Source organism: Camellia sinensis, chromosome 3 (assembly GCF_055761805.1).
Source record: "Camellia sinensis isolate YWXY chromosome 3, ASM5576180v1, whole genome shotgun sequence".
Lineage (NCBI taxonomy): Eukaryota > Viridiplantae > Streptophyta > Magnoliopsida > Ericales > Theaceae > Camellia > Camellia sinensis.
This window is the reverse complement of record NC_138963.1, coordinates 107,900,738-107,972,826: the sequence shown is the minus strand read 5'-3', so window position 1 is coordinate 107,972,826 and position 72,089 is coordinate 107,900,738. Positions and strand designations below refer to the sequence as shown.

Here is a 72,089-nt window from a genome sequence, read left to right as displayed (position 1 = left end):
GTACGATTGGGGAAGGTCACTTCGTGAGCACCCCCGCTTGCCCGATCAAAGATCGGCCTCTACTAACCATGATATGTATTTTTTAAAACATTATGCGTTCTTATTCCGGTTATTAGCCTATATTACTATGTGATGCGCACAGCATACAAATATAGACTAGATCGCCTGAATTGGAACAAAACATTTCCTGTTTGTTTGTTTGAAAATGGTTTGATGGTGCTACCCGCAAGTAGGCTAAGACGTGGATTTGCCACCCTCAGGTGGGCTTAGAAAACATGATTTTGCCATTATCTAGTGGGCTTAAAACACACATTTGATGAATTGTTCCAATTCAAATAACCCAACCTTCACTCACAGGCATTCAGGCAGATATATCACATAAGCAAATAGGCTCATGGTAAGCATGCTATCATGGCAGTCAGTCACACACATGCAAGGATGCTAAAGCATAAAACTCACCGAGTACTCCAAGCCAAAACCGAAACTAATTAGAAATTCATGCATGATCCTAATTATACAGAAATGCCTAATGCAACACATGCAAAAATGCAACTATAGCAGGCTCGGCTATTCTAAACATGGCATATGAAATGCTACAGCTAACATGTATTCAACTTGGAATTGAAAACACAATGCAGTTAGTATGATGCGCCGAGCCCGGTGCATGCAAAACAGATGAATGAATGCAAACATGCTATCATACTGTATGCTAATTGAAATATGCCCTAATCTAACCATCATAAGCGGGTAAATAAAAGGGAGAAAGACGTGGGGTTGGAAGACATGCATCACACACACGCACACTTATTACAGTTGTGCCCTCGCACAGAGGGTCCGAATAAATATACAGTCCCAAATAAATAATTACAGTCCCGAATAAATACAAAAAATCCTAATTAATTTACAAATTAATATAGGAAAGCTATAAACTGGCATGCAAGCCAGGGACTGCCTTGACTCTGATGAATGATGTATGTTTGGGCTGCCTTGCGCAGAAATCCACTGGGATGCCCCAATTAGCCTCTGTTTTGCAATGATTTCTTGGAAAGCACGCCAAGCCCCGGAAGACTGCTGATTCTTGATTTGCTGCAACAGAGAGCAGGAAAGGGGCATGGCAATGTATTTTCACAAATGTATGCATGCTTCGATCCTCGTGCCACCAATCACGCATCTCGATGCATGATGGCCGAGGAGTCAAATTGTGCAACTCAATATAGAATGAATGCATATGAAAACACAACAAGACCTAACTCCATCATGGGCAATCCAGAGTGTCGGTGACAGGGAATTGAGACACGTTCCGTCACTCGAAGTACGAAACGTCCCTCGTTTCCCGTGCTCGGGCTAACTCCTATCCCAAGCACGATGCAATATGCATGATATGCATGAAATGCAACTAAGATACAACCTAACATACACAATGCTATGAAATGGCATACACGATGCACGAGATAACATGGCATACACAATGCGCTAACATACAACCTAGCATACGCAATGCTATGAAATGAAATGGCATACACAATGCATAAATGGACTTACACCAACATGAGTGGACCTCAGCCACACTCGCATAAGAGGCCATTAGATGAAAATGAGACACTCGAGATGCGTGCACATGTGCACGCAAACCGAGGACCGGCCCTAAGGCACCAAATGCCACTCTAACAAGACATGGCAAGGCATGAAATATGATATGCAAACATGCAAATTTCAACGCTAAAATATGACCCGAAACAGCCCCGAATCATGACAATATAGCACCCGATGCATGAAATGGTCCCGAAATGTAAGATTAAGCACATGAAATGACTTGTAGCTACATCAAGCATGCATTATTTGATCATGACATGTGAATACAGATTCAAGGAAGCCCCAAAAAAAACATGTTTACAGTTTTAAGCAAGGCCAAATAATGAACAAAAATGGGGCTAAGCTAGCATGCAAAAATGGCCCTAAATGTGAGGTAATGAAGCAAGTCACAGCTTCTGGCCCCAAAAAGCTGATGGTCCTTCTACAATGTTGAAGAGGGGCCAAAAATATGACCTTTTACAGTTTATGACCGAGCCAAAAACAGTACACAAGCATGCTCAAAATACAATGCAAAACAAGGCCAAAAAGAAAGCTATAACACAAAGTATAAAAAGGATGCTTCAAACAGTAAAATACCCTTAATGAAACGTGAAGATGGGGTCAAAATAAGACCATTTTCAGTTCGGACAAAAGTCCAAAAACAGAAGCACAAGAGGCTAAAAAATCATGCAAAAATGGAGCCAAAAAAGGGATATAAAGGAAAGTGGAAGATAGAAACCTCAAACAGTGATGAGCCCTTCAACAACATTGAAGAAAGGCTCAAAATAAGCCCCTTTACAATTTATGACATGCCTCAAAACAATTTATACATAGGCCAAAAATACTACATAAGAAAATGGCATACAAGGGAGATAATGAAGCAAGTGCAACAAGGAGGCCTCAAACAGTGAGAGGCCCTTAAACAAAAGTGAAAAGGAGCTCAAAATAAGCCTAACTCCAGTTAGGGTCGGAGTCCAAAACAGCAAGCAAGTATGGCTTAGAAAGGATGCAAGATATGGACCAAAAAGAGGGAAATAGAACTTACCCTTGAAGATCACTCTTTTGGCAACTCTTGGCTTGAGTTTGGTGGTTCCTTGGCCTTGAAGAACAACCTCCAGCTGCTGGAATGGAGGATGGAAAGGTAGGGCTATGGGTTGGTGAAGGAATGAGTGTGGGACTTGAAAGTTTGGAGGGTTGAAGTGTAGAGAGAGGGAGATGCAATGCAAAGGGCTTAAGGCAAAATTTTCCAACCCTAATAACAGAGCTGGAGCTCCTGTTATATAGACAAAAATGGGGGGAAAAGGGGGGAAAAAATAGAGGAAAAACAAACCAAGTTTCCCTCCAAAAATGCACCCCCCCGGATACACAATCTGGGGGGAAATAGAATATACAGCTGTAAGGAACAGGGTGCAAGGATCATGACCGGCCAGCTATCTGGGGTTTAGATGGCCGGCCGGCTACCTCCCATGGCCGGCCAAGGGTCAAAACGGTCAAGTATGATTAATGGCCGGCCACCATAGAAAGAGGGCCTCCCATGTGTGCACAACACAGCCCTGTGGTCAAAAACTGGAGAAAGTGAACCAGGAGAGAGAACAACCCACTTTTAGGAGGGGTTCAAAAGGGTCAAAAGAAATTACTGGCCGGCCACCAAATATTGGTGGCCTCCCAGATGTGTACATCACAAATATGGGGTTTAGGGTGCAAGAAAATGGTTCAAGGGTGGTCAACATTGGCTTTTAAATGGGAGAAATCGGGTGACGGAGGGCGATGAAGGGATAAAGTTGGCTGACAGAACAATTACTGGCCTCCCATCCTTCTGTGACCTTCCTAGCAATGAAACAGAGGTCCCTACCAAAAATGAACCAAAACCGATGCAAAATGAAGGTTCGGGGGCCGAAACGCGCAGTCCGAGGTCCCGAAAACTGACTGTTAGGCACCGGGAGTGGTGTTCGACCACGAAGTTGGTCTCTCGGACCACAGTGTCCCTCAAAAGGGAGCAAATAAGATGTATGCCAAAAACCAGAGCAAACAGAGATGGTTAGGCGGTCCCGAACCGAGGCACACGGCCAACGGCTCCGAAAAACTAGAAACCGGACTCCAAACGGGCAAAATGGCCTACGACCACAAAACGTAGCCTACGGCCACTGAGAGATGATCTACGAGACCTCTCCCTCCCTTCGAAAAGAGAAAACAGAGAAAACATGGCCTGGTTCGCAAATTGAGGCAAAGCACAAAAGAGCCCGAAAGTCTGGAGGCAAGGCTCGCAGCCGAGACTCTGAAACTTCTGAGTAAGCACAATATGCAATATCACCGAGTGCTCAACTGGTGACGTCTGAGTCTCAAGGTCGGTCAAAAATGGGGTGTCTACAGATGCAAGTTACTTTTCTTGTTCTAGATTATTTGCCATCGTTTAGTCTATTTTGTCTTCATGAATCCTGACTGCAATTCTCCTTTCTGGACAGCTCATCGGCAAGTGAACACTTATCGAGAAGATGAGGTGTGGGGGCATTAACCTTTCGAGTCTTCAAATTGTTTAGAGATTTAGAGGAGCTGCATCCTGATCAACTGAGGTATTGATCAACCAATACCTTCCTTGGATTGCTCCTATATACCTCCTCATCATGCCCCCGTTGTTGCTGTTGAGACAGTTGAAGTAGCTTAGGAGCAAGAACCATTATTGTCTTTGTTACTAGTGGAGTTCAACAAACTCAATAGCACAAAATAAGCTCGGGAAGATATAATAACCCCTGTTGAATCGTCAAACGCTTTGATAACAATGAACCATTGATGTTCCAAGCAGCCTACCTTGCCCTCAGTGTCCATCTGAAAAGTAGACCAATGTGGGGCTCATAAGTCGATACAGCGCTCGATGGAGGAAGCGCCGCCTTCAATCCACCATCGCCTTATGGCAATTGAAAGTCAAACAAAGGCCTCATCTAAAAGTCCTACGGAATATGTCTTTCAGCTAATGATTGGGAATCGCTTGTTGAATGAAAGGGATTCTGTCTTTTCGAAGATGGGTGTGACACTGGCCATGACCCACGATATGTGAATTCTTACTGACATTCAACAGCTAAAAGGTCTATCCAACCAGCAGATCTTTAGCCATGGTATCTACGATATGGTGAAGGTAACTTGTTCTCGTTGTACTTGATATGCCCCCTTTTAGTAATAGATATAAGCTTTAATCTTTGGGTTTTGATGTTCTAGGCGATCAATCTGTTCATGGAGGCTAATGTTCAGGTGACCCAGTAAAGAAATCACAGAGAGGAGAGAGTAAGCAGATATAATGGATCTCATCGGAGCAGAAGTGAGAATTCTGTTGAATCTGGGCAGATAACCGTCGAAGAGAATTTTTAAGCTATAACCTAGCAACTGGATTAGGTTAGAGCTAAGCTTGAGGCCACCAAATCCATCTTGGAGGAAGTCAAAGCTCAGCAGTCGGTTGATATGAAAAAGGCCTCTAAGGCTGCCTGGAGTGAAGCAGATGCCTACCTCGACCAGATGAACAAAATGGAGAATTTCTTCTTCAGAGATGGTTGGAGGTCGGCAATAAGGCGAGCCAAAGTGGTTGAGTCCTTCCCTCTATTTAATCAAATCCCTTTGCCTAATCTTAACGTTCTCATCCCAGTTGAGTTAGAGAACTCGTAATTTTTTTTATTTTTTATTTTTTTTTTTTGCATTGGGCTCCCGATCTTAGTTTTTTGTGGGTAGCCATGCCTTTGTCTTCTTTTGATGTAAAGAAATGTTTTACAAGTAATAGAAAAGGGTTATTTCTAAAAATTGTGTCAAACCATGCCTTTATTCATTATGCTTGTATATCTAAGCTTTATTATATTTCAAGTTACAAGGCTAGTAATAGAACTTCCTCAAATGCATCGCATTCCATGGCCGAAGAAGAATATTTCCTTGCAGATCGGCAAGCTCATATGCTCCTCTTCCAGCTACATCGGTGATTTAGTATGGTCTTTTCTAGTTTAGACCAAGTTTTCCATCGACCGCTTTGTGATCATTGGGCAAAACCTTTTTTAGAACCAATTCACCAATGTTGTATCCCCTTTGTCGAACTTTTTTGTTGTACGCTCGAGCTATCTCTTGTTGGTATTTCACAAGACGGATGGATGCTCGCTCCCTCTTCTCTTCAGACTTATCTAGCGCCTTTATGATTAAATCTTTATTCATTCATTTCTCCACTAGATCAGCCCTTCCCGTGGGGAGATCAGCCCTTCCTGTGGGGAGTTCAGCTTCAAAGGGAATAACGACTTCCATGCCATATACTAGAGCAAACGAAGTCTCGCCCATTACCATTTTAGGTGTGGTTTTGTAGTCCAAGAGCACTGTAGAGAGCTTTTCAGCCCATTTTCCCTTTGCAGCCTCTAGTTGCTTCTGCATTCCATTCATAATCGCTTTGTTAGATGCTTTCACCTGCCTATTGCTTTGTGGGTAAGCGAGAGTAGAATAGTAGGCTTTGATCCCATATTGCTTGCATAGCTCCCGATATAGACCACAATCAAATTGTATATCATTATTGGATATGAGGGCCCTTAGTAAGCCAAACCTGGTGATAATATTTCTCCACACTAATCTTCTGATATCCACATCCCTGATATTTGCTAATGGCTTTTCTTCAATCCATATAGCGAAGTAATCCGCGGCGATGACCAACCATCTCTTGTTACTGGTCGACTTTGGTATAGGGCTGACCAAATCGAACCCCCATTGCATGAATGACCATGGATTCGCTACGGGGTTAAGCTCTTCTAAGGGTTGTCAAATGATTGGCACAAACCTCTGGCAGGCTTCACACTTTTGAACAAATGATTAGGCATCCTTTTGCATATATGGCCACCAATATCCTTAGGTGAGGGCCCGATGTACTAAGGATTTGCTCCTTGCATGTACTCCATAAGATCCTTCATGAATCTCTCTTAACAATCCCCCTACTTCATTTAGATGTACGCACCTAAAGTAGGAATCCGAATATGACTTTCTAAACAGTCGATTTTCTTGATTGAGCTAAAAGTGTATAGCTTGTTGCCGAAGTCGATATGCTTCCTTCTTGTCATTCGGTAGCACCCCTTCAGATAAATATGTTATGATGGGGCTCATCTAGCTTTTAGCTAGCTGGATGCTCAAGACCTCAGTCTTTACTTCGATACTTGGTGCGTCAATGATGCCAATCTCGATCTTTCTTTTTGTATCTGGGCTGACTACAGAGGCTAGGCTATCTAGTGTATCTACATGACTGTTCTGATCCCCTCCGACCTGTTATATATCAAAAGAGGAGAATTGCTGGGGTAGCACTTTTGCCTTTGCCAGATATTACACCATCATCTCTTCCCGAGCAACATATTCTCTCTTCAATTTCTTTGTGACAAAATGTAAATCACAGAAAACTTGGATAGATCTTGTCCCAAGTGTTCTTGCAGTTGCAAGTCCACTGATCAGGGCTTCATATTCACATTCATTTCTTGTTGCCAAAAATTCCATTCGAGTTGAACATTCAAGTACTTCTCTACTGGGAGTGATTAAGACAAACCTAACTCCTGATCCTTTGTTATTTGAGGCCCCGTTACACCATAAGATCCATGGTACATCCGATTGGCCAAGGTTTTGGATTTTCATTCCCTTCATTTCTTGCTCGGGTGTGAATTTCACTGTGAAATCTGCTAAGATTTGACCCTCAATGGCGATTCTTGGTCTGTTGTATGTCGTATTGCCTTATCACAATAGCCTATTTGGAGATTCTTCCTGACAAGTCCGACTTATGAAAAATCTTTTTAAGTGGATGCTTGGAGGATACGATGATAGGATGAGCCAAAAAATAATGCATTAACTTCTAGGAAGTTGTCACAAGCACTAAGACAAGTTTCTCAAGGGGTAGGTACCTTGTTTGAGCAAGGTTTTGCTTACGTAGAACACAGGTGACTGCATACCCTCTAGCGTCCTTACGCGTACTGAACTAATGGCATGATCGGAGACCGTTAGATAGACGTACAGTGTCTCCCCTAGTTCAAGACTAGTGAGTAAATGAGGTGTTGTCAAGTATTCTTTTAGCTTTTCCAATGCTTGATCACATTCGAGTGTCGATATGAACTGTGCCTTCTTTTTCACTAATTGAAATGAGAGCCTGCAACGATCGGATGATCTACTGATGAATCCATTAAGAGCAGTTGCCATTCCCATAAATGTTTGGATCTCTTTGATCGTCATGGAAGGAACAACGTTAAGCAGAGCTTTTATGTGGTCGGGACTTGCTTCTATCCCCCGCTGAGTGACGATATAGCCTAAGAATTTCCCGGATCCTACCCCAAAAACACATTTTGCTACATTTAACTTCATCCTACATCTTGGAAAATTTTTGAATATTTCTTGAAGGTTTGCCAAATGATCACTGCTTTCCCAAGACTTGATCTCCATATCATCGATGTACACCTCAAGGCTTTGTCTTATCAAGTCCTAGAACATTTTTGTCACCAATCGCTGATAGGTTGTCCTTGCATTCTTTAACCCGAATGACATCACCTTGTAGCAAAACAATCCTACAAGAGTGATGAACGTTGTCTTTTCTTGATCGTCTAGGTGTACTGCTATCTGATGATATCCCCGATATGCATCAAGAAAGCTCATTCTCTTATGCTCTAACGTGGCGTCCACGAGCTGGTCGATCTTCGGTAGAGGGGAACTGTCATTTGGGCCTGCCCTATTTAGACTGGTAAAGTCTACACACACTCTTCACCTCCCATTCTTTTTCTATGCAATAGTGTTGGATAACCATTCTGGGTATTGAACTTCCCTGATGGCGTTGGTTTCTAACAGTCTAGTTACTTCCTCCTTGACTATCTAGGCATGGTGAGGTGCCGACGACCTTTTACTTTTCTAGATTACTGGTTTGTAGTTCAAGGCCATGTTGAGCTTGTGGCATGCCACTTCCGAGCCAACGCTTTCCATCTCATAAGGGGTCTATGCAAACACGTCCCTATATTGTAATAAAAATTAAGTTAGCTGGTCCTTGTTTGTTTCACTGAGACTTTTTTCGATAAGAAAGAACTCTTCTTTGTCCTCCAAGTTGATAGGCATTTTCTCCAATTCTTTACAACTCTTTGCGGTGGGTTATATGCCAACTGGTTCCTTACATACTCCTTCAGTACGAATCTCTTGGATTCTTTTGCTAGACGAAAAAACTGCCAGACATTACTTGACGAATGCCTGATCTCCTCTGATTTCTCCAATGTCATTTCTGATCGAGCACCATATCACTTGGTGAAAAGTGGACAGAACCATCTTCATCTTGTGGAGCCATATTCTCTATACTATTACGTTGTATGGGGAGGAAACGCTTACCACATGGAATTCCACTTGCTAAGTGATGACGCATGCTGTCACTAGTAGAAAGATCTTGCCCAAGGGATAAACCGAACTTGAGTTGAAACCAAATAACGTGTCTCAACTGGATGTAGGTCGTTATGTGACATGCCCAACTTCTTGAACAATTCGTAGTACATAATTTTTGAGGAACTACCTTGGTCCACCAACAACACCCTTCTGACGGCAAATCCTCTGATTTGGAGGGTTACTAACAAGGCGTAGCTGTGTGGATGCTGAATTCACGTCAGATCATCGTCAAAAAATGAGATTCTTAGATCGGATTGCCGAGCTCTTTTTGCGGGAGTTTTGGATAGGGCCATAACCTTCTTTAGATGTGCCAATCTTTTTATTTCTCCCCTTATCTAGTTTACCTACTTCTTCTGTGAGATCGAGTATATCATGTTAATGGTCGAATTTGGTTGGATGCTTCCATTTTTATCACCATGCTTGTCCTTGCAACCCGTTGAGTGACTAACAAATCCTGCAAATGCTCGCTCTAGACAAGTCATTCCAAGAACTGCTTTAAAGATCTGCAATCTTCGGTGAGGTGTCCATAATCTTTATGATAAGAACATCTCAGCCTCCAATTTGTGAGAGACGAATCCCCAATCAGTTTTTGTGGCCATAGAAAGTAAGGTTCATTCTGGATCTTCATTAAGATCTAGTATATTGACTTTGTGAAAGTGGTGACAATCGCCTTGTAAGCTTCCTTCCTAGGCTTGGGCTATTCAGCGATCGCATTTGACTACTTCCTCTTTTGATTAGAAGATTTTTTTCTTTCTTTTTCTGGCTTCTGGACTAGGGCTGCACAGCCGTGACTCTTCGGTCGTTTTTAGATCGTCCTCGATCTTACAGTTTTGCTCCGCACGGCGTATTAAGCTACTTACATCAATGGGAGGTTTCTTTGTTAGGGATTGTTAGATTTTACTGGAAGGGTGTAGGCCCAACTTAAAGAATGCTACTACCAAATGTTCATTGCAATCGTTGATCTTGTTGTAGGCCGCCCAATACCTACTGGCGTACTTCCTCAGGCTTTCACTTTCTCATCTTTTCATTGTAAGGAGGATGTCTACCTCTTTTGGTGCTCAGTTGTTAGTGATAAAGCATGAGATGAACGCTTGCTAAAGCTGCCTCTAGTCGTTGATGGAGCGAGACTCGAACTTGTAGTACCATCTGAGGGTCATTTCTCCTAGACTGAAAAAGAACATTCTGCACATGATGAGCCCATTGTTACTCCATAAGGTCATGGCTTACGAGTAATGTTGTTCAGGTCTCCTTTTTCATCATATAAATTGAACTTTGGAGGAGCGAATCTTTTCGGGGGGTCAGCGCTGTCAATGGCCTTGGAGAATGAAAAGGCCATCTCTTTTGAGAAGAGCTTCCTTCGAACTGGTTTCGGACTTCCTCTGGTACGTTGATCAATCCAGCTCCTTAGGTTTCTCTTCAGTAGATCAAGTGAACCGTTATGGTTGGTCTGACGCCTCTTCTGTGTTCAACCAGGGTGGTTGCTGGCCGTCTAGCTTGCATCATCCTTTTTTGTTCAGACGCTTTGCCTTCCATGTGTCTTCCGGTCCTCCCTTCTTTTGGCCTACTGTAATTCTTTGAGGGTCTTGATTTGGACGGTGAGTCGATTAACTAATTGGTTTTGCCGATCATTCTCCCTTGAAGGGAGGGTTGTGCCTGCCGAGTCTTAGGGTGGTGCTTCAGTATCATAGCCAAAGTTTTGGCCGATGAGTGTGTTTCCAATTAAGGTTTGCTAATGATCACTTGGCATCCCTTCTAAAGAAGGTGGGCACTCATCTTCTCGTTGTTCCCACAAACGGCGCCAATTGTGAAAGGTGGAATTATAACCACAGGGAAATCGAGATGATGCACTCGATCCTTTGCACTCTGCGAAGAGAAACCAAACGTCAATAATAATTCCCGTCCAGGGTTGGTAGGAAGGATACTCCGACGATCAAGTCAGTACAATGATCGACCAAGGTATATAGTATAAAAAGAAAATATTTCTAGTATAGGTTGTGATTGAGTTTTAGTTAGGTTGACCCACGTACTTGTCCCTTATGCCTTGTTTGCCTACCCTTTTATAGTTATTCTAGCTCAAACCTCATCCGTTGGATTTTACTTTAATCGAAGGGTTCTGCCCAAACCTGGCTTTGGTCGGGCAACTTGCCAAGTGTGCTTTGCCTCTGATAGTTGGATCATTAGTGTATAGATGGTTTAGATGATATCAGAGGCCAATGGCCAACTTACATAGCGTCACGTCCGTAGGATTAAACTGATCGGATGATTTTGCTTCTCATTATGCCCAACCTACATCCTAGTCTTATATGTTCTATGCTCCACATCGTTGGATGAAGGTTTATCCGACGCCTCTCCTTTACTTAGCAAATTTGGTCTTCTAGAAGGCTATCTTTTATAATTGTTTTGTCCCCCACGAGCCTTAATCAGATGATAAGTTGCTAGTTGTCCTTTGTGGGCTTCAAGGGATGCGTTTAGGCTTATCATTTTTGGCTCGGGCTATTGTGACTGGGCTCAAATTTTTTCTAAAAACAATACATATAAATTATTAGTCATTACATAATATTAAAATAATTTAGATCATTAAATTATATTGAATATATATTATATACACAAGAAACAAAACACAAAACACAAAATTTTACATTTTTTTTATTCTCACTCATAAATTATAAAGACTGCCATAGCGGCATCTATCTTATATTATATATTATTTGTTTTGGTGTTACTAATGATTTTCTTTATAAAAAAAAATTATAAATAGAGTTTAATTTTAAAAAATAAATAATTTAGCTGCAAAAAAAATTATGTGCAATTCAGACAATTCAGGTCGGCCTTGGATATTCAACTTCATATTATAATTCGAATTTGAATAGATCTCAACATAATTTGAGTTGAGTTTGAACAACTTCGTAACCTACCATATCCAAGTTGCACCCCTACAAAAATGGATAAGGCCATCCAAAATACTCTCTTAGGATTGGGGCTTTTAAGCCTGACTCTACTACTTTCTGATTAAAAAAGCCATGACACTAAACAAAACAAATACTTCTAACCTCAAAACGACCCAACATCCAATGGCAGAGAAACAATTGATAAAGCGCACTCACCAATTGACCAATTGAAAGAATTAAGTTTCTCCTTTCTTGATTCCACAAAATTTCCATAAGAAATAATCACCTTTATATCTTCTGGTCGATTTCCACAAGGTTGGAAACCCTAATTCTGAGTTTGGAGACTTTATTTGTACTTTTCAAACACATTCAGTCAGTCATTTGGGTCACATGCATGTATCATTCGGGTCACATGCATGTAATAAGGTTAAAAGTTAGTTTGGGTTTTTAACTTTTTAGGACAAATTATCTTTTTATTTTTATTTATTTTTATATTTTTTAAAAATAATTAAAAAATTAACTTTTAATCTATTACCTAAAATAAGTGAAAATAAGGGGTTGTTTGGGGTGTCCTAAATAAGTGCACTTTTTGACTTTTTATGAAATATGAGTTGGGTATGGGTTGGGTTTGCAATGATGTGATAGAGAGGTGATGTGACTTAAATAAGATAATGCGACTTAAATAGGATAGTGACTTTTTGACTTTTTAGATTTTTTTAAAGATGCCAAACTTGACCTCATATGACTCACACTTTTTACTAGAGTGGATAGAGACAATATAAATTTTCCGGGTTCAAGATTTTTCTCTTGTGCAATGTCCATATTCCGCCTGAGCGAATCCAAGCATGGGTATATTCTTTTGCTATTTTCCACTTGATTTTCACACCTTTCATCTCCAGTGTGCAATGAACCTACATGACAAGGAAAAATTGTTAACAGACTAAAAATGTACAGGGGAGAGTCTTTTAATGCATAACATTTTGATTTTGATCATAAATTACATCTCACAATTAATTTTATGGATGTTTGGTTGTATGGTTAATTATTTAAATTTTAAAATAACATTTTTTATCATTAAATTAAATTTCAACCGTTATTGAGATTTATACAATCATCACTAATTAAACTAAGATAAAAAATTTAGATAGTAAATAAATAAAATTAAAATTTAAGAATGAGATACAAGAAAGAAAAAAAAGAAAAAAGAAAAAAGATGGAGATAGAAACAAAATTGAATCCATAATAATAAGCATTATATACATGAAAATCTTCCAAATTATTAAGAAGTGTCATTTTGACCTCATAAATTATAAAAGTGTAAAAATAAACTTCTTTGTCACTTAAACTATAAAAATGTACAAATAGACCCTAAATTATAAAAACATATAAATTGGATCCCTCACGGAAGGAGTCAAAGTGAAATAAGCCAATAGTTTGAAAAGTTCATTTGTACGCTTGTATAAATTAGAAGACAAAGTGATACTTTTAAATAGTTTAGGAGTTTCCGTATAAGTAACTCTAATAAGAGCATCCCCATCAAATTATTTAAAATTTTGTTATATTTTAACTCAAAAGTTAATTTTTCTATTTTGGCTATACAATTTCCAACAAACTCTCTATTATTTGCCCATGTTATTTAAATATTATTCTTATTTTAAATTATATTTTATAAACTCAACCCAAGTAACTCTGAAATAATAAAAATATAAATTTTTTTAATGTTTAACTAGTCAAAACTACTGGTTACACTTGTTGAGTCAAAATTGCTAAAACTTAATTAGCTAACTTAGTAGCTAATTAATGGAGTTAAAATTTAGTAATTTATTTATTACTTTAATTAAAAAATATAAACCACTAGTTTGATGAGCTCTAATAATTAGGAGTGTGCGCGGTGCGGTTCGGGCGGTGTGAGAGTAAAATTATAAATCAAATGGCAAGTTGACGAATAAACAAAATGCGATTTGGGCGGCATTTGGCGGATTGACGTATTGAAGAATATTCTAACTAATTATCATACATTTGCATAATATATAACACTAATTTGTATAATATTTTTTAGATATATAACACAAAGTAATTTTATATAATATGTTTCATATATATAACTACTAATTTGTAATAAATTTCATATCTTAAATATCTCACACACTCCTTTTTACATTGATATTTTATTAGAGGTTAAAAAATAAATATATATTAACTATAGCTTAACGGAACGATTCAATTAGTAGATTAAAAATTTTAAAATTTAAAACACGATTAACGATTAAAACAATATAAATTAATATAAATCAGTACGATTTTAATAAATTTGGCGGTATTTTACAGAGTCTTACTAAGGCCAAGTTTGGCTACTGCCAAAAAAGTGCACTTATTTCATCTTTTTATCTTTTTTGGGTCACATCAATCAACATCTCCTCTCTACTTTTTCTACACATAATACAAAAAAAGTCAAAAAGTACACTTATTTAGTCTTCCCAAACTAGGCCTAATAATACAAGTAGAACAAAATGACATAAAAAATCCTTGGCCCCGAGCTGAATAGAGAAGGGGTAGTGTCGGAATTTCAAACAGAAACTTTGCCCGTCTCCTTCTCTCGCTTCCTAGCTGTCTGTCAATCCATCATTTCACACCTCACCGCCGGTCGATACAGAAAACACACACCTCTCATATTTCTCATTCCTATTTCCTCCTCATTCATATATATATTAAAAATAAAAAATAAATTAAAACTAATGAATCGAGCGTGCGACTGAGTAATCAATCACTAGTCAATTCTCATTGATCAAAATCATCCAAAAACATTCGAAGATCTACACCACCACACTCAAAACCCTAAATTTCAATCGAATCGATCTCATATATTATATATATCTACTAGACTAGCTACGTATGTGTGTATGTGTGTGTGAAGGAAGAGTAGTGAGTTGATTGAGCAATGCGCGAATGGCTCAGTACAGACAATCAGGCTGCGATAGGGTCGCTGTCCGAAGCCACGCCAACGGCTCCTCCGATCACGTTTCCATCGGGATTCGTACTTCTCCTCACAAGCCGCACCGCAGCAACCGCCGCCTCAAGAGCCGCAAGCTCTCGATCGGCGGCGTCATTGTGATTCTCTCTCTTGGTTTCGCCGTCTCTGTCCTCGCTTTTATGTATTTCTCCAGAGACACAGGTCAGTAAAACTTTCTTTTCTAATCGATGTGTATGTGTATTTTTTTTTTGTCTATTTGTTTTGAAACCTGAAAGGAATTCAGATTTACAGTTCGTTATTTTTAGGTTCTGTTTGGTTGCTGAGATAATGTGAGAAAATTTAAGAAACTGCTATTTTGAGTCATTAATTTTTGTCAAAAGTGAGGATTCTCAACTTATTCTAATGTAGATTCTTGAATTAGTTGAGTTGTATGCGAGGACAAATTCAATGCTGAACATAGAACATATATCAGTGAAAATTTATGTGAGCGTTTGTGTTTTCTCTTATGGTGTTTCTATGGAACTGAACTCATAATCATGTTTTATGTTGTTTGGTATACCTAATTGGGCGAAAGACTAGGCTTCATTAAAGCGACCTTGGGTTCATGGATTTGGTGAGGATAGGAAAGATAAAATCTGAAGAAAAAAAAAAAAGATTTTTCCTTGTCTGTGGAAATTTTAATTTATAGATGTCATTTCTCCTTCTTTTCATGATTTCTTAGTATTTCACACATTTTTTAAAAAAAAAATTTAAATTTATATATTTTTTTGAACCTAAAGTTGTTTTAAGTAGGAGAGAAATGAAGCATGATGGACAGGGGCGGAGCCAGGATTCCAGTATTGGTCGGGTGAGGACAAGTTTAAACAAGCTCAAATGATTGGGTTAGGACATATTAAAACGGCTTAAATATTGTTAAAGTCAATAAATCATTATTAAAGATAAGCTAATAAATGAATAGAATGCTCTAATTGTTTGTGTTCAAGAATTTGAACTTTAATGATGCAGCACTACAAAAATGCAAATCAAAAGTAATAGCACGATAAAAAAATAGATTTCACATAATTCACCTAGAGCATGAATGGTAATGAATTGCAAATTGCACTATGTGCACAGATTTTTGTAGTTGTATTATACCAATGAGTGAAAGAGGGAAATAGTTAAGCGAAAGAGGGAGAATAGAAAAAAATGAGAGACAAATCTGAGTGAAAAGAGTAAAAAGAATTGCCTACCAATTGAATGAGTGAAAAGGAGAGAGAAATAATTACTTGTTTAAGAAAAAAAATACCTTCCATGTGTATTTAAATATAGTATAATGAGTAAATTTTAAACAAACAGTTTACATTTTTCTCTCTTTCTACTTTGATTTATTTCTTTCATTTTACAATGCTTTTGTGTTAGTTTTAGATAGCGAATTTGACTTTTCTCTATTTTTTGATTTGGTTCAATGTGTCATATTTTTTAGTAATTAAGTTTCTTTTAACCAAGTAAATGATGCGCAGTCTTTAGTAATATAGCTCCTTTTACCACAATAACTTAATGGCAGGAACCTTTGATATCCTACTTGTCATCTAGAATTAGTGTGTGAATGAGGCAACAAAATTCCTACCTCAGGTATGGGAAAGCCCAATCAAGAATGGCCTCCTAAGCTAAGCACCTAGCATTGTGGCAGGGCTGGCCTCTAAACTTTTGGGGCCCTAGGTGAGCTCCAAAGATGGGGCCCTCTGTACATAATCACCAAAATATAATGCATAAAATGATAAATACTCACAATTTATTTTTTTATTTTAAATTTGCTGGTATTGACACAAAGTTTGATTACACATGTAATTACAAAAATTATATACAATCATCCAAGTTAAAATAAGAAGAAAATATCAAAAAAATTTAAAGATATAATAGCAAATAAAAATTGAACTGTAACAAAGTTTCACTTAACATTACTCTTTTCATATTTTTAACTACAAAATTACTAATTAAGCTTACATAATTTAGGTTATCTATACTGTATGCTTTTCAATGGATAACATTTATTTTTGCTCAGGGCTAGGGGATGGAATATCCAAGATTGAGCTTAGGTACTGAGTGTGGCTGACCTTAGGGATCCAGTGTTTTTTCACGCACTAATGACCGTTGCTCTTTAAATGGATAACATTACAAACACACTTACTTTTTTAGGCCTTGGACTTTGGATTGGGCCCTTAATTTGATTAAGGCCTAATAAGAAAAGAAAAAAAATAAAAATTTTGGCGGGCTGGACATTTGGGGCCCTATCTTTTACCAAAATTTTGGTGTCTTTAAGCAGGGGCCTTGCCGGCCTATTCCCAGGGCCAGCCTTGCATTGTAGAGTTAAATTACCCTATAATAAAGTGTTGCAAATGTTTCTGGCGCATATCTGCTTGCTTGAATTTGTCAGCCAGAATTATTGCATGATCTTGATCTTTGGAAGTATTGAATTTAAGCTGAGGATTTACTGTTTATGTGTTGCTGACTGGGTGCAGAAATAGATGGTTATAATGCTCAGGATGATGACTCGAGTGATTCTGATTTTCTCACAAATGTGACACGGACACAGAGGTTTAAAGTCCTTAAATTTGGCCATGGTTCAGTGGCACATGGCCGGGATTCTCGGTATTGGGACAAGGATGATAGGAGAAGAGATGAGGATTATAGCGAGGATGCTTTGGAGCATGCTGAGATGGGCGCTCGGGATGAGTCCATTACTAAGGTTCGTATTTCAAAAAAGGTGAAGAATGGTGCTAAGATGTCTTCTTTTGATGAAGCTAAAGATTCAGATACTAGAGGTGTTGGGCTGTACAATGAAGCTGGTCGTGATGAACTGAAAATGTATGAGGCAGAATATGAGGCCTCTTTGAAGGATGTTGGGGAATCAAGAGAGGAACACAACAACAAAAAACAGCTTCCTAATGATGAACAAGTGGGGATTAAGAATGACGAAGTTGATGTTGATGATGAGTATGATGACGGGATTGATCTGCATGATGCTCAAATGGAAGAATATGATGATTTTAGACTTGACAATGAGGACCATTTGGATGTAGCAAGATCACGTAATATGGATCACCGAGAGTCTTCTGATAAACTTGATACTGGAACCAAAGACCAGAATATTGTGAAGGAGGTGCAGGAAGCCTCCATTGGTACTTCAGACAAACAGTCTACTTTAATCTCTCAACAAACTGATAAAATCAATACAAATTTCAGACATGTCATTGTTCATGAGGATCGATCTGCCAGAAGGTCTACTTCCGAAAGGCGTTCCAAAAAGAAGCCAAGGCGCCGCAAATTTTCTGGTAATTATTTGCAGCTTTCATAATGATCGTAGATATGTTTGCCTATACATATATAAATTCCTGCTTTCACTTCTCTTATAACTGAGTATGGGTTGTGTGTTGTGTTTTCTGGTTAAATGACTTATTCTCATTTGTTTAAATCTCTAAATAAACTAGTTCTTGCTTTTATTACATGTTGGACTTTTGCTACCATAATTACAAGTTCTCTGCTTTTATCTGCTGTTGCCATGTTGCTGCCCGTTTATTGTCTTCCCATTTGTGCCTCGACTTTTTCTTCTCTAGATTATGGATGTTCTTTTGCAAGTTTAACAATGTATGGGTGTTAGTTTAAGAATCTTTGAATTTTCATCAACTTTATAATGCAAATGGATAAAGGATGTTGTACTTGATTTAGTAGTTCTAACAAGTTTTAGTTTATAAATTTGGATAAGTTATCCTATATGTTTTTTGGTTTTAGGGCAAATTACACAAATAGTCCCTATAGTTTAGGGCTTGTATCACTTTGGTCCCTGACTTTTCAATTGTGACATATTTGACCCTAAATTTTGAATCTTGTTCCAAATAAGGACAATTGAATATATAATTAGATTTTTCAAGGATAAAATTGTCAATTTGATAAAATGTAAACTAATTTGACAAAAATAAATGTTAAACAAATATTTTTGAATTTTTAAAAATTATTTATACCTACTAAAAATAAAATTATGTAAAATTAATAAATCTTTTAGACATTTATTTTTTTTTTTTTACCAAATTAATTTTTATTATGTGTTTGGATGATAATCATGTAAAATTAATTTTAAAAAATTAATCATGCAATTTTTATTAATTTTACATAATTTTATCATTGGTGGATAAAAATAATTTTAAAAAAATTTAAAATATTTTTTTGATATTTATTTTGTCAAATTAGTTTATATTTAATCAAATTGACGATTTTACCCTTGAAAAATCTAATAATATTTTCAATTGTCCTTATTTGGAACAAGATTCAAAATTTAGGATCAAATGTGTCACAATTGAAAAGTCAGGTACCAAAGTGACACAAGTCCCAAACTATAGAGACTATTAGTGTAATTAACCCTTGGTTTTATCTTCCCGTCTCTTTCTCTCACCCGTTATACATGGATTTAGATCTTAGGTTGGGGTGCGTTAACCTCTAATTGAAGGATATGCAAACTCAGCAAAAAAAAAATAATAATAAGGCCTCGTTTGGGAACAGGCTAATTTAGTAACTTTTTGACTATTTGGCTAAAAAGGTAGGTAAAAAAAACTTGTATGTTTGGGATGACTTTTTGGCTAATTACGAAAAGATGTGCAAAAAGTAGAGAGAAAAGAGAATCTTTGACTTTTTGGTATGGGTTGTTGGCTTTTTGGCTAATTTAGTAACTTTTTGGCTAATTGGCTAAAATAGCCTCTTGCCAAACGAGGCCTAAGAATAATTAATTTGTTTTAAAATATTTTAATCTATGTTGTGGGTTAGAGGTAATATAGTGCCAAATATGTGCTTTACTCATTTGATAGAATTTTAGCAACAAAAGTAGATTTAATGTTAGTGTTAAATACAATTATATAATAAAGTTGAATTGAAGGATATGATTGCTAAGAGCATATATGATGTAAAGGATCAAACGCATATCCCATGTCCTTATAATCCAAGTGTCAAGTGTCCAACATGGCCATTTGATTTATTTTGAATAGTACATCTACCTTATCTGGTGGCAAATGGCTCACTACTGGGTGTCTTAGTGAAGGTGCACCTCTTAGTTCCAAATTTTTACCTTTGGTCCAAGGGACCAAATCTTTGTGGACACATGATCTATGGTTTCATTGCGGCTATTGCTCCTTTTTCTAGGTTCATTGAAACATGTTTCCATCTTGTTGCATGGCAACATAATTTTGATTATTGGACTTGTAATCCTTTAGTGTTGTTAGTATCTTACAATTCACTAATACATATATTACGATTTGATATTTTTAGAGACAAATCGATACGTATCATCAATAATATCTTAAGTTAAATGTATCTTACGATACATATATGATATGTGATGCATTATAAGATACATGATACATGATGCGATACATACGATACATAAATACTTAAATTTCTTTGTGATTTTGAAAAAAGGTAATTGAACTTATTTGATGTAAATTAATATTGTTAAAAAATTTCATAAACTTAAAATATATATATATATATATATATATTTTTGAGATGAGAAGGGTTTTTTTGTCTATCTTTTTGACAAGTATGGTAGTATTAAATATCTTGTGCTATTGTTTATACTTTTTTACACTGGTTAAAGCTTTAAATTTTCTATTATAGACAAGCTATTTAAGAATTTGAACGTTGTAAACTATACAGTAAAACTTAAATGGTGAGTAAAAATAATATAAAAAATATATTACACAATTACTAAGAATGAGAAAAAATTTTAGGGTAAATTTGATTTGAGGATATAATAACATACTAAAGTTTGTGTCACCCAAGGGACTAGTGGAAGCTTGCCCGGTCGTTAACTTTAAGACCTCTAGGGATTACTTCTCAGCTGTCTAGATACAAGGTAACTTGGGCCCAATTTGGTGGGCTGGTTAAGAGATACCCTGGATTATCGAAAATAAAAAAAAAAAAAACTAAAATGTTGATATCCTTTGTTATAGATATTTTAACCCTACTCTGCCTTTTATATGTATTAAGTATTGAAGCCTATCTTTAATTCATGAAACCTTACTTTTGCAATTTTAAGGATTATACATTGTTTAGTGTTTTGTTTTCACAAATTTTTGCTTATAACTATATTTATTTTTCTACCTACTTTTAAAGACGTTAAAATATCTTACAATACATGATACAATACGAATGCGATTCAGAAAAACAATACACAATACGTATCTCAATTTGACAACTCCTTATTCCTTAGGAATCCTTCTAACAGTGAGCATTTCAGCATGTGTACCTAATTGACTTAATTTTCTGAAAGGACATCTATTACACAACTTTGTTTTATTTATGAAATTGTAATTGTAGATTGTGTCCTCCTAGACTTCATTAATAGCTGCGGCTACAGGTATTTAATCAGTGGAACACAGTGCAATATGATTCCTTATTTTGAACATAGACTTAATCTCTAACTCCTATTTTTATTAAGAATTTTTTATTTGAAAATTTTTCGTATGGTTTAACATTATTGTCATTTAATTTCAGAATCAATATGGTTTAACATTTGAGTTCAATGCACAGTTCAATGAGTTGCATATTTCCATAATCACAGAAAACATGATTTGGCTACCATTGTGTATATAGTTTGCATATATAATTTGCTTTTTATTATATTCTTGATTTGTTGAGTTATATGAGTGTCTCACAATTAGCATAAACATCTTCATATGTGTGGATATTGATTACTATGCGCATATTCTTGGGTGCAACCCCCCCTCCTAATTTGCTTTTTATTATATTCGTGATTTGTTGAGTTAGTGAGTGTCTCACAATTTGCATAAACATCTTCATATGTGTGGATATTGATTACTGTGCATAATTTCTTGGGTGCAACACCCCCTGTACACCTTTGGGTTATTGTTATGTGAATTCCACCAAGTCTAGGGGTCTATAGGGGTATTTCAACAGATCAATTTGGTTGTTCGCTTTTTCTCAATTTCTTTTTTTAAAGCCTGAAATTGGTGATACATAAATATTTCAGGTTCTTGTGAGATGAAGTTTTTGAATTCTACATCACAGCTCGTAGAACCTTTAGAAAGTCGAAAATTTTCAAGATTTTCCTTGCTGTATACAAAAGTAGAAGAGAATTCTGATGGACTAGAACAATGGGAACCCAGATTTGCTGGGCATCAGAGTTTAATGCAACGGGAAGAATCATTTTTTGCACGTGACCAGACAATAAATTGTGGCTTTGTGAAAGGTCCTAAAGGATCCCCAAGTACAGGATTTGACCTGGCAGAAGATGATGCAAAATACATTAATAGTTGCCACATTGCTGTGGTTTCTTGCATCTTTGGAAATTCAGATCGATTGAGATCGCCCATGGGTAAAACGGTACTCATTTTTGTTCTATCCGCTGGTTTACATTACTTTTCCATCTATTTATAGTTCAGTGAAATAATAGCCTTTTCGTTTTCTTCATTTGGCATCTTGTTATCCTTCTTGGGAGATGTCTGAAGTTTTATGTTTGTGTTAAGCTTTTTTATGGTAATCACATTCATACTTGCATAGAGATTTACTTTTCAGTTCCTCTTAATTTTTAGGTCTCTCGTTTGTCGAGGAAAAATGTCTGCTTTGTTATGTTTGTGGATGAAATTACTTTGCGAACTCTTACTTCGGAAGGCCAGATGCCAGATACAATAGGTTTTGTTGGTTTATGGAAGATTGTGGTGGTGAAGAATCTACCTTACACTGACATGCGCAGAGTGGGAAAAATACCGAAATTCTTGCAACACCGACTTTTCCCTTCTGCAAGGTATGTAGACGACTAATTGAAGTAGTGAAATCAGTTACACAGCTTTGTTACTGTAGTTGTTGCTTATAAGACTTTCTTCCAATGAGATTAATTGTGTGTATCATAGATTCTCTTTAAAACTAATCTGATAATGAGTGGCATAAGACAAGTGGAATTGCATGTTTTGGGAGATGATGTTGGCTGCTCTTTCTTTCAATTGTTGTTTTGGCCATAGACTGAATGAAAACAAAAATCTTGTTCCTGTAGATGAGAATGATGTCTAAAGCTTGAATCTGATCTCTATTCTCATTTTGTCTTGTGTTGGTAAGCTAGCCTTAGGAAATTGACATTCTGGTGGGTTTAGGCCACATGGAGCTGTTTAGTTTGGGGTTTTGAAAAGGTATACAGAAGGGTGTGGGGTTTTATATCTGAAGAATTGAAGTTATCAGGTTGTTGGATTTTCAGAATTGTGTTGCTCGAAGGCTTGGAAGGGTCTTATTTCCGGTTTTAAGGATTTAAATGAATGGCCAAAATGTAGGGATTTGTTTTTAGTCTCTTCCCTTCAAGAGTTCAGCAAAATCACCAAACATAATTTCAAAGTGTCCTTGTGTCTCATGTCCATGCCTCTCAGCTCTGTAGAATAGTTGCTTGTAAATAATTTATGGCATTCTATCCAACAGCAATATTGGTAGTTCTAAGCAGTCTGTATGTGCATTGCCTCCTATTATAGGCATTGAATCTTTTTAAATTGTATAAACAAGTAGAGGGCATCAAGATTATCATAAACTTTCAAATATGACCATTCTCTTTGATTCTTCATTAGGAGTGCATCTTTTTATTTTTGAATGTGTCAGGGTTGAAAGTGAACTTAGCAAATTAGTAATATCATTTTATAAGGGAGGTGAAGATATTTGTAGTCAACTTGCTTTGCAAGGCTGGGATTCTTATCTTGGCTTACAGTAGGGCTTGTTTCTCAAGAACAATTTTGTATCATCAGACTCAGTGGTCAAAATGTTTAAGAAGTGATCTGTAGGATGAAAACCACCATTTATTCAAGGGGGAGGGCTTACACATTGAGAGTACTCTTTGAAGCCTTCAGAAGTATTGCGTTTGAATTTTTAACACGGAGGGACTACTTGTGAGGGTAGAGATTGGAGGAATTGCGGAGGGACTACTTGTGAGGGTATTTGGGTAAGGTTACAAAAATAGGATGTTGGAGAAGCAGTTTGTATGTGAATACATGCATTTATAATGCGGTACTGAAGCCTGGCGATGTCATCACATAATTATATTAGCAGATTTGCCATTGTCCATTAATAAATAATCTGTTATACCTTGACATGGTAGTTCTTTTAGTAATTCTTAATTTTAGCAATTGTCATTATTGAATTTAGTACCTACTTCCTCGTTGCAGTTCTCATTACCATTGTCCATTAATATACCTGGACCTGGTTCATTGATGCTCTAAAGCTGGTGTAAGTCTGGGAATAAGACAAATAAATTGGATAAACAATGCTTGTCAGTTTAGTCATTTATGTTAGCAACCTGTAGCGGACAACTGTCAAGTTCATTGAGTAGAGACATTCATGTGTAAACTCTTGCATTTTAGTATGAGATTTGGTCTTTGGTAACCCATTCCTTTACTCTGTGTTTGGTTGGGGGATTTGAAGAGCGATTTGGAAAGAGAAAAGGAAAAGTTAGGTGAAATGTGAATAAAATATACTTACATTTCACATAGTTTCACACACTTTTTCCCTTTCTCTTTCCAAATCCCTCCCCAAATTCCCCAACCAAACACACCATTAGTATGATCTACCAAGAACCTTGTTATAGTACAAGTTGCTTATTCATGGAGTAGCGATATGGTTGCTCTCTAGTGACTTGGGCGTCATGAGTTCAAATCACATAAACAGTTTCTCCCTATGCAGGGGTTAGGTTGTATAAATGAGACCCTCCCCAGACCTGGCAATAGTGGGAGTCTCATGCACTGAGACAACCCCCACTGCGCCCCCCCCCCCCCCCCCCCCCCCCCCCCCCCCCCCCCCCCCCTTTTTTTTTTTTCCCTCTTCCTTCAAACAGGCTATAGTGTCTATGCTTAAAATTTTTGCATGCAAAATCTTTTCAGGTATTCTATTTGGCTGGATAGCAAACTACGTCTCCAACTTGACCCTCTACTCATATTGGAATACTTCCTATGGAGAAAAGGTTACGAGTATGCCATTTCCAATCACTATGACCGGCATTGTGTATGGGAAGAAGTGGCCCAAAATAAAAGGCTTAACAAGTACAACCATACTATCATAGATCAACAATTTGCATTCTACCAGGCTGATGGGCTGAAAAGATATGATGCATCAGATCCGAACAAGCTTCTACCGAGCAGTATGATTTTTGTTGCTAAGTTCATTATTGTGAAACTTACAGCTTGAGCATATTTGTTTCCATTCCTAATCTATAACATGTAATCTGTTCCTGTGTTGTTGGCAGATGTACCGGAAGGCTCTTTCATTGTGAGGGCTCACACACCAATGTCAAACTTGTTCTCTTGTCTTTGGTTTAATGAGGTAGATAGGTTTACTCCTCGTGATCAGCTAAGTTTTGCATATACATACCGCAAGTTGAGAAGGATAAATCCTGAAAAACCTTTCTATCTCAATATGTTCAAGGTGAGAAATCTTGTAAATTAAGCTTTTACAGCCTATGAATTGAAACCTAACGCTAGCTGTTGAGAAGACTATTTGTTAATTCCCTTACGTTGCAGGACTGTGAGAGGCGAGCCATAGCTAAGTTGTTCCATCACAGGTCAGAGGAGAGGAGAGCAACATTGATCACAATGTGACGAAATAATGTGCTTGTGTTGTTGACATTCACATCGGAAAGAGGTACTTTTTGTTTATATATCTTACTTGACAACAATCTTACTGGTTGATTGAAGGAGGTTTGTCCTGCAAACAAATTGCTGAAGTGGTGGTTGCTTGGATTACAAATTTGTAGATCGGGGGTTGAATTCATAAAATTAGATCAAGCAACCTCAGTTTGCTGGCCCCCTTTTTTTTCTGCAGAAAAAAGATTAGATAAGATTGGAATTAGTGTCGTCTTCATTGTATTAATTACATTTTTCATTCGTTTCATTGGTTGGAGAAAAGACAAACATCCCATACCTAATGATGCTTGGCTGTGGCTCTCTTCTGCTATTATCTATCTCGTGTCAAATAGGTGTCATTTTGTTGTCGGTGAGAGTTTTGAGCTATCTGTCAGAGCTTTTACAATATGTAATTTGGCAATTTGATTTTGGTTGTATCAATCGATGATTGCGTGCCTGCCTGTTGAGAAATGTGATTGGATCTACTACATTGTGACTTGCTATTTGCTGCTGCTACTTACATTCCTTTTATTTATTTATTTTTTTTATCTTTTTGAGATTGGACCCTACCAGCTTGGTGAAACTGACGCCCTGGCCTTCTTGATGGTCATCCTGCTGCTTATTGGGCTGCAGGCTTCGGTGTTTTTGTTTTTTTTTTTTTGTTTTTTTTTTATAAATGTTTGTTTGTTTTTTAATGTTTGTATCAATTAGAAGTGCAACTTGGGCGTGCTCAATCTGAGCAGCTAAGATCAGCCCAAATTTTTTTAGGGCTTCAACAAGATATTTTTGAATTCAATACGGATTTAGATAAAAATTTGAAAGTTTGAATTAAATTTGAACTTAAAAACATTAACCAACCCGAGCAACTCGAAATCTGAATTATATATATAAATATGTCATGTACATATAAATTAGTGGCTATTATATGATATTAAAGTAATTTATATGGTTAAATCATACTGAATATATTATACATATACGTAATACAACACATAATCTTATTTTTTTTTATTCACTCATAAATTGTAAAAATTATTATAGCGGCATCTCTCTTATATTATATAAATTATGTGTTTTCATATTATTAATAATTTTCTTAAAATATATATATATAAATAGAACCTAATGCCAACAAATTAATAATTTAGCTAGAAAAAAAAATGAAATTTATGTACGACTAAGGCAATTCGGGTTTAACTAGGGTGGTATTGGTCAAACAATCTTGGGTTACAATTTAAATTTGGGCAGGCTTGAGTAGGTTTTAAACAACTTAAGTTGAGTTTAAACAATCTCTCAATCCACTTGAGTTGCACTCCTAGTATTAATCATATAATTTTATGAACACTTTATTATTTTATGGAAAATTTACCCATAAGTCTTAGTTTCTGAAAAGTTGAACCATTTAGTTCTAAAAGTTTTCTTTTGCTCCATTTAGTCCCATTTGCACATCAATCTGATGTTCGAAACATTAATCTGATGTTCGAAAGCTAATGTTCGAAACATTAATCTGATGTTCGAAATCTAATGTTCGAAACATTAATTTGATGTTTGAAACATTGTAATGGGACCTTTCAGTCTATAAGAAAACTTTTAGGACTAAACAGTGTATAAGTTATTAATTTAGGATTTATTGGTGCATCCCCCTTATTTTATCTCACGCATAATACAAGTTTAACCATTAATTAATATAATAAAAACGAGAGATAACTTTCTGGTATTGAGCTTGTATTTCACAGGATGTTTTAATTTTTGGATTTGTAATATCACTAGTCATTCTGTCGGTGCCACAGATCTGATATCAAGAATGAGGATGTCGCACGAGAGAAACTTTAAAAATTGAGTCTAATATGCAATTTATTAGAACTTAAAGGGTTGCAATTTCTTTTAATCATTTTATCTGTCGTGGTACTCACTGTAATAGATTTTATTTGATGTATGGGGGAGAAAAAAAGAAAAAGATTGAGAGCTGTAATTGGTGTGTTTTGGAGGAGCTTTAATTGGTGTGGTCTATTTTGTGATATAATGTTTTGTGCTAACTTCTTTTCTTTTCTTTTCTTTTTTTTTCATATTTTTTTTTTTACTTTATCATATCACTAAAGTTTAAATTAAAATTTTAAATTTAGAGCTCCGGATTATTTTCCCTGGAAAAAATTCATTGCAATAATGTCCTAGCATTATCCATTTGAAATATCTCCAATTTAGGTTAGGAATATCTTTTCTATTATATAAATTGCATTTTTTAGTTGATGTGCATCTTGTCACTTTTCTTTTTCTTTCAGAGAATATCCTTCCACTCAGTTACCGTTACAATAATTTTCCTTTATAATTGGTTATCAATTATTTTATTTATTTATTTAGAACAGTTATTCTTTGATGTCATTTATTGATGAATCTCTTTTTTTCTTGTTTATATTCTAGTTAATTTAAATTATTTTTTTATATTTCATTAAGTTTTATAGGTGATATAATTATTAAAATACTCCTAATAATAATAAGGTGAAACGCACATTAATGTTCACGTTAACAATATAAACGTTTCATGATGTGAACATTCACATTATCAACGTGAATATTCATATTATTAAATTTGTTTAATGTGAATGTTCACATCATCAAGTTGCTAAGAGTTCAAAAAATATTTGTAATAGTAAAATTATCTATAAAATACCTGAGCTGTGCTTGAGACCTCCAGTCTCCAACCACCCCCCCACACACACGTGGGGGTTAGTCATTGGATCCAAAAAAAAAAAAAAAAACAGACCCATCACACCCCACTGGGGGCCTTGGGGGTCATCCCCAGTGGGGGTCTGAGGCATTAACCAAAATACCTTAAATATGAAAATTAAGATTTGACGGATCAAATGTTTAAAACAATAGGACTTAATGAAATGGAAAAATATATTATAGACTAATTATGATATAAGTACTTAACATCGAATTTTTTAATAAATTTCTCTATCCTTAATCGTTTTTTTTTTATTAGCAAAAGAAACTCTTTATTGATGATAACATAACAAAATACATTATGGTATACATCAACAAGGAGGGAAGGCAAGAGCAAAAAACATCAAAGCAAAACACAAAACAACAAACCAGTGGAACAGAACTCCAACTCAGACACCAATACTCTAATACAGCAGCAGACTTTTCACCAAGAGCAGAACACTTATAGCAGACCAGCAGACCACCAACTGCAGACCAGACACAAAACCTCCCTAATTACCACCTGCAGCAGCCAAACAAGAAGCCAATTCAGACCAACAACCAATTCAAACAACTACCAAACCACCAGACTTGAGCTACATCTACAACCAAAACAGACTTGATCCTATTCTGACAGCAGCAACCAGGAGAGGTTGAAGAAGTCACTATTCAGACCATTCAAAAATAAGGAAGTTACAATCTAGTTTTGTGGGTCAGACTTATTTATCAAAAAGTTCAATTACATCATATTTTAATATAAATAAATCAAAATTTACAAAGAAAAGTCAAAATATCTCAATTATTTATCACTTTGATGAATTTATCAATATCTTTGCTTGTACGAAATAATTATTTCACAAACACAAAGTATATCTAAAAAGTCTCAAAATTTTCTCATTATTAAAATGATGGGCAAATATATATATATATATATATATTCAAAACTTATTAGTAAATCAATCCAGTTAATAAGTCACTGTTTGGGAAAAAAAAACATATTTTAGTTAGTTTTTTTGGAATTCAGACTTTTTTAGATTGAAACTAAAAAGTTCGTTTGGTAAATTTTTTTTTTTTTTTTTTTGAACTTTTGTGAGAAAAAAAGTGAATTGATTATGATTTAAATGTGACATATTATTTTATTAATTTATTTAACTTATTTTATCTTTTGTGCTTTTTTTAGTCCCAACTGAGATAGCCAAACAAAACCTAAGACCTGCAAGTGCTATACCTGAGCTACTTTCATTAACTATATTATTTTAGAGAAATTATTCATAAACAAAATTTTAATACCAAAAAAAATATATATATATCTCAAATTATATGGTATTGCTATTTTTAAAATTATGGTCCATAATCGTTGGAGTTGTAATAAAATTATAAATCATAATCATAGGTGTCATTTTTGTATACACATTATTTCATAAAGTCTGGGTCTTCTCATCATTTATTGTATGTCAAATAAATGCAAAGACTTACAATATTCATTGAAGAAAATTTATTTACAAATAAAATTTTTACACATAAATCTCATACAAATTGTGACAATTTCATAATCTTGAACTACAATAATAAGTGTTTTAAATTAATTAAATAAATAAACACCCTTCGGAACCATGAATTGGTATATTATCTGTTACCTATATATTTTATTTTAGTTTAGTTTAGTTTTTTAAATTGAACCTACACCCTTTTGATACAGAGATTAATGGGCCAAATGGCATGCAAACTAAGCAAAGTATACAGAACTTAGGTTGTCTCACTTCAAAACAAAAAATTCATAAATATGACTCTTAATTACATACACACACCCAAAAAAAATTTGTATAATTGCTTCGTAAAATTATAATTTTTGAGGTGTTAAACAACAAACTCAAAGCAACTTTGATCACCATGTTCGTTTCTTAATCGAACGTTGAGAATTAAGCGAGAAAAGCTTCTTCAAGACCTTCATGTACACCACCACGACGCTAGACTTCTTGCCGGAAAACACCTGAACACGGCCAAACTCCGCCACCTTCCCCGCCGGTGACATTTCTGAATAATCCAACTTTGACCCATAAGTTCTAGAAATCTCTTCATTCAGGTCCTCCCATAACATGTCCATCTTTTCCTCTCCATCATCTTCTTTTCCCGCCTTCACGCCTCGCTCAACGTACGAAAAACTCTGGCTCTGCTTATTGCCAATTGGTTTTTCTGTCGAGAAACTTTCACAATCTTTATGATGAGAATTTTGTTGTTGTCGTCGTTGTTGTTGGTGGCGAGTGGGGGTGGAAGTAGAAGAAGAGCGGTGCCACAAAGGCGGTGAGCCGATGAAAAGAGGAGGAAAATCGGTGGTTGTTGGGAAGCTGAAGTCTTCTGAAACGGCCATGGTTTTGGTTGATTAGGTCATGGTAAATAAGAGCATTGTGGTATGGGATGGGAATGATAGGGGTATTGTTGTTGTTGTTGGTTGTTTGCTTTTTTTGTTTTCTTCAAATTTTAGGTCAACTGCTTCAACTAGTTATTATTTTCTCTATTATTTCATGGATGTAGTTGGGTGGGTGCCACTAAACTTTTTTGGGAACACAAGGCAAGATTGACAGCCATTGTGCAGTGTTAAGTATTATGAAAAATCGTTTCTAAAAATGATTATGAAAAGTTTGTGATTATTAAATTATATTTAGAATAAAATATTACATATTAATCAAGATAATTTAAGAATTATAACTCTTTCATAATCATTTTCATAAAAAAAATTTTATGATCCCAAATTTTTCTCAATTCCATAAAACTAAAACTTCTTTGGATTTAGAAAAACATATAGCAAGTTTTATAGTTGTAGTCTAGAGGTATCAAAACTAATTTAAATATATTTTAATATAAAAAATGATAATTATTTTTTTTATCTATATCATTAACAAATTATTGGTGAAAAGTAATTTAAGTTTTATGTGAATTAAAATTTTAAAAATTTTAATATAATTATGGGTTGGTTTGGAAAATGGGTTGGTTTTTTAGTTTTTTGACTTTTTTAGCTATTTTAGTCTAGGCTAAAAAACTTAGTTTGAGAAGGACTTTTTGATTTTTTGATTTTTTTGACTTTTTTTTTTTAAAGAAGAGTGTAATGATTATGGGTTGGATGTGATATTTTGTTTGTTGTGGCTAAAATAGCTTATTTTGTCTTTTGTGGTTAGAATAGCTAAAAAAGCCACAAAACCACCTCCCAAACGGTGCCATCAAACTTGTAAAATTTACTTCTTTTTTTTTTTTTTTCAAAATTTAAAGTGGTGTAGTATTTTATCTATGTAAAAAAGGACGAAGTAAAATAAGCAAATAAATATAATTTAAGATAACTCCAACAAGTAAAAGGAAAAATAAAATATTAAGAAATAAATAAATAAATTGAATAAAAAAGATATAAAGATTCTAACCTTAAATATTAAAATAATTGAAATAAAAGATATAATTACTCCTTCCATTCCAAAATATTAGTCTCTTATTCTATTTTTTATTGTCCTAAAATATTAACTCATTTTCAAAAATTAAGGAATAAAATAATATGAATTAAATATTTTGTCCTTTTTTAAATTTTTTAATAATACAAAAAATATGATTATGATAGTTAATATTTTTTTAAAAATATACTAATTTTAGAAAATTAATATTTTAAAAATATAATAAGTGTTTTATTAAAAAAATTAAATTTCTGAAAAAAATTATTATTTTCAAACGGAAAGCCTATAAGTTTTTGGATAAATTGTAAATACACTTCCTGAGGTTTAATTAAAATACGAATCGTCTCTTGTGATTTTGAAAATTACATTTCACTCCGAAAGATTTCTAATTTCATAACAAATCGTCCCTTTTATTAATAAATCATCAAGTCAATTAACAATTTTTAGTAATATTAAAAATATATTTCAATTAATAATTTAAATAATTTTATTATTATATAGAAGAGTAATTATAAATTTTATTTAATTTTATTAGATAAAAAAACTTAATAAAAAAATATTTATAATTTTTCAAATTATAAAAAATAATTTATATTTTAACATATCTCTTACCTCAAAATTTTTCAAATGTAGCAGAGAGAGGACCTACCAGAACGTTCCAGACACAAAGAAAAGAAAAGAAAATATATATAGTGACAAGACATGACATGACATGTGATCTACCGCCGGATTGAACGGCCAAATTATTGCGAAACCCTGGTTTTGTCTTTTCTACAATTTCTCAGTGTTTCCAATAAAATAAAGATTGATAATTTCGTCTGGCAGACTCATTTGGATGATTTTTTGTTTTTTGTTTTTTCTATTTTTATTTTTTGATAATTTAAATTATTTATTTTTTAAAATGTATTAAGTAAATTATATTTATTTAATTAATTTAATTTTTATAGGTATATTTTATTTAATTTATTTTAAAAAATAAATAGCAAGTTATTCACAAGTCATTTTTAAAAAGTATGAGTATTTTATTTAATTCCAAAATCTTTTAAATAAACTCAAAAATCCTATATCCATTTATCTTCTTTTTTCCTACACCTTGTTTCTTCTGTTTATCTTTTTTTTTTTTTTTTTGATATCGGCGACGACGGCGGCAACCACCACCACCACCACCACCACCACGACTACGACCACGCATTTCTTCTCTTCTTTTTTTTTTTTTTTGTCTCTTTTTAATCTACAATCACCGGCGACCAATATTGATTGGGGTTCATGGGCAATCACTGAGTACCAACTCTTTGCTTCATGCTCACCGATGGCAAAAGAGATGGATTTCTGATGAAAAAAATGAGTTTCTGACGAAGAAGATGAGTAGATCCACTCAAATCTAATGTAGATTTACTCAGATCTACATCAGATCTAAGTAGATTTACTTTAGATCTCATTAGATCTAAACTAAAAAATAGTTGTTTGTTTGGGTAAAATTGGGCTGAGACGCTACCTGTTTTCTCTTTTAGGAGGAGGGGGGTTTCAGAGATCTGAGTTCAGAATAGCCAGTGTTCTCCTTCGCTGAAGCAAGGCAGATATCTGATCAGTCAAGTCACCAGTCACATCACCTCCGTTCAGTTCAGCGGATTTATGATGTCACAGAATTCAGAGGAAGTTGTGGTTATGGCAGCCGTACTAAATCAAGGGATCATCTTACAGGGTGAGACTAATGTTGAGATATCACACCCGCCCAGGTCGCCTGCTGCGCGTCCGATTTGGGAACCCCAGATGTTTCAAGCTCGTGAACCCACCACGGAGATTTACTCAGATCTACATCAGATCTAAGTAGATTTACTTTAGATCTCGTTAGATCTAAACTAAAAAATAGTTGTTGGAATACAAGCATCTAATAAGGATAAATACTTAATAGAATCATACTTTAAAACTGTAAAATATTACAGTTTCAAAACTTATTTTTCAATTTGATCAATATTGAAAATTATTTACTTAAACCCTACAAAAATTGAAAATCACTGCATGTTTTTTTCTATTGTTATAATTTGTTGTTCTTAGTTTTTTTTCTTCTTTCGGTTTATCTATATTTAGCACATTTTGTTATGTTTTTTCACTTTAATTTCTCAGTTTATTTTTCTTTTTTCAACAATATTTTAAGTATTCCAGTGAATCTCCAGCGATATTCTTGACGTCCAGCGAACATTTAAGACATTTCGACGACTTTCAATGACATTCAGAATGTTCTGGCGATGCTCTAGTGAATTTGCGATGATATTCCGGCGACTTCCTAGTGATGTTGAACATTCCGACAAGTCTCCGATAACCGTCTGACGGAAGTCTGGCGATGGTGGAATGTAGTAGTGTCTTTAAAAATATATATTTTTTTATAACAATTAAAAATATATAAGATTAATTGATACAAGTATTTTGTTTTGAGACTAGATGGATTTTGAATTTTGTGTATGAGACTTATAAGTAAATTCTCTAAAAATAAATTGTTCGAATTATTAAAATTAAACTCGAAGTGGACCTTATCGAGTGCACAGTAGTGAGCAATTATCTCTCTTGACTTATTAAATTTATGAAAATATTATCGATATTCGATCAAATTTAATTTTTTTTAAATATATTCTAATCGATATATTTAAAAATAATAATAAATTATTAAAATAAGACCCGACGTAGACCTCATCGAACATACAACAGTGAGCAATCACCCCGCCTTTTTTATTATGAAACTTTGTTGTGTGGTTTATTTCTTTCTCATCATAAGACTCTTTCATAAATTATTGGACTAGTGGGCTGGTAATTTCTTCTTTATTATTATTATTATGACTGCCTTAATTAACTAAATTAATTTAAGTTACAACTAAAAAAATATAATCTACTACCCTATAAAGTATAATAAAAAATCTTTTCAATTATAACCAAATATATTTTCTCTTATAATCAAAATAATAATTACAGTATATCGTAACCATTAAAATGAGTCATCACAAACTCTATTTTTTGGTATGTATCCTAAAATTTGTTTGAGGCCCCGTTTGTTTAGGAAATTAGTTGGGATTGGAATTAAGATAGAGGTGGAGTATGTTTGTTTTAAGAGAAGTGGAGGGGACTCCTAATCCCTTGATATTGATGAGGCTTGGAGAGAGTATTTGGATAGAGGCTTGGGACTTGTATTAGAAAAATAGTTCGTTCAATTAATTTTTTTTATTTTTCACATGTTGGCCATTTTTTTTATTTTATATAAAAATAATTTAATAATTCTTACACCAACAATTATTATCAAAACAAACTTAATTTTACTTAATCTCTTCACTATCAATCTTTTTATTAATAAACTTTTTATTATTAATTTCATCGATACGAATCATCCCCATGTTACCTCTAAAAATAAACTGAGCATAATAATAATGAGCTTTCCAAGAAAGGGACTAGTGCACCACTATACCCCAACGCACACGTAACGCCAATTATTCTCAATTACGTCTATTTCATAGATTTGAATATTCTAACGCCCGCTTCACTCTCAAATTTAATTCTCTAATTTCCTCAAATATAAAAATTAAAAAAGTTTTAAAAAAATAACAAAAAATATATACAAAACATGCTTAGTTTAAAAAAGATAGACAAACTGATATACTTTCTTATTTTTTTTTATCTTGGATTGATTTTTTTTTAAAAAAATTCATAAATAATTATTTCTTAATGATGTGTTTGATTGAGAGATTTAGGAACAGATTAGAAAGAAAAAAGAAAAAAGCATATGAAACTATGTAAAATGTAAGTACATTTTAATTATATTTTATCTTCCTTTTCTTTTTCTCAATCTAAATTTTTTTACAAATTCTCTAACTAAACACTGTGTAAATACATTTTTAGTGTACTTCTAAATAATAAATGAATAAAATATTACGAAACAAGTGCCTTATATGGTGGGTTGTCGAGTTTTTAGTAAACTTTTCGTACCATTTTTTTTTCCTTTTCTAAAAGGAAATAATTTTAGTTAACTTCTCTAACCATTCCCTTTTTTCTTTTTTGGTAAACCCTTTTTTTTTTTTTTTTGGCATCCACTCTTCTGTTCTCTGACCATTCAGGTAGGGATTAACAAATACTTTTTAAATAGTTTTTTCTTTTTTTTTTTTTTTACTTTTTTAGATGGAAAAAATATATACATATATAGTTAAAAGAACTTGTACATTTAACTAGTGTTTTTTTTATTATTATTATTAAAAGAAGTAACTGAGAAAGCTCTTGCCAAAATAAGTCAAAAAGGGCAACGAGAAAGTATTCTTTTTTGTCAACTATGCTTTTTTTGAGTGTTTTTTTTTTTTAAATTAATTTAATTTTGTCTTCAATAATTTTTTTTTTTTTTGTAAAAATTATGTCAAATTTCTTTAATTTTTAGATCCGTCTCAACTAAAAGTTCGTTTAAATTAAAAATAATATCTAAAGTTTTTTTGACAAATATTTTTGCTAATTTTAATCTTTAGTGATTTTTTTAAAAAAATTAACTCAATTTCTATTAAGAAAAATTACCGATAAATTTTATTATAAATTGTTTCAAAAATAGTTCACCTCTTCATAATAGTATATTTTATTCCAATTTTATCCTTCTCCTTAAAATATGAATTTATAAGTTCATAAACAAATTTAATTTATTTAAAATTTTATAATAAAAGATTCTCAGTTGTTGAAATAAAATATCTTCTAATAAATAAAAATAAAAATATAAGATTCATTAATTATCTTAGGCATTGAGAATATATAATCATAACTTCATTGATGAATTTTTAATAGAACTTCGCCTTTTTGGAGTGTTTACCATAAAAAATTCATAGTTTCAACCAACAGAAACTGATGAATTTTATACCATAGTTCTTTCGATCCAATAGTTATTTATAATTTTGTTTAATATAATTTTTATAATTTGTATAATTAAAAGATATAATTTGAAGTAAATTAAAATTATTTATAAAATTGTTATTTATACTAAATATGAACGGTAAAATTAAAATAAAATTCACCATTATAAAAAAAATTGAACTTTTTTAAAATATTAAATAAAAAATACGACTTTGTCCGTGATGAAACTTGATGGAACTAATTGGTAATTTCCCCGTGAATTAATCAGCCATTGCCAAACGAAAATATGTTTTTAAAGTTTTTTTGGGCTGAAATTGCACCCCCAAAAAATGACAATTTAGGGCATTGCCAAACAGAGTCCTCTCCCTCTTGACATTCTTCTAAGCCACCTATAATTTCATAAAAATGTGCATGTATCAATTGAAGAAAACACTAATCCATAGCTATGACGCTGTTAGATGCAACTTAAAAATTGATAATCAGAGTACACAAGTTTAAAACATCTCTCGCACAGCTTTCAAATAATCAACTTTTTTCAACTTATTCAAAAAAAAAAAAAAAAAATTAGTTTAATAATTATAGGCAGAAGTCACACCTAACAATCTCTCTAAAAACAAAACTACAAACAACTCACATAAGTTGCACTAAACAACCCCATTAATGGAACCAGGAATTGCAAGCAAGAGCCAAGAGATTGGTAGAAGAATCAGAAAACAGAGTGCTGTGGATGCAGCCATCAAAGTTGTGGATACAAATATTTGTTTAAATTAAATTATTTTAGATTATGAAATCCCCCATTGTACCAAAATTGAATGTAAATAAATATACAAATCAAAAGAAAAAAAACAAGAAGATTGGGAGGGTGAATGGAAAGAATTTTAGGAAAGACAATGAAAGAATCACCTAAACATCATTGCATCATTTGATTAGCTCCATTAAATGGTTGCATTTAATCAGAACGCAGAACCAACAATAATAGCTGGATGAAGCTAAATAATAAATAATAAATAAATAAAAAAAGCAAACAAAAACCTCACAAAAGAATAAGCAATTGTTCCTAAGGATTCTCCAAAAAAAAGAAGAAAAAATGTATAGTAAGCAATGGTTATCATATTTCCCTCACAATTTTAGCTTGTTCTCAACTTCACCAATGAGAAGGGCTCGTATCTCCTGTACCTTGGGGAAAATTTCAAAGCTAGGATACACTACAATATAAAACAATGTGCTCAAAATTACAATTACAGAGGATGCCCTGTATGGAGAGGAGGAAAGGGAAGGTGGAGCTGAAAACAATCATTTTATTCATTTCAATTCAATCTGAGAAAAAATAATTCCCGCCATCCCATTTAATTGTAACTGATAGAGAATATGGCTGATACTGACCCAATCGTTCAACAACATACAGGTTGACTGCTGTAATGTCCTTTCCCCCAATGAGTATGCAAGTTTGTGGGTAATGGAAAATCGTTGAGGAATCAAAGGAAAGATTCTCATGGTGATCGTGATGAGTCTTGGCGCCGAAGTGGGATGCCTTCAGGTTCAACTCCATCCTCTTCTGAATGCTTATGAAGGCGCAAAGATATGGATGGTCCAGAAGCTGGAAAGAAAGCACAATGAGATTGTTAATCTTCAATCTACAAGGAACTTTTGAATATAATAGAGAAATTAGACAAGAAAAGCAAAGGGAAAATACAGTCGTTCATGTCTTTCGTTTTGTGAAGAAGAAAGGTTCCAGAAAGAATTGTCACAAACCCACACAACTCGGTAGTAATTTGTGTTGGATTTTGATGAGCCCAGTCCTGAGCCAAGAAATAGAGAGCATTAAGAAGGCAAATCCACATCAAACTTGAACTCAAATAAAGCATTAAGAAGGATTTCCCAAATCGAACTTCAAATTGTATGTATCCCGAAAATGCATATGAGCCTCTAGATGAAAATGACATACCCTAATGCCTTTATATATATATATATTGCCCGTTTGGAAAAACTTATTGCAGTTTTGTAACTTCAAATAAGCTTTCTATATCATTGAGTGATGTTGAACTAAAAAACCATAGGTAAGATTATCATATAGTTATTAAGCACACATTCATGCTACACAAAAAGAAACTCAATTCACAAAAATCTCCACAAAAAGAGCTTATAGCCAAAATGATGTTGGGGACATGCCAAGGTGGCATCAATTGAGAACAAGAGCAAAGATTTCTTACAGACTTTTCATCACATGAAATCAAAATAATCATTACAAGTCAACAACAGTAGGAAGTGTACCTATCAAAGTTAAAAGGTGCTAAAGGAACAATAAGAAGTCGAAACCACCACCCAAAATCTACAAATGAAAACTAAGGTATTTCCATAAGGTTAAACTTTAAGTTCCTTTTAAAGCCCCATTTTACATAAATGAAGCATGTTTCTCTTTGCATCATAATGCTTCAGAGTCACATATCAACAATTGCATTCTTTTTAGTGATGAGATAGAGCAAGCAGTTGCATCATTGTCGTTTCCTAAACAGGTCTTCATTTGGCAACTTCATATCACTTTCTTGCTATCAGAAGAATAGCACAAAAATTATGACATTCAAAGCAAAAGAAACATGCACTCGACCAATCAACAGTAAATACAGGCATATATTCAAATTAACTTTATATCATAACTAGCCAAGGAAGAATCACTACACTGTAGGTTGGCAGAGAAATAATACCTTAAACATTATAACACTTGCCACAATAGTTAGAGTTGTAAACATCACATAGTAGATAGGTGATACGACAGCTGTGTTGAAAGTATCAAGAGCCTGCAATTGAGACATAAAAAAGCATAATTTCCAGTAGAAACAGTAAACAATAAAGGAGAAGTAATACTAGTAGTAGTAAGCAATTAATGACTAATGACAACCACCACACAAAAAAAAAATTGATTATATTTTGATTCTTTATGGGGAATCACTCACACCAGCAGGCAACCAAAAAGAAATATGAAAATGTTCGACAGCCAAAAAGATTTACATAGAAGACACGGCCAGAACAATAATATTTGGCACTTCACAAGGGCATGATGTTGACGATGAAAAAACAATGAAAACTTAAATCCACCATATTTTTCAATTGAATTTTGTATAAGGACAAAAGAAACAGGAAAAAGATAACAAAGAGATGAGAGAGAAGCACTGTAGAAAAAAAGGAAGAAAATAACTAGGATTCTCTCCCGTGTAACTTTAGTTATACTTGATTCCAACAATATTACAAAAATACCCATTAAAGCACACACATAAATAAATAAATAAAAGATACATTCCAACACTCCCCCTCAAAGCTGGTACAAAGATATCACACTCACACGTACTCTGCTTGGTTAGAATATTATGAAACACTTTACTTGATGCTCCCTTTGTCAAGATGCCATCCAGTTGATCTTTGCTTTGGTCACACATAAGGAGTACAAGTAAGCTCGACATTTAACTTCTCTTTGATGAAATACCTATGAATCTCAATATGCTTAGTCCAATCATGTTGAACTAGATCGTGAACAATACTTTGATAACCACTTTCTTCTTGATCATCTCAAATTATGACAATATCATCAACATATACAATGGTAGTGCGAGAGATGATTTTTACTAAGGGTGAAAGAACAACCGGAAGGACCGACCAAACCGACCGAACTGACCGAACCGAACGGTTTTCGGTCGGTGTTTTAAGTTTTCAATCGGTCGGTTCGGTTCACTTTATTTTTTTCTGTACATTCGGTTTGGTTTATGGTTTTTGGTTTTTTGAACCGAACCGAACCGACTTATATAATATTAATAGTCTTAAAATCCTAGCCATCCACGTCACATCATCTAAGCCGTCTGCGTGTCTCACTATGTTTAAAAAAAAAAAAGAAAAACACACACCACACATACACGGTTCACCAACCCACCACACACCACACACCATAGATTTTTTCTCTCTCTTCGTCTCTTCATTTTCTTCCTGAGAAGAAGCTCTCTTAGTTTCTCCATTTTTTCTCCATTTTTCTCAGACTGTCACTCACTCTCTCTCACGGCCCTCTCTCGCCATCTCTCTCTCTCTCTCTCTCTCTCTCTCTCAAGAATCAAACGAGAGCTCTCTGTTTCAAACGAGAGACACCGACCGTCACTCTCTCTTCGCACTTCCTTCACTCATCAACGAAGCAGACGATGAAGATCTTGGTGGGTTTGTAGCAAAATCAACAAGCAGAAGCTTAATCAAAACCCTAAGGTGATTTTCGAAAACCCTTTTATTGATTGTGCCCTAATTTTCGAAATCCCTTTTATTGATTGTGCCCTAAAGGAGTTTCTTTGTTTCTTGTTATTAGTAGTAATTTGAGGGCGGTGTGCTACATGTAACGTTGTTATTTATTTATTTTTTTGTATTTGGAGAATCCCTTTCTGTTTTTTGTTATTAGTAGTATTTTTTTTTTTTTTTTTTTTTGTATTTGGATTCTGTGTGTTAATGATTTGGTATTGACTATCAATAGAAATAGCATCATAGTTGTGAAACATTCATTTTTTTTTTTTTAAATTGTTGTGCTAATGATATATAAAGAAATAATAAATATACATATATATAAATATAATGGTTTGCAAATTCTTCTTGTTATTATGTTTAGATGGATGAAAATATGCTTGAAGTGCCCAATGAAACTGAAGAACCTACGGTACAAGAAGCTAAGGAAACAAGCACAAAAAATAAATTTGATAATGTGGGTAGAAGACTACGGTCTTTGGTTTGCGATCATTTTACGAAATTGGATTGTGAATCTGGTAAAAGACCTAGGGCCTCTTGTAATTATTGTGGTGTAACTTATGCATGTGATCCGAAGATTAATGGGACAAAATCAATGCTAACTCATATAGAATCAAGGTGTAAGAAGTATCCTTTAAGGGAAGATGCAAAGCAAAGTACCCTAGGTTTTAAACCAAAAAAGGATGGTGATGGAAAAACAAGTGGTAATCTTGTAGCTGTAAGCTTCAGTGTTGATGCATGTAGAAAGGCCCTAACAAAGATGATAATAATAGATTAACTGTCTTTTAAATTTGTGGAGGGTGAGGGATTTAGACAATTCATGCGTGTGGTGCAACCAAAATGGTTAAAAATCCCTTCTAGGATTACCGTTGCCAAGGATTGTACGTCACTATATTTTAGTGAGAAGAAAGTTTTGAAGAATGCACTTAGAGATCAACGACTATGCCTTACCACAGACACTTGGACATCCGTGCAAAATCTGAATTATATGTGTTTCACTGCACATTTTATTGATTGTGATTGGAAACTTCGCAAAAAAATTCTTAACTTTTGTGTAGTTCCTAACCATAAAGGTGAGACACTTGGTAAGGTGATTGCGCAATGTTTGGTAGAATGGGGGATAGATAAGTTTCTGACAATACAGTTGATAACGCAAGCTCAAATAATGGTCTCATTAATTTTTTGAAGCGAAAGAGGAAAACTAGGAAGCGTACCATATTAGAGCATGAGTTTTTACATGTGAGGTGTTGTGCTCACATATTGAATCTAATTGTTTGCGAGGGATTGAAAGAAATTGATGACTCCATAACAAGGATTCGAAATATTGTGAAGTATGTGAGATCCTCTCCATCTAGGATGGGTAAATTCAAATCGTGCACTGAAACGGAGGGCATTGAGTGTCATGGTCAACCTTGTTTGGATATAGCTACCCGATAGAACTGTACATATTTCATGTTAGAGCGGGCTTTACCATTTCAAAAGGCTTTTGAGCGGTTAGAAGATGAGGACACACACTTCCGGTTAACTCTTAGAGAGGATGAGATTGGTGAGGTTGGTGAAAATAGTGAGGAGGGTGAAGTTGGTGGTGAGATTGGTGGGGAGGGTGAACTTGGTGAGGGATTTAGAGTTGGTCCAACTAATAGTGGAAAAGGAAAAGAGAGAAGAAAAGCAATTGGGCCACCGACAAGTCATGATTGGATGAAAGCGAGGTTGTATGTCAAGTTTTTAAAATTGTTTTACAATGCCACATTGCGTTTTTCGGGTTCTTTGTATGTTACTTGCAATGCATTTTTTTCGGAGATAATGTTGATAAAAAGTGCAATAACCGAGTTGTGTGACATGATGATCTAAGTTTGAAATTATTGGCACATGGCATGAGTTCAAAGTTTGACAAGTATTGGGGCAAGTTTGACAAGATCAATTTGCTATTGTTTGTTGCTATTGTTGTTGATCCTCGTTACAAACTTAAATATGTGCAATGGTGCTTGGAAGAAACTTATGAAACTCAACATGTTGATGGTTTGGTAAACAAACTAAAGAGAGGATTGACAAGGTTATATGAGTGGTATGTTTTGAATGTTCAAAATGAAAGTATGCAACCACAAAATATGGGGCAGCCATCAAGGGAAATGAATTTGGATAAAGATCATGACACAGATGTCCGAACAAAAATGAAATCCAAGTTTAAGATGCATTTAAAAGAAGAAAATCATATGGTTAACAAGTCCGAATTTGAGAGGTATTTGGTGGAGGGTTATGAAGAAGATGATGATAATTTTGATGTATTGGGTTGGTGGAAGACTAATTCCACTAAGTATCGCATCCTCTCTCATATGGCTCGTGATGTTCTAGCTATCCCCGTGTCCACAGTTGCCTCAAAATCCGCTTTTAGCACAGGAGGACGTGTTCTTGATCCATTTCGCAGCTCTCTATCACCATCTATGGTGGAAGCTCTCATCTGTGCACAAAATTGGTTTCGTTCCCCATCTCAAATCAGTCTTACAGATCAATTGGAAGAATTGGAAGAGCTTGATTCAGGTATTTTTTTTCTTAAGTCACAAGTATTTCTTATTTTCTTTTCTTTTTTTTTTTTAATGAAAATTATATGTTTAAAACTTTAACCTATTGTGCATTGGGTCTTTTTTTAGTACTTATGGAAGGAACAAGCAACAAGGATGAAACTATTATTGATTGATGCTTGAAAGCAAGGGTAAGAAATTGAATAGTTGATGTAATTTTTTTTTTTAATGTTAAATTGAATTATGTTGATAATAATTTTATTTTTTTTACAGGCCTCTTTTGCTTGCTTAGTTGGAAAGTTCATGTTGTTGCTGCTTGCCTTAGATGGTTTCTATTTTATGTTTTTGAGTTTTGAGATTGATTATATTAATGGTCTGTAATATATATTAAGGCTTAGATTTAGACACATAGTTCTATGGTTGGATTGGATATATGGTTGGTTGATGGCTTAGACTTAGACTTGGATACAAGGCTTAGACTTTATGGTTGGATATATGTTATTTTTCATTTTTTGTTGGTATATGTTAATAACAGGGCAGGCTCAAAATGTAAGGCCCCAAACTTATGCAAGAATTACATGGCTTTAGGCCCAAATTTTATGCAAGTGGATAAGAATACAGGTCCAAAATGTGAGGCCCAAACCTATGCAGGAATTACATGGCTTGAGGCCCAAATTTTATGCAAATGGATAAAAATATAGGCCCAATATGTGAGGCCCCAAACCTATGCAGGAATTACATGGTCTGAGGCCCAAATTTTATGCAAAATGGATAGAAATATAGGCCCAAAATGTGAGGCCCAACCACCAAAAAAAAAAAAAAAGAGCCAAAAAATTGAAAAAACCGCACCGCACCGTAATAAACCGTACCGCACCGGTTTATGTCATTTTTCTGGGCGGTTCAGTTCACAAATATGCAAAACCGAAATTACCGGTTCGGTGCAAAACTAGTGAAAAAACCGACCGAACCAAACCGATTTCACCCCTAATTTTTACTTTAGGAATTCACCCTTAGAGAGGCTAGGATGACTCCTAAAAGCACATCATTGTGGGGATACAAGTTTTTCAAAGGACTTGACTACGTAGATGTTTGGAACATCTATCACGGCATAAATGAAATGATAGATGTCCCAAATATCTAAAAACAGTCAAGTACTCAGAAAAATTTGTATCCCCACAATGATGTGCTTGTAGAAATCATCCCAGCCTCTATCAGGGTGAATTCCTAAAGTAAAGTTCATCTCTCACACTACCGCTTACTGTCATCTTCCTCGTGGTTGGGTATTGTAAGAAACAATGAGAGCAAAAAAAGTTGCACCATAATCCAAATCTAGTGTTACAACTAAGAGAGAGCGAATTGGAAGAAAATTTCAGTGTGTGTGAAACCAGGTAAAGGGACATGGATGGAGTACCATAAATTAAACCTTTCCCTGAGACAAGTGACAAAGAACCATTGAGACTCTTAAGTTTGTTTATGCCTAAACAAGTGTGATAAAAAGATAAGAAAGTGAAACAACCAGTCATATGAGTTGAAACTCCATAATCAATGATCCAAGGGGGTTGAAAAGTATTACTAGAAAAAACAAAGGAATCAGGCAAGTTACTTGAGTGAGCATAAGAGGTAGAAGCGGTACCCAGTAAAGTCATAAGATGTCTGGAAGTCTCAATCTCATCCTTAGTGAGAGCCTCCACCTGTGAAACTGATGAGCCAGGAGTAACAGTGTCACTACTAGTAGGCTCAACCAGTTGTATGAAGAGAATGAGGACAAGAATTTCCATTTGTGCAACCTCCTCTACCCTTAGATGGACCAGGGCCTGTGAATCTCCAACAATTCTCTCTAGTATGTTGTGGCTTGTTACAAAAATCACAAAATAGTGTCTTTGTCATCAGAAGATGAATCTAGAGTCTAGAGTCTGACCAACACATCATGGGCTTTCTAACCCCTTTATTATCTACTTGAAAAGTTGTAAACAGTGCAGATCCCTATATGACAGGATGCATCATCACACCTCTCCTACTTTCTTCACTCTAAACATAAGCATACACATTGTAAAAGAAGGACGACTCCTTACCTAAAATATAAATGTGAACTTGATCATACTCAAAATTAAAACCAGTCAAATTCAAAGACACTCCTGCTCAATGATCTGATTAAACATCAAAGCATCAATTGGACTTGCAACTTGAAAATTCTGATAGTGATCTAGCTCTAGCTAGAGTTGTGTGAAAGTAAGTTATGAAGCACAAATTTGTTCTATGTTTCTCCTTTTTTAGTAGGTCTGAGCTGCTGCATCCCAAATCTCCTTTAATGTTTTTATAAATATATAATCGCAGCTAATTTCTAGTTGCAGTGAGGGAACAACCAAGATATAGCTGTGGAATTTATTTGCATCCCATCAATCAAATAAAGGATCATCCCCTGATTGTGCTTTAATCTTCCCCTTTAGATGACCCAATATCCCTTTTCTCTTAATAAAGAGCATCGCATACTGAACAAATTAGGTATTTAATGTCTATCTAATTTCATGATGGGGATTTGAAGTATAGGGTTGGGGTTTTGTCTTTTTTGGTGTGGGTGACCTTGCTTGCCTCTGACATCTTGAGACACCCTCAATTGCACCTCAAGTAACTCCAAACACAACAAATCTAGGACAAAGATAACAACCACTGCAGCTATATAGACAGCCAGAGCCCCATGATACAAGAAAATCAAGAGAAAAAAAAAACATAACCATTTCCAATCAAAGGACTCTGGACATAAATACACTTTTTCAACAAGGATATGTTCAAATCTTCTTGGAGAGTGTCAGGCAGCTCTTAGATCTTCTAGTGGGCAACCTCTCAATCCTTTCCATGCAAAGATGCAGCCCAAAAATGCATCGATATGCATTTTCTAAAAATTATCCTTATTATTCCAAAATAAAAGGTTAAGAAGATATGGGCAACCAATCTCAAAATAATTTAGCAAAAATATGGGTAATCACCAAAGCGAGCTGATCATGTTTGATATTTTTTCTTCGTTTTGCACCAGCAAGTAATCTATGTTCTTTGCACAGTAGAATTCAGAATCCCTACATTGCTCTGATACCAAGTTGAATTTCATATAAGGACAAAAAGAAAGACAAAAAAATAAGAAGAGAGAGAGAGAGAGAGAGGAAGAGAGAGAGAGAGGAACAACAAAGAAAATGAAGAATGTAATTGGGGTTCTCTCCCTCGCAACTCTTATTAGTTATTTGTAATTGATTACCCTTTAAGCACACAGAGGCATGTAAACAAAAGAAGATACATTCCAACATTTTGTACCCTCGAGCTGCTGGAATTCAACAAGCAAGAATCTCAAACTTCAATTACTGATTCGCTTAAAACTTCTGACATTCTATTGATTATCACTCTATAGCTCAGTCATAAGATCAATTCACTTATTTGGATTTTATTGTTTATTTAAGCATGTCCATCAAAAAAACTGAAACTACAGTAAATTAAAATAATAACTAAAAAGGAGTGAACAAGTTATGGAAAAAAATCCACCACTTTCAAGTAACAACCAGAACATAGTCCAAAATAATAAAGTTTCAAACTTGAATTGCTAAAACAGCACCAAGAATAAATTACCTTGTTTAAATAGTTCAATTGAGTAAGTACACAAGAAATCACGACAATGGCGAAGACCCACGTCTGAGGATATAATAGCTGATTAATTCCAGAGAATGTCAACTTCAGAGCTATCCCAAGGGCTCTCACACTCATAACCTGTAACAGCACACAAAAGAACAGTGAGAACAGTACGAATCCTGGTAATACCAGAATAAATAAATCAAATACAAAAAAAGCCACCAGATCACCTACCGTGAGTGAGCCTACAAGTGAACAAACCCCAATGTAGGCAATTATATATGTCTGCCCATACTGTGGAATAAAATAGATTATGATTATAAAAGCTGATGCTATGACCAAAGCTGCATATACAAGGAAGCCTGCAGCAAGAAAAACAATAAATAATTATACTCAAATGATATTTTGAAATAAGCTACAGTATCAATAATATTTAGTAGAACTGAAAACTGCAGACTCACCATTACTTTGTTTACATAAAAATATATACCTGGTTCAGTGGCAAGATCCCAAACTTCCTTCACAGACTCGATTTCACGTTCTTGAGGAGCATGTAGCACTATGGTTATTGAACCAACAACGCACAAAACACAACCAAGAATCCCAAAAATGTGTAGTCTCTCCCCTAAAATAATATGCGCTAGTGCAGCACTGCAGGAAATTTTGAAAGTTAGCACTGAAAATATTAAAGTTAAAAGATCAAATTTCATGTTAAATTTTTCCTCATGCCTGATGATGATACTGAGTGCACCAAGGGGAGTGACTAGAATAGCTGGTGCAAATGCATAAGCAGCAAAATTAGCAATTTCCCCAACGATCACTGTCAAAACGCAACCATTAACATTAGAACCTTAACATTGCAACAACAGTTTCCCAACTAAAATATATAGACTCCAAGTGCCGATTCCACAACGTTAAAGAGACAAATATATGGTATAAAGCTGGAATGATCAAATGAAGAGAGTGAAATGTCTGCAAGAAACCTTCTACACAAATTTTTTTCAGAGAGAAAAGGGAAGCAAGAGGAACTAGAAAGAACTAAATTTTTCATAGGGAAAAGGGAAGCAGGGGCACTACAAAGAAGATAGCTACTGTAAAAACAGGAGGCAAAGACTGCCATAAAGATGTCAAACAGACCTTTGGATTTACATAGTGCCCGGCAACAACACTGATGATAGATTTTGCTCCAATTATTTATTAAAAATTAAACACCTTACACCCCATGTATCGAGCAACAATTGTATTTATACCCTTAACACTAACTATAACCACCATTAATCTTTCAGTGAATATTTAAACATGAAACCATGTTATCTTGAAGAGAAAAATCTACAGATGATGGTTAATTTGTTACAAAACAATTGCTCACCAAGTCAATGGGGGTGTTTGGTGGGGCTTTTTTTAGCCAGCTTATGGCTTCTAGCTTTTAAAAAGTTATTTTGGACTGTTTGGTTAAACTTATTTCAAACAACTTCTGATTCTAACAACTTATTTTAAGTCAAAAAAGCTGATTCTGAGAAGCTACTCACCCCTTTCTTCTGATTATCAGCTTCTGCTGTGGACATGTTAATTCACGGTTATACTCTTAGATTTTTTTATTTTTTATTTTTTATTTTTTTAAAAATAGAAAAAGACCCAAATGGACTACAAAATATTATTATTATTTTTTATGAAAAATGTAGACAAATAATGAATAATAAAAAATAAAAATTAATTGAAAAAGCTACACACAGCTTATTTAACAAACACTACTCAGCAACTTAAATCTATAATCCAACAGCTATACCAAACAGATTAACAGCTTCTGATTAAAGTCATAATCTATAATCTGTTAAGCTATAATCTATAATCTGTTTTAACAGCTACACCAAACAGAACCAATGTGTTTTGTTTTATTCATTGTTTAATTACTAATTTTATTATTGGTGCTTTTCTGAATTTGCCTTGTGATTTGTAGGATGTGTAATATGAAAAAATTATTAAGGAAGTTTCCACACAATAAAAGGTAAAACAGGGGGTAAAAAGGAAAATGTGAAGTTTGAATTCTAGAGTCATTGACTCCTGTGCAAGATAAAATCCTTGACTGCAGAAACTAAGAACGGGAAGATTATGAATTAAAAAAACTTAGGAAACAGAGATCACATAATGCAATAGCAATACAACATTAACCAGTTTAGTTTGTTAACTATTGAAAGGAAAGCACAAAATAAACTCACTTGTTATCATGCCAGCCCACCAAAGTGGCTCATACAAATATGAATAGCCTCCAACACCTGTAAAAATAATTAGCAAATATAATAATGGTATGTTGATCCAACTTCATAGTGGAAAATTAAACAATTTAACGCAGACTATACAATAAGTGACACTTAAAAAAATGAAAAAAAAAAGATTATACAATAAGCAACATGTTATAGGATGTATCTTATCATGGCATGCTAAACATAATCTATGTTTTGGCCATTACCATAGCCAAAAAAAAAAAGACAGAACATAACAGTATATTGAGAATGGAAAAGGATCTCTCTCTCTCTCTCTCTCTCTTCTTTTGTGGCTGTTCAGGGGACCAGGAGAATTTGAGCAAAGCTCACACTTCAATGATTGTGTCAAATCATTGATGAAGTCATGATTTTCAACTTAAATAAACTCTGCCTTTTAGTAATGGAAACACAGATTTGAACGCAAAATAACTTTTGTACTAATCATCAATCTCCAATGATCAGTACTAGACTACCAGGTCATGCATTTTTTAAATGACCGCATTATTAGACGAGGTAGGAGATTGACAGTGGTAAATTCTTTTAACTGAAAGAGAGTATGTTTCTACAAATTGCATTCGACATCATTTATATTACAACTTCAGTTTACATCTTTCTGGAATGAACTGCAAAACTCATAAGGACCATAAACCCACTGCACTACCCATCATTCACAGGATGCTTGATAATTCTCAGCAAAAAATTTCTTAATTGGACACATGACATGTATCACATACAAAGAAATTTAAAAAGAAAAAAAAAAACAAAAAGAAAAGAGAAGAAAAGATGCTACATCACAGCAATGCAAGCCTCAACCAATTTACCCATGGATAGAGATACAAATGACTGGCTTCAAGTGACCCCACTGGCATTTTTAAAAAGAATAATAATGGGGTTTAAAATAAAGGGAAGGGTCAGGTTTTAACATAAAAAGTAATGAGACTGAACAATGTCTTTTATAATTTTGATTCATGGCGAATTTGTTATATGATTTTACTTAATAATTTTTTGCATGGAGTAAATCTATATTATTTGTGAGCAAGTCAATATTAGTACATTATATTACTTGTTAATTGACCACCACTGAAAGAAATTTCTGGCTCTGCCACTGAGTTCACTACTTGCCAAACCAAGCCAACTCCAATTCATCATGCATACTTGAAAATACAAAAACGTGAAAATCAAATTTAAATATGTGATCTCAACCCAACATCAAGGCAAAGAAAATTCACATGAAAATAACAATCTATCTATATATTGAACTTTTAATTAATCCCAATTTTCAACTAAATTAATACATGCAGATTACAGTATGCCACAACCAAACCAAACCAGACTAAGGTCTATTTTGGCAACTCACTATTTTAGCCAAAAAGCCAACTCTTCTCTTTTTTGCACATTTTTCGTAAAAAAAATAAAAACGTAAGTCAATTCCCTAAACAACCATAAGCCTTTCGTCCCAATGTAGTGGGGTCGGCTACATGAATTACTTTTTCACTATTTTGATCTATCAAGGACTATATGCTCAGTTAAATTAAATGAATGCATATTATTTTTACTAATCACATCCATGTTAGTTTAGGTCTTCCCCTCCCTCTAACATTTTCACTTATGGTGATCATCTCCAGTGGCGGAGCCAGGACTTTGATTCATGGAGAGAACCATTAAATTCAATTTTGAGAGATATATCAATCACAATCTAACTAAATTCAATTTTCATTTGGTGATAGAATGACCCAAAGATCAACGTGATGTCAAGATTGTATGATAACAGTTATGTTTCATTATTTTTTTTGTTGGTTTGCTAGTTTAGTTTCTGAATATGATGATAATCACAATTTAAAATGTGATCACATGCAAACAAAAACACAAAAAAGATAGATGTAGAGAGAAAAAGCTTATAAAAGAATATTTTAACAAAATTAAACAATTAAACATTTATAGTGACAAATTGTAAAGAATTTATTAAAAAGAAAGACAAAAAAATAAGATGAAATATAAGGGTTTAGTAACATATTTAAAAGTTAAAAATAGTTAAATGGAAAAAATTTCTAATTAGAGGTAAAAATGTGATTTTCAAAAAAATGAGAGGGTCACGTGTCCCCCCAGTCTCCATGTGATTTGTCGTTGACCATATCACTCTCCCTTACAATTGCATCTACAGGTCTCCATTATACATAATCAAACAATTTTGTTTATTTTCTCTCAACTTATCTTCAATTGGTGCTATTCATACTATTTCACATATATATTTATGTCTAATTCTATTTTTTTTAATTTTACCACATATCCATCTAAGCGTCCTCATCTCATCTACACTTATTTTATATGTATGTTATTTCTTAATTGGACAACATTCTATCCCATAAAACATTGTTGACCTTATAGTAGTTCTATAAAATTTTCCTTTCCATTTTGTTGAGATATTTGTCGAGCACAAAATATGTTTAGATATACTCCTCCATTGAACCAACCTACTTTGATTTATGGTTCACATCATCTCTAACCTCTCTGTCCTTATCAATGATCAAACCTACGTAACAAAAATGTTCATTCATTGTTATGTCCACTTGTCTTTCAATCTTCACTTGTCCATTAATTTTACTAGAGTTACATTCTATTTATGAAGCACGAATACTCCAAAGATGTTGCCGTACAAGTACCAGGTACGGGTACGGGTGCATGCGTAGTGGGTACGGCAAAATCATACTGGGTACATTTTATACAGTCTATATACGTCTGGTACACAATTGGGTACGCCAGGTTGAAAACATAATTTTCAAACTTTTAAAGGGCACCGGAGCAATTATTTTTTGCCCATTTTGAAAAATTAAATAAATATGGGGTGTTTTGTAATAACAAAAAACATAAAACAAATTATATCTATTGTTTGAAACTCTAAGTCACTGAGAGAACACTTCCAGTCGAAGAACAAAGTGGCCGAATCAACTCTCCATCAAAGACGACACTGTTGGTCGACGGCGAAGCTCGATTTCCGGTGAGTTTTTCTTAGTTCCTCTTCTTCTTCGATTCTTCTTTCTCTTTCTTCTTCCTTGGTGAATTTTTTTTTCCCAGATTTTTGTTTTTTCCTCTTTTGATTCTTTCAAATTTTGTTTTTTCAGATTTTTCTTCCCCTTTCTTTGATTATTCTCTCTTATTTTTTTAGGTTTTTTTTTGTATTCCGGTGACTCTTTCTCTCTCTCTATATATATGGTTTCTCAAAATTCTGGTCAAATTTTTTTTTTCCGTTCTTTTTATTCTGATCTACCGTTTCAGATTTCACCCACTCTATTATTTGGGTAATTTTGCCCTTTCTTCTTACTGTTGTAGACTTGTTGTAGTAGACAATCAGAATTATATAAAATAAAAGAAAAAAAAAATTAATTACTTTCGTCATAGTATTGATGTTTTTAAATTGTTATTCAAATATTTGAAAATTATATACTTGAATGAAGTGAAAGAATTCACAAATTATTTTGGTATTGTTGAACAATGATTTATTTTTTAGTTTTGTAATTTCTCTTTTTAATTATGGTATTGAACTTTGATTTGTATGTTGAATGTTTATATATAAATTTAAAATATATATATATATATATTGACGTATCCCAGTCGTACCCGTATTTTACTTTTTTTTAAATTTGACGTATCAATATACCCGTACTGTGTCCGTATCTATACCCGCAATCGCACCCGTGCTTCCTAGCATTCCATATATGCAATTTTCGTTATACTAATTTCTTTTTTAGTGCCACAATTAGAACTATATTAAAGCCCTAATAATACGTCCTTTAAAGTGTCATTCTTTTGGAAGTGAATATCATATCATATAAAGCAAAAGAGTTCCAATCCAACACCATAGAATGTAGTTGTTCTTTGGAATCTACAAACTTACCTAAGAATCAACCCCACAAGATTGACCCAACTTATGGATGCAAGACAGCCCTGTAAGAGCTATTCTGGGGCAGTGAAAGTACCCGTGAACAGTGTTTGGGCCATTAAAGTGCAAAAAATAAAAGAGGGAAAGAAGGAGAAGAAGAAGATAAGTCTAGGAAGCAGTGAAAGTACCCGTTGTAAGATTTAATGTATAAAATTGATTGTATTATTGATTTATTGATAGATTGATAGATACAAGATTCATTGATTACAATTCCTATACAATCTATATATAGAAGAAAATGTGGTAGTAGGTGTAGTGGAGGTGATAGTGGGTTAGGTGAAGTGGAGTGTGTGGTGAAGTGGAGGTAGGTGAAGTGGAGTGTGTAGTGGAGTAGGTGAAGGTAAAGATGGGAAATTCTAACAGCCCCCCGCAAACTCAAGGAGGATAGAAACTAACCAACTTGAGTTTGAAGAGAGGAACAAAACAAGAAAATACAGAAAAATAAAAAAGGATAGGAGACACTGTATGGTCGTGTCAGACCATTGGTGCAGACACTGAATGGTGGTGTCATAACGTTGTAGAGGACACTGTATGGTGGTGTCATAACGTTGTAGAGGACACTGTATGGGGGTGTCATAACGTGGTAGAGGACACTGTATGGTGGTGTCAGACCGATGTAGAAGACAGTTTATGGGGTCATGTCGGACCGTTGTAGAAGACAGTTTATGGGGTCATGTCGGACCGTTGGTGAAGACAATGTTGTGACAGTTTATGGAGTCTTGCTGGACCCTTGTAGAAACTAACCGGAATCAATGTCGGGACAGTTTACAGAGTCTTGTCGGACCCTTGTAGAAACTAACCGGAATCTATGTCGGGACAGTTTACAGAGTCTTGTCGGACCCTTGTAGAAACTAACCGGAATCTATGTCGGGACAGTTTACAGAGTCTTGTCGGACCCATAAAGGAGCTGACCGGAATCAAATGTCGGGACAGTTTACAGAGTCTTGTCGGACCCATAAAGGAGCTAACCGGAATCAATGTCGGGACAGTTTACAGAGTCTTGTCGGACCCCTTAAAAAATCGCATCCTCAAAAGGTGCGCCCAATTTTTCAAAAAGGCGTGCCATCAAAAGGCGTGCCCACTTTATCAAAAGAGGTGCCATGAAAAGGCGTGCCATCAAAAGGCGTGCCAGGTTGTCGGCGTCAAAAGGCGCGCGATGCGCGTGGCTGCCTCTGTGTCATGGTCTTTATAAACCGAAGCGGAGGAGGCAGAAACTGAGACAGAAAAACTGAGAGAAACCTCCGAAAAATTCTTCGTTCTGCTTAGAAAGAGAGGTTTTGCTGAGAAGAAACTCTGTAACACTCTCTATAACACTCTGTTGCCCAGAAAAAATGGCTTCGTCTTCCCGCGGGCTGCTCACCCTCTTTCCCGACCTCAACGAGTCCACAGGAGAGAGAACTGGTGCGGTGGCCAGTGAACCTCAACCAAACACCGCTGGGTATACTCCGTTGAACTTTCCGATGCGGTCTGTGGAGCAAAGAATGGCAGGGCTGTCGGATGTGGAGGCCAATCAGTATACTTTGAAGGCATGTGTGGAAAGCATGACGGCGGTCACAAATTTGTCGAACCGGCTGCAGAGTAGGACAAATGAGGTGCAGCATTTAAACTCCCAGCTGGCTCTGCTCCAACGCATGTATAAGGATGCGCGAGCAGAGATAAGCGGGCTAAGGGCAGAAAACAAGGAGCTGAAGCGGAAGGCCACCGTGATGTTCCGATTTGGAGGTCCTCCATATGCTGCAGTGGAGGAGCAGGGGGGAGTGATCATGCCCAGTGGAGTGGGAAATACAGAGGCAACACCGGCAAGGGCCGCCCAGGACGGAGGCAAGAAGAAAAGACCGGCGGCAGAGTAGAGAAGAAAAACCTGCCTGTGGATTGGTTGCTGTTGTTGGTGGTTTTTTTTTTTTTTTTTTTTTTTTTGGTGATGTAAAATTGTGATCGGGGTGAGCCCTTGATATGAATAAAAGGAGTGTGATATGCAGTTCGTTTTCTTCGTCTGGCCGGTTGTTTTTGTTTGTTTGGTTTTTTTTTTTTTTTTTTTTTTTTTTAATATAATATAATAAAACATATATATATATATAGATAATAAAGAAAGTGGGGTGGGAAACAAGATAAAGGAGGCTCGTGGATGAGAAGAAAAAAGAGGAAGTGGAGGATATAAAAAAAAAAAAGAAAAGAAAACAAAAGTGGAATATGGATGATGAAAAGTGGGAACAACCCAGGTAAGTGGAGTGTGTGATAGTGGAGAATATTGTAAAAGGAAAAAGTGGATATAATAATAATAATAAAAAGGTAGTGGGTGCTGTGTGTTGCAAGGAGTTTCACGCTTGCGGTTGATTAAAAAACGGATTTGTGGGTTTAAAGTGGAAAGATGAGAGAGAGAAGAGTGGTTGTATTTTTAATGGGAGTGAGAGAGAACTGTGGGGTCTTCATTTTGAGAGAGCTGTGTGTGTTCTTGCAGTGTGAGAGAACTGGGTTTGGGTAGAGAGCAACACCCCAAAACCGAGAGAGAGGAGGTGAGTTTGTTGCAGCGAGAGAGATCCAACAGAGAAAATTGCAGAGGAGCCCGCAAGAAACTCCCGGCTATTGGGTTGGTTCCGGGGCTAGGCTTGTCGTTGAGAAGGGAAGAATCTCACTCCGGGTTAAATACTCTTTGTTGACTGCAATATTACCCGATGAAGAAGCACCAGAGGAGCACTAGAAAAAAAAAACTCAGATGGTACTGTGTGATCATGTGAAGAATTCCGTCCCGTCATCATGGGAACCTGCTGCATTGGCTAGGTTTATTGAAAAATTTGGCACCCACATTATTGTTGGTGTGAAAATGGGAGGGAAGGATGTAATATATGTGAAGCAACAGCATTCATCGGCTCTTCAACCTGCTGATGTGCAGAAAAGGTTAAAGGCTATGGCAGTGATTAGTCACGGCTGGAAGCAGTGGCGAGGCTTCCGGGGACAGACATGAGGTGCGCAGACAAGTGAAGGTAAGTGTAGAGGTCCGGCGGGCGGCCAAGGCGAGGCTGCCGCCCGCCGGTGAAGCAGAATTACTAGCTTCTCAACCTTGCTTTGATACCATGTAAGATTTAATGTATAAAATTGATTGTATTATTGATTTATTGATAGATTGATAGATACAAGATTCATTGATTACAATTCCTATACAATCTATATATAGAAGAAAATGTGGTAGTAGGTGTAGTGGAGGTGATAGTGGGTTAGGTGAAGTGGAGTGTGTGGTGAAGTGGAGGTAGGTGAAGTGGAGTGTGTAGTGGAGTAGGTGAAGGTAAAGATGGGAAATTCTAACACCCGTGAACACTGTTTGGGCTGTTAAAGTGCAGAAAATAAAAAAGGGAAAGAAGAAGAAGAAGAAGAAGAAGAAGAAGAAGAAGATAAGTCTAGGAATCATTCCTAGAATTCCTTAGGCATCACACCTAGGGTCTGATTGCATCACACAATCCATAAAGAAGCTTCAAAAGTTCTAAAATTCTCTAAAATATCAAGTTCATTGAATTAATAGGATTACATGCCTTTATATAGAATTAAGAACTTTCTAAACCAATTAGAACCAAAAAAAGAAACTACTATAATATTTTAGACTTCCAAAACTAATTTAAGATCAAATAAGAAACATGAATAAAACATAATTAAATAACTTGATCCACAAGACGACCCATGCACGACCCATATAACCCATGTCCAAAAATTATGAAATTACCAAAATACCCTAAACCTTAGTTGCAGGAATCGTGCAACCAGGTGACGAATCTTTATAAGAAACACGGAATCGTGTTTCTTAGAAAGAAATGTGTAAGAATTGTGTTTCCGTAGAGAGAGAAACGCGATCCTTTCCAAGATGGGATCATTGGTGGCTATGAACAAAAACCCTAGCCTGTTGGTCGACAAAGAGAGAGAAGAAAGAAGGTGAAGAAGAACTTGAACATGTTGAAACTCAAGAGGGTGAAGTTGAAGCCCTAGATCGAGGTATGTCCTCTTTTGCTTCGTTTTTCTTCTTCTTTCATCACTTCGAAGGCCGTCTCTCTCTCTCTCTCTCTGTGCTTTTCGTTTCTCTGTCGCAGTTCGTCTCTCTCTCTCTCTCTCTCAGATCATCTCTCTGTCTCTGTTTTTCATCATCTCTCCCTCTGCTTTTCCCTCTCTGTTCTTGCTGATCATCTCCTCTGCCTTCATTGTTGCCCCCCCCTCTCTCTCTCTCTCTCTCTCTCTCTCCCAAGATATATATAATATAAGTAATATATATAAAAGATAATATAAGATACAACATATATAATCTTTATATAAATATATATATATATGAGTATATATTATACATATTAATAAAACAAACACAAACACATATATATAGAATAAAATTAAAAAAAATTAACAATAACACATTATTTAAAAATATAATAAATAAATAAAATAAAATAATTAATGTGCATTAAAATAAAAATATTTTTAAAAAAAACTTTTAATGTGTATTAAGATATATATATATATATATAACCGCTCCCCGAGGCGCTCCCAACCTAAGAAACTTCTATCGGCTCACGCTTCCTCACTCCCGCACCAGTTCCCACTCCCTCCCCCGCTCCTGCCCTTGCACCTGCTCCTGCTTCATGTAACTAAGTGCTAAACTAAAATAATAATAATAGAACATGACTCATAAGCCTAAAACATAACTATCCACAATCCCAAATGAGTTGCTCATCATCCAATGCATGCCAAATCAAAGCTTGGGCCTTAGAAGCATCTCTTCCTCGTCTCTTGTACACCTTAAGAGGTTGTTTCCACTTGCCTCCACCACTTACCTTCTGATAGATTAGTTCACATTGACTTTCCACAAACCCTTGAAGTTGCTTGATAAATCACTGAATTGCAAAATAAAAACTCAAAACCATGGCATGACTTCATACTTCCATAACCTATCTAAACAATCAAGCAAAAAGCAAGCCTTTAAAATTAGATGCAAAGCTAGAGATTTTCTCACACCCAAAACTGAAAAGCTCTAGTCTTCAAACCCTAGGTGTGATACCTAAGGAATTCTAGGAGTGACTCCTAGACCTATATTCTTCTATCTTTTTCTTTTCTATTTCAATTTACTATTCTCATATTACTATTCACAGCCCTCTAAAAGTGCACTTTTCAACCTCAAAACTCTATCCAATCAACCCCAAAATCAATCCTAATCCCTTCACATACCTATTAGCCTTCAATTTAACTCTTCAAACCCTAAATTACTCACTGTTTAGGCTATCAAATAGCCTCTGTTTTCAAAATTCAGCGCTATCCTACATTAGTTTGCTATCAAAGTTTAAGGTTTCACCACTATGTTCTTACAAAGTCAAGATCCTATGTGCTACAATATGTAATACCCCATAGCAAAGAAGTTCGGATTTTGAAGGAAGGGATTAGTGTTGATTTGGGGGTGATTGAATATAATTTTAAGGTTGAAAAGTGCACTTTTAAAGGATTGTAAATAGTAATCCCCGAATAATAAATTGAAAAAAAAAAAGAAAAAAAAAAAAAAGAAGAAGATAGGTCTAGAAATCACACCTAGAATTTCTTAGGCATCACACCACACCTAGGGTTTAATTGTCTCACACAATCCATAAAGAAGTTTCAAAAGCTCTTGAAATTCTCTAAAATATTAACTTTATTGAATTATAAGTATCACATGACTTTATATAAACTTTAGAAACTTCCTAAACCAACTAGAATAAAATAAAAAATAAAAAAACTACTAAAATATCTTTGACTTTCAAAATCTATTTAAGACCAAATAAGAAATATAAATAAAACTCAATTAAATAACTTAACTCACAATATGACCCATGAGTGACCCCTACTACCCATGCAAGTAAATATGAAATTTACTAAAATACCTCTAACCTAAAAATCCTAAAAAATATAAAATAATCATAAAATAGGACTCTAATAATAGTAGAAACATAATTATATATGATTCCTATCAGTCTCTCTGTGAAATCATGCCAATGTCTAAATATCATCGCTTCTTTGAATTTAACCTTCCTTGAGCTTCTTATGCGCTCCTATCTAGATCCTCTCAAGAACCCATCCATTTCAATTTAACTGAAGGCACCAGTGGCATACCCCATTAACCTAACATAGGCAGCTAGGATAAATGAACCTTGGGCAACAAGGCATCAAGGAAGGTTAATGGGCCATTAACTATTACATTAAAATTGGAAGTGACATTATTTAGAGCAAGAACTTTGTACTTCTTGGTCATACTTCTTGGTCCTATACCATATTTCCCAACATTTTAAACATGAAGAGAGCATTGAAAAAACCTCTCAGCTAATATTTCAAACCCCACAAAAAACCATGATGAGACATGGATCAAAGGCAGATAGAAGTAATTAACTTCTTCAACCCCAATAATGCCCAACAACTGCACCACGAAAAAGTTTCTACATAAAATTGAAATAAAGGATCACGTATCCGAAATAAATCTCTGAATGTCATTTTTTTTCTAGAAATTCCCAAGATTCTGCCCACATATTTAAGTGAAAGCACACCAAAGAAACAGTTCCCAAGTAAACCAAAATGCTCCCCTTGAGAAAGAAATTTTCTTCTGACAACATTTCATTTGAAGCTATATGGAATATCCTCAAGGCCCTACTACCTCAACACTGGAAATGCTGCACCGTCATCGTAGTTCAACAAATTAAAATCTAAACTTGAAAGGGCTACTAAATTAAAGCCCCATAAAACTCTATGTGAAACCCCATCACAACACTTGGCCAAAACATCACAAATGTCTGTTACCGTTTAACAAATTAACAGTAAACAAAAACCCATCAAAGAGTTAAGAAACCAGCACAGTCGAATCAAATTAACTGCCAGCAAATAGAATGAAACCATGCCCCCCACCTATTCCAATGCAAATATCTCAATTACCAAGTTCTAACTATGGTTTACAAGTTAAAGCCCCTTCAATTCAACATACATTTCTAAAAACAATAGTAAGTCCCAGAAAAAAAAAAAAAAAATTAACAATTAAACAAAAATCCATCAAACCATACAAACAAAAAAACAAAATATGATTCCCATCCCATGAATTCAAACAGCCAAACCCAATTGCCTTACCAAAGAAAATCAAAGAAAGCATAGTAAAATCCATACAAATTCCCAGGAATTCTATTTCCTGGAAGGCCCAGACCATAATAAAATTCCAAAACCCAAGTATTTAAACATAAGAAATAGCAAAATACCGGCTCTAGTTCCCGAAGCACCAGCTTTCTTCAAACCCTTCTTCTTGACAATAAAACTAGCACCAATGAAGAAACTCGAAGACAAGGCCAAAACCAAACCCTTTACGTTGTCAGAGGACATACCTCCGCGCGTATCAGAATCCTCAGAAGTCGCCATTAACAGGTCCAAGAAAACAATTTCCTTTCCTTCTTCTTATTCAACAGACAAAAATCACAACAAAACCCTTATTTCCCAATCCATCATATACATACCCATCAAACACCAACTCATCACTCCCTTTTTCTCATCTTCTACACAGACACAAACCGAAACAGAGCTATATATATATATATATATATATAGAGAGAGAGAGAGAGAGAGAGCGTAGATCTCAAGGGAATTGAATGGTTGACGAAATGCTTGAGAGAATAAGATGTTATCAGCAGAGCAAAAGAAACGAAAGCGAAAGCGATGTATGTTTGTGCGATATATGCCGTTTGAAAGATCTGGCAGATTTACAGAGAGAGAGAGAGAGAGAGAGAATGCAAAGAACGACGAGAGGACATAGACAGATTTGCTTCGGTGATGGAGTGATTTGTTAACTGCACTGGTTATTTGTTGCATTTAATATATTTTTATTACTTATTTTATTAATAAAAATGTATATATGCTTGTACAGCTGGTTTTTTTACTTATTAAATTTTGTTGGAATTTTTATCTGGTTGTTTCATTTAGTAAATTATACTTTGCCCTTGTAGTTTATAAGGTGGAAAATTTACCCATAAGTCGTAGCTTATGAAAAGTTGAATCATTTAGTCTTAAAAGTTTTTTTTGCTCCATTTAGTCTAATTTGCACATCAATCTGATGTTCGAAACATTAATCTGATGTTCGAAATCTAATGTTCGAAACATTAATCTGATGTTTGAAACATTGTAATGGGACCTTTCAGTCTATAAGAAAACTTTTAGGACTAAACAGTGTATAAGTTATTAATTTGAGATTTATTGGTGCAATTCCCTTTATAAGTTTTCTTTTTTTTAATATTTATTTTGGCTTTTTTTTTATTTTTTATTTTTTGGTAGTTGAGATTTTGCATAGGGTCACTTTGAGAAGTAGTTTTATCTTTTGCATTTACGAAAGAAGTTAATTGTAAATATTTTTATTATGAAGTTTGATGTAGAAATTGATTTATATCAGTACATTTGGAAAAATGGTACATAGGAACAAACTTAGTAACATGATGTTATTTTTGTATTTGAATGGATCAAATTAGTATATAATGGTTGATTGAAACGTTTTATACATTATTGGTGTTGTAAATATATGGATTATATAGGAGATTATTGCATACAAGTGTTATAATGCTTGAGGTTTGCTCTCTCAGTGGGATTTGCCTTGTCCGGATTGGGTTATGACATTTTTTTTAATCAAAGCACTATGTTATGATTCTATAGACTAGTTACTTTAGAATTAAAATTTTTTATAAGATGTTGTAGTTAGCAATTTGATTATCTGATGATGTTTTATCGTGATATAGTTTTCCAAGATTTAATATTCTTGTTTTATAGGCACATATGGTAGTGGATTTGTTATATTTAGAGATGTAAGATTTTGATATGATTTTGGAAATGGATTGGTTGACTTCCTACCATGCTTTGGTCGATTGTTATAGGAAAAAAGTAGTATTTTCAATAGAACCTGAATTTAGATATTATGGAGATCAATGTGCAGCACCATCTTATATTATTTATGCTTTTACCAGTAGGCAAATGCTTAAGAAAGGGTGTCAAGGATACTTAGCTTATGTGGTTGATTCCAAAATGAGTGGTCCATGGTTAGAGGATATATCAATACTGCGTGACTTCACAGATGTTTTTCCTAATGAACTACCTGGATTACCCCTAGATAGAGAAATTGAGTTTGCTAGTGACTTAGTTCTTGGAACTGCCCATATTTGTAGTGTACCTTGTTGGACAATCTTCACTGTATTTAAATAAATTAATTCTGTTTGGGTACTAAATGACAAACATAATATAAAAGAAAAATAGGAAAGGAGAGAGAATGTTTGATTACAAAAATCAAACCAATAAATAAAAATAAATAAATAAAAACAAATTTTTTTTTAATTTTGTTACAAAAACAAAATCAAAATCTGATTTAAATAAATAATAATAAAACAAAAAAAGAATTAACTTACCTGATTAATTTCTTGTATAATATTCTGATCAAGTCCAGTGTTAGACATTGTGTTCTTAAGACAGATTCGTCCTCTCCACGGTACTTTTAGAATGTGGACGTCTATCTTCCAAGATAAAATGATCAACAACAAACAACAGCGGCACTACAAATTGTTTGCCCAACAAACACACTAAGTGTTTACACTCTTCCTCACAGAAATTAAATGCAGCAAAATGCAAAGAATTATAGCAGAGGAGAAGTACGAAAATTGTAGTAAAAAACCAAATGAGGGACTGCCTATTTATATAGGTGAAGTGGTGGCTTGGTGGCTACTAGTTTTGAATTAAACAGGTACAACACCTGTTCAATTTAATAAATTAAACAAATACAAAATCTGTAGGCACTGTTTGGTTTGAATTTTAAACAATTCAAAGACCTGTTTTGGGTGGATTTGAATTTGAACAGATTCGGTTTGGACAGATCCGAAACTATGCAAAGTTTTTTAAGAGGTGCAAACCAAAAATTTGAATTTTATTTCCAACCAAAATTTGAAATAAAAAATGGACAGATTTTATTTATATATAAATAAAATAAAATTCAAATGTTTTTGGCCTAAAAAGATTAGTATTGGGCCGGACAATCCCAACTCAACCTCACACTACGCACCCAGGCCCAAGCCCAGGCCCAGCCCGCTCGAGGAGGCAGCGGCGCGTACGTGTGTGGTGATTTTTGGGTCCAATGGGTCTAGCCCATTTTGCCCATAACCTCCCTCTCTACAAAACTTGGGTACCCCTTGGGGCACACCCCAAGTTTCAATCCCATGTCTTATAAACGCACTCAAAACTTCCCACCAAATCAATGTGGGACAAGTCATTTTTCAAACCTTTAAAAATTTTCCACTAAAACTTCATTTCCATGGAGCACACTTTGGTTTCAATTTCCCATTCACTCAATAATGGTTTTGAGCAACCAAATATACCACGTAAATCACAACGCGGCATAGAACGCATTACCACTTAGACTCACGAAATACGACGCATGGGTCCCACCTAAAATTAGACCAAAGCTTAATAAAAATTCTATTTTTTCCAGAATTTTCAAAACCATTCTAACATACCTTACCTTATGGCCCTAGTAGAACTTAAGGAGCTCAAGATGCAATATCAAGAATTATAAATAAAGGCTTCATTAGGTCAAGTATCTCACCCTAGGGATCACTTGTGGTGTTTGTAAAGAAAAATAATGGTACAATGAGATTGTACATTGACTATCAACAGTTAAATAAGGGTACAATGTGCAATAAGTATCCTTTGCCTCGTATAAGATGCTTTATTTGACCAATTTCGGAGAGCATGTGTGTTCTTCAAAATCGATCTCATATAAGGGTATCATCAACTTAAGATTAAGGAAGGAGACATACCGAAAATTGTTTTTTCAACTCACTATAAGCATTATGAATTTCTTGTTATACCTTTTGATTTAATTAATCCCCACGCTACATTTGTGGTCCGTATGAATAAAGTGCTCCAACCATACCTTGACCATTTTGTGATTGTGTTTATTGATGACATACTTGTTTACACAAAGAGTGAAGAGCATCAACAACACTTGCGAGTGGTATTGCAGACCTTACGAGAAAAGAAAATGTATGCCAAATTCAACAAGTGTAAATTTTGGTTGGGTCGTGTCGTATATTTGAGTCATGTGATTTAGGAAGAAGGCATTTTTGTAGATCCAAAAAAAATAGAGGTTGTGGTGAATTGGGGCCATCCCACTAATGTGAACGAATTAAAGAGCTTTTTAGGGTTGGCAGGTTACTATTGTAGATTTGTAAAGGGGTTTTCATTGATTCTGGTACCATTTACACGTTTGACTTGTAAATATACCAAATTTGAGTGGACGACGGATTGTGGAAGAATTGATTAATGTATGTATGTGTCAATACTTACTATTCCTTTGAGTAAGTATGTAAGTATACTTACTTACCTTACCTTACTAATTACAAATCTACAGTAAGTATGTAAGTATACTTACTTACTATTACATACTATTACTTACTATTGTAGATTTGTAATTAGAACGCCCAATACTTACTATTCCTTTGAGTAATGAAAGATTTGTTATCTACAGTTGTCACGACCCAAACCCGCCCCTATGAGTTTAGCACTGTAACCGGCCAGTAATCCGAGATTACCGAAGGCCTGCTTAACAGTAAGATAGTAATACAGAGTACAGGGGCTGACGGAAGCCAAAACAATAAATGAAAAATGTCCAATGAGCTGCGACAATCTATATGTAAAAAGACTTTTCATATCATATACACATTCAGAACAAGACAATACATACATACATCATATACAGATATTCAGGTTAGGGACCGGATCCCTACCATAATAGTACAGTTCGATATCATTCAATCTATATAGTAATTACAAAACATATACAAAAAGAGGGAAACTAAAACACCCCAAAAGCCCTAGCTTGAAAGACTCGGAACCTCTCAGTAAGGCACAGTGGTTGGCTCGACAAAACTGGAGTTTACCTTGACGCTCCTAGCAACGGTCCGGTGCCTGTACACCTACATATATCTATGAGCAGTGAGCTAAAGCCCAGTGAATAACATATGCGTAAAGAGGTTAAGAATGAATGTCCTTTCAGTATTGAAAACAGTCTTTTATCAGTATATCAGTCATTCAGTTTGTGGCTCATAATTCATGCCATATAGAAATTCGGAAACTATAATAGCCATATGTGGTACATCCAATAGCAAAGCAGTACAGTAGGTCTTAACAGACCGAGCAGTCAATGATGGCCATTAGTAATGGTTCCAAACATGGGAACCGACAGAGATCTTTGTAATAGTAGCAGTAACAGTATATTGCTATGGATGCCACGAATACAGTTCACAAATAGGACAAACATTCATTCAGTAAACAGTGTCATTTCATAAAGCAGTACAGTCATTGTTCAGAAAATAATCTTAATTGAACATATCTTTACAACATTGTTACTCACAGAGTTCTGGGCTACAGATAGGCTAATACGCGTCTTCGGATGCCAACCTGTAGACACCCCATTTTTGACCGACCTTGAGACTCAGACATCGCCAGTTGAGCGCTTGGTGATACTGCATATCGTGCTCGTCCAGAAGTTTTAGAGTCTCGGCTGCGAGCCTTGCCTCCGGACTTCCGGACTCTTTTGTGCTTTGCCTCGGTTTGCGAATCAGGCTCGGTTTTCTCTGTTTCTTTTCCTGAGGAGAGGGAGAGGTCTCGTAGACCATCTCTCAGTGGCCGTGGGCTACATTTTGTGGCTGTAGACCATTTTTCCCATTTCGGAGCCCGGTTCCCGGTTTTCGGAGCCGTCAGGCCGTGTGCCTCGGTTCGGGACCGCTTAACCATCTTCTATTGCTCCGGTTTTTGGCATGCATCTTATTTACTCCATTTTGAGGGACACTGAGGTCTGAGAGACCCACTTCGTGGTCGAACACCACTCCCGGTGCCTAACAGCCAGTTTTCGGGGCCTCGGGCTGCGCGTTTCGGCCCCCAAACCTTCATTTTGCATCGGTTTGGGCTCATTTTTGGTGGAGACCTTATTTTCACTATTAGAAAGCTTGTAGGAGGGTGGGAGGCCAGCTATTTTGCTGAAAAGCCAACTTCTTTTTGGTCAAAAGTGGTTCAGCATGAATCCGGGAAGGAGAAAAATCTGCGCGGCTTCAACGAAACGGGCGTAACTCTTTGCACAAGAGGAATTAAGATATGAGGCCACCACCATTGGAAAGCTTACTTCCGGGGCTTCATTTTGCACTTAAGAATCTCCCAAGTCCAAGTCCGGGGGAGGGGGAGATGTGGTTGGTTGAAGTCTGGTTGGACCGAATCTGCGCGGCTTCACGGAAAAGGGCATAACTTTTTCTACAGGAGGAATTTTAATGCAAGGTTTGCGCCATTGGAAAGCTAACTTCTGGGGCTTCATCCTAGGGGGTGGCCAGCCACTTTTTCCCCTTTGACCTAGCCGGCCGGCCACTTTTTCTGGCCGGACGGCCACTTACCTGGTGGATGACTTTTTTCTCCCTTTTAAACTGGCCGGCCATTTTTGCCCCTGTGAGTGCATTCCAGCCATGTATTTGTTTTTACACTTCACCCGTGTCCGAGGGTTTGGCACTTTTTGAGGGAAACTTGACTCATTTTTCCCTCCATTTTTCCCCCTTTTTTTCCCCCTCCTTGGCTTATATATCAGCAGCTCCAGCTGCTGGTTTAGGGTTAGAAAAAATTCCCTCAAGCCCTTTGCATTGAATCTCTCTCCCTCTCCATCTCCAAGCTTCCATTCTTCAAACCCTACACCATTTTACACTACACCACCAAGCCCTACCCTTCCATCCTCCACTCCAGCAGTTTGAGGGTGTTCTCCAGAGCTTAGGGGTGCTGCAAACTCAAGCCAAGAGTTGCTAAAGACTTGTCTCCAAGGGTAAGTACCAATTCCCTCTTTTTGAGCTTAATTTTGCAACATTTTTCTAGCTAGTTTTCTTGCTCTTTTGAGCTCCGGCCAAAACTGAAAGTACTCTTTATTTGAGCTCTATTTCATGTTTCATTAAGGGACTTTTGTCATTTGAGGTCCCCATCTTGCACTTGCTTCATTATCCCCCTTGTATGCCATAATCTTGCATAGTATTTTTGGCCTGTGTGTGATCTGTTTTGGAGCATGATGTAAACTGTAAGTGAGCTTATTTTGAGCCCCTCTTCAACATTGAAGAAGGGTTCATCACTGTTTGGGACCTCCATATGCCACTTGTCATTATATCCCTCTTTGGTCCCCATTTTTTGCATGATTTACTAGCCCATCATGCTTCTGTTTTTGGTCTTTTTACAGAACTGAAAACAGTCTTATTTTGACCCATTATTCATGTTTCATTAAGGGTCTTTGGCTGTTTGATGAATGTTTTGTATACTTTGTGTTTTGACCTCTTTTGGGCCCTACCTTGCATAGCATGTTGAGAATACTTGTATATTGTTTTGGGGGTTGCCATAAACTGTAAGTAGTCATATTTTTGGTCCCTCTTCAGTGTTGTAGAAGAGAATTTTTTTTTTTGGGCTTTTCATCTACCACTTGCTTCATTATATCACATTTAGGGCCATTTTTGAATGCTAGTTTTTCCATCCTTTTGTTTTCTGTTTGGCCATGCTTTGAACTGTAAAAATGCTTGTCTAGGGGCTGCCTTGCTTCTGTCTTTTCATTCCATGTACCAATTATGCATGCTTTGTATAGCTGTAAGCCATTTCATGTACCTAGTTTTGCATTTCGGGAGAAATTCCATGCATCGGGTGTCATTTCGCCTCGTTTCGGGGCTGTTTTACCCCTCATTTTGTTACTGAAAATTGCATGTTTGCATATCATTTTCCATGTCTTTGCCATGTCTCATTAGAGTGGCATTTCGATGCCTAAGGGTCGGTCCTCGGTTTGCGTGCACGCGTGCACGCATTTCGAGTTTGTCTTGTTTTCATCTGATGGCCTCCTATGTGAGTGTGGCTGAGGCTCTCTCATGTTGGTGTAAGCCCATTATTGCATTGCGTATGCCATTTCATCCATAGCATTGTGCATGCTCGGTTGTGTATTACCTTATTGCATTGTGTATGTCATTCCATAACATTGTGTATGTTAGGATTGTATCTTAGTTGCATTTCATGCATGTCATGCATATTGCATCGTGTTCGGGATAGGAGTTAGCCCGGGCACGGGAAACGAGGTGCGTTTCGTATTCCGAGTGACGGAACGTGTCTCAATTCCAAGTCACCGACACTCCGGATTATCCATGATGGAATTAGGTTCTTGTTGCGTTTATATGTGCATTCATTCTATATTGAATTGCACAATTCGACCCCTCGGCTATCATGCATCGATATGCGTGATTGGTGGCACGAGGATCGAGGCATGCATATATCTGTGAAAATACATTGCCATGCCCCTTTCCTGCTCTCTGTTGCAGCAAAATGAAGAATCAGCAACTTTTCGGAGCTTGGCACGTATTTTAAGAAATTGTGTAAACAGAGGCTAATTGGGGCATCGTCATGGATTTCCGCGCAAAGGCAACCCGGGCATGCATCATTCATCATCCGGAGTGGAGTCAAGGCAGTCCCTGGCTTGCATGCCAGTTCATTTATTTTCTTAGTTAATTTGTTAATTAATTAGGAATTTGTACATTATTTGGACTGTATTATTTGGACTGTAATATTCTTTTATTCGGGACTGTATATTTATTCGGACCCTCTGTGCGAGGGCATAATTGTAATAAGTGTGGGTGAGTGTGATGTATGTCTTCCAACCCCACGTCTTTCTTCCCTTTTATTTACCTGCTTATGATGGTTAGATTAGGGCATATTTCAATTAGCATACAGTATGACAGCATGTTTGCATCATTCATCTGTTTTGCATGCACTGGGCTCGGCGCATCATACTAACTGCATTTGTATTTCAATTACAAGTTGAATACATGTTAGCTGTAGCATTCCATATGCCATGTTTAGAATAGCCGAGCCTGCTATAGTTTGCATTCTTGCATGTGTTGCATTAGGCATTTCTGTATACTTAGGATTCATGCATGATTTCTAATGAGTTTTTGTTTTGGCTTAGAGTACTCGGTGAGTTTTATGCTTTAGCATCCTTACATGCGTGTGAGTGACTGCCATGAATAGCATGCTTACCATGAGGCTAAATGCTTATGTGATATATCTGCCTGAATGCCTCTGGGTGAAGGTTGGGTTATTTAGATTGGGACAATTCATCAAATGTTTGTTTTAAGCCCACTAGATAGTGGCAAAACCATCTTTTCTAAGCCCACCTGCGGGTGGCAAAATCTGCATTTTAAGCCTGCTTGCGAGTAGCAAACCATCTTTCAAATAAACAAGCATGAAATGTTTTGTTTCAATTCGGGCGACCCAGTCTATACTTATATGCTGTGTGCATCACATAGTAACCTAGGCTAATAACCGGAATAAGGACATACAAAGTTTTCAAAAATAGATATCATGGTTAGTAGAGGCCGATCTTTGATCGGGCGAGCGGGGGTGCTCACGAAGTGACCTTCCCCAATCGTACCCAAGTTCCCGAGCCGAGGCAACTTTGGTGATGACGGACACGTGGCCTTTGGCATCGAGTCAGGGTTTCCTAAATTTCCCATTTAAAAAACATTTAGGTGGCGACTCTATATCTGGCAAAGCAATCCATGTTTGGCACTTCTTTCAAAAATCAGTTTTCTCAAAACGATTTGCCGGATTTGGACTCTTTGGTTCAGACTTAGAACCATGACAAATTTGAGAGTCCTGAGCTGTAGTGACCCCAAATGAACAGAACGGGAGCTCGTTCCTCCCGGGGCGTTCGGGGACGTCTACAGTTTCTGGCGACTCTGCTGGGGATTTAGAGAACTTGACTCGAACTCATGATATCTTGTTTTGACTACACTTGTGTGTTTCTTTGCATTGCATTTGCATTGGTGCGCCTAGGACACCGTGTTTGCCATCTGCTATTCCTGAACGGTTTGCCGGAGGCTTGTCTTGTCAAGGCATGACCATAAGGCTGACCGGTTGTGGGCTCTGCCAGTATGGGAACACAAACCCTGATTTTACCGGGGCACCCTTTTTGACCATTCAACCTAGTGCATATTCGGATCCATAGTGACCATTCCAAACTAGGACAGGTTGCTTACCCGTTTATAGGTTGTTTGAAACCGCTGCGTGCGTACTGAAACCCTAGTTCCTGACAAAATAGGACAGGGAAACCCTACCCCAACATAGGGGTGTTTTGGCTCTCACTTACTTGTTATGTGCTTTTGGGGTGCGTCTCCATACGAATGCATGTATCAGTTTACAGGGTTTGGGCATCAGGCCTGCGGGCATCAGTTCAGTATTGTGGGTATCAGGCCTGCGGGCATTACTATCAGTATTGGGAGTCAGCTTTACCTGTGGGTATCAGACTCAGATTTGGGGTAGAATTTTGGGGCAGAATTCAGTAGAGAGTACACTCACTTAGCTTTGCTCATGTGGGTTATCATGAAATCAGGCTGAGGTGCTGTCTGTTTTCTCTTTTGCTAGGTAGCCTTGGAACCATAGCTTCAGAAGGCTCCGATATCCCCCGAGGTTCATCGAACTTGTGCTGATAGACTTTGCTAGGTCAGAGATTCAGTTCAAGGGCAATCAGTGTTCCTTTGCCAGAGGCGGGGTAAAAGGGCTAGTCGGGCACAAATCACCGGTTCAGCAGTTACCAGGTCAGCGGCCCTTATCCACCCCACCAGTGAACAATCAGGCTGAGGTCTCAGTTTCTACTGCAGGGATAGATACCAATCAGTCAGATGGATCAGCAGAACACGTCAGGGATGGAGGCAATGATGCGCCAGATGCAAGAAAGTATGAAACTCATGCAGCAGGATGCTGCCCGTCAAGAGGAATTTGCCAAACAGCAGGCTGCGATCATGGCTCAGCAGGCCGAGCTCATCATCAAGCTGCAACAGCAAAGCGGCGCGTCCACTTCACAACAAGTTCCTCCCCCAACAGGAGCTCCAGCACCTGGGGAGACGCCAAATGTCCAGGGAGGTACGGACATTCCGGTAGGGCCGGCTCCGCCCCCAATTTTACCCCAACTATCCAAAACACCTACCAATCTACCGAACTCTCCCTTCGAGTTCGAGGTCGACCCCACAGCGTTGAAGTTAAGCAAGCTTGAAAAGTTGTTCAAGAAATCCCAGGGGGTAAAGTCCATCCCGGGCATTGAGGACGGGTACACCGATGCAGCTGTAACTCTGCCGGACAGGTTCAAGATGCCTCACATCGACCGTTTTGATGGGTTAGGAGATCCCATGGTCCACCTGAGCTTGTTTCCAGATGTTTTGCGCCCGATGGGCTTGACAAGATTACAGAAGCTCTCCCTTTTTGGCAGGACCCTGTCGGGTATTGCGGTCACCTGGTATGCCAAATTGGAGGATTCAGTGAAACGAAGCTGGGAGGAGATTGCCGAGGCCTTCGTCGCACAATATTCATATAATACCCAAATCAAGATTACGACCCGTGATCTTGAGACGATGAGGCAGGAGCCGAAGGAGAGCTTCTCAGAATTCGTAGCCCGCTGGAGGGCCAAGGCTTCAATGATGACCCTTAGGCCCACTGACAAAGATCAAATTTGGATGATTGTGCGCAATCTCCAGCCCAAGCTAATGCAGAAAATGATCGTGATCCCCTTCCCTACCTTTCTAGACTTGCATGAGATGGGAGTGCAGATCGAGGATGCTATGAAGCAGGGCCTCTTTGACCAGAAGAAGGAACAGCCCAGGAGGGCGTTTACCCGCAGTTCGAATGCGACCACCAGCGGTGACGCAGCTGCAAGATCTTCCGAAGTGGGCATGGTCGCCACCACCACACCAAGAGCAGCCACCCCCTTTGTTGGTGCATCTACTTCAAACCCCCGAACTTCAGACTATCTACCCCAAGGCAAGAGGGTTTTCACCCCACTCTATATGTCTTTGACTAAAGCCCTGGGGGTCCTACTCAGGAAAGGACATCTGAAACCGTTAGAGCAACGGGCTCTACCTGATCCTCTCCCTGCAAAGCATGACCCGACAAAGTACTGTGCTTTCCATCAACAAACCGGTCATGACACCGACTAT

The 72,089-nt window shown here is 35.9% G+C and overlaps 3 protein-coding genes across 3 annotated transcripts; 1 reads left to right on the top strand and 2 right to left on the bottom strand.

Annotated features, from left to right (window-relative positions):
- Nucleotides 1–14,357: 14,357 nt before the first annotated feature.
- On the top strand, nt 14,358–25,898 carry LOC114274821 (uncharacterized). Its single transcript, XM_028216796.2, has 7 exons — nt 14,358–15,027; nt 17,325–18,137; nt 21,842–22,194; nt 22,404–22,615; nt 24,720–24,976; nt 25,082–25,260; nt 25,356–25,898. The coding sequence occupies exons 1-7, from the start codon at nt 14,802–14,804 to the stop codon at nt 25,431–25,433; spliced, it is 2,118 nt and encodes a 705-aa protein (XP_028072597.2). The 5' UTR covers nt 14,358–14,801; the 3' UTR covers nt 25,434–25,898.
- A 2,621-nt stretch (nt 25,899–28,519) lies between these two features.
- LOC114274874 (uncharacterized) lies at nt 28,520–30,656 on the bottom strand. The gene is made up of 2 exons (XM_028216859.2): nt 30,050–30,656; nt 28,520–28,683 (listed from the first exon to the last, which is right to left on the bottom strand). Exons 1-2 carry the CDS (start codon nt 30,526–30,528, stop codon nt 28,677–28,679), a joined length of 486 nt encoding a protein of 161 aa, XP_028072660.2. The 5' UTR covers nt 30,529–30,656; the 3' UTR covers nt 28,520–28,676.
- A 6,851-nt stretch (nt 30,657–37,507) lies between these two features.
- LOC114274820 (putative magnesium transporter NIPA4) lies at nt 37,508–60,907 on the bottom strand. Its single transcript, XM_028216794.2, has 9 exons — nt 60,288–60,907; nt 49,074–49,130; nt 47,587–47,677; nt 47,348–47,508; nt 47,092–47,219; nt 46,858–46,995; nt 39,163–39,255; nt 38,154–38,259; nt 37,508–38,057 (listed from the first exon to the last, which is right to left on the bottom strand). The coding sequence occupies exons 1-9, from the start codon at nt 60,442–60,444 to the stop codon at nt 37,951–37,953; spliced, it is 1,038 nt and encodes a 345-aa protein (XP_028072595.2). The 5' UTR covers nt 60,445–60,907; the 3' UTR covers nt 37,508–37,950.
- Nucleotides 60,908–72,089: the final 11,182 nt, after the last annotated feature.

What these genes read in the sequence shown, in the direction of transcription:
- LOC114274821 (XM_028216796.2), top strand. Translation starts at nt 14,802, where the DNA reads ATGGCTCAGTACAGACAATCAGGCTGCGATAGGGTCGCTGTCCGAAGC. An exon ending in GATCGCCCATGGGTAAAACG is followed by an intron (nt 22,195 to 22,403) that starts GTACTCATTTTT and finishes CTTAATTTTTAG; the next exon opens with GTCTCTCGTTTGTCGAGGAA. An exon ending in CGACTTTTCCCTTCTGCAAG is followed by an intron (nt 22,616 to 24,719) that starts GTATGTAGACGA and finishes AAATCTTTTCAG; the next exon opens with GTATTCTATTTGGCTGGATA.
- LOC114274874 (XM_028216859.2), bottom strand. Translation starts at nt 30,528, where the DNA reads ATGGCCGTTTCAGAAGACTTCAGCTTCCCAACAACCACCGATTTTCCT.
- LOC114274820 (XM_028216794.2), bottom strand. Translation starts at nt 60,444, where the DNA reads ATGGCGACTTCTGAGGATTCTGATACGCGCGGAGGTATGTCCTCTGAC. An exon ending in TGCTTCGGGAACTAGAGCCG is followed by an intron (nt 49,131 to 60,287) that starts GTATTTTGCTAT and finishes TTATTTTTACAG; the next exon opens with GTGTTGGAGGCTATTCATAT. An exon ending in CACTTGTAGGCTCACTCACG is followed by an intron (nt 46,996 to 47,091) that starts GTAGGTGATCTG and finishes GTGCTGTTACAG; the next exon opens with GTTATGAGTGTGAGAGCCCT.